The 72089-nt window shown below is 35.1% G+C and overlaps 1 pseudogene; it reads left to right on the top strand.

Annotated features, from left to right (window-relative positions):
• Positions 1-44113: 44113 nt before the first annotated feature.
• Positions 44114-47670, top strand: LOC125112099 (40S ribosomal protein SA-like; annotated as a pseudogene).
• Positions 47671-72089: the final 24419 nt, after the last annotated feature.

Here is a 72089-nt window from a genome sequence, read left to right as displayed (position 1 = left end):
ACATCTCATGCTCTTGAATTAGAAGGATTAATATTGTTAAAATGGCCGTATGCCCCTAAAAACCTATTGAACTTTAAAAAGAGAAACAGTGATCCTACCCAGAGGACTCTCAGAATTCTTCATGGAGGCAAAGAAGAAAATTGACTGGTGATTTAAAAATTCATGCTAATAAAATATCAAAATAACTGATAAGCATTTCACTAACATTCAAAATATAATTCTCCTTGAAATTGCTTGATAAAGGGATGAGAAGACTATGGTTTCAATTATTTGTGTTATCTTACAAGTAGTCAGAAGTTAGATTTATATGACTAAAGAAATTAAGGAATGATCCTAGTGTTCTACAAAACATATTTTGGGAAAATTCTTCAAAAATCTGAATAGACTCTAATTAGTCCATTGGTAATAAGTGAGTATATGTGTCCAAAAACACATATCTAAAAAAAGAAAACTATGTACACTATATACTTAAATATCCATACAAAGAGTTTATCTAGCAATCTGAAATCTAATAAATTTTGGTACTTAATTATATTTCTCCTTACATACAGTAAATCTTCCATTTGATAATGCCCTAAGAAGTTTTATGTCGACTCTTTCTATCTAACATATAGGTAGAGAATTTTCTTCCTAGCTCCTCAGGACCTAAGCTCATCTCTTGAATAGGCTTCCACATTTTCCTAGTCTGGGATTCCTTCCAGCATTCTGGCCCATAAGTAGAATGGAAGAGACAATGTAGACAATATTAGTACATGATTTAATATTGCATTGACAAGGCAAGAGTAGGAAGAAGCAAAAAGATTAATGGAAACCAAAACCAAAAGCTATTTTGTACCTCCTTATAATTTTCTGAAACACAATTCCTTCCTACACATCATCCTCCATGGTCAAGCCATTTGGACCATACACATGGTCACTCACTGTATCTTTCACTATTATTTATATCATTTACGTATGTTTAGACTTTCCTTATTTATTTATTTATTTATTTGCCTTTTTAGAGCCACACCCGTGGCATATGGAGGTTCCCAAACTAGGGGTCTAAGTGGACCTGTAGCTGCTGGCCTACGCCATAGCCACAGCAATGCTGGACTCAAGCCACATCTACAACCTGTACCACAGCTCATGGCAACGCCAGATCCTAAACCCACTGGAGCAAGACCATGGATGCTAGTCAGATTCATTTCTGCTGAGCCACGACAGGAACTCCGAGTTTCCTTAATTTTTAAAATGCTTTTGGTTTTTTAAAATCCAGATTCCCTCACCCACTATAATGCCATTACACATTACTGATAAGGCAAGAGATAGTGATATGTCAGAGGAGGAGAATCTAATGAATGTTTGATTTTATTTGTTTTATTTGGTTGATTTCCTATCATTTTCTTTTTGTTTGTTTGTTTGTTTGGCCATGTCCGTGGCATGTAGAATTTCCTCGGCCAGGGGTTGAACCCATGCCATAGCAGTGACCCCAGTGGGTGCAGTGACACCCTGCATCCTTAACCTACTGCAACACAAGGGAACTCTTCCTACTATATTCCTGACTGGGTCATCCTATGGAAATGACAAGGCAGACAGATTGTAAAGGTAAACTTTGGTTAGCCAGTCTGGTTCACAGAAATAGTTGCCTACCTGTCCTCCTCCCTCCCTTCTTTCTCTCCTTCCTCAATGCCTCCTTCCCTCTTTTCCTTCTGGCTTTCTTTCTTTTCTCCTAGCTGTAGCTTTGCTCTAACTCTGGCCTCTCACCTCCTATTCTATTTCTGGATTTATATGGTTCCTATTTCTTCTTCTTTTTTTTTTCTTTTTTTGGTCTTTTTGTCTTTTTAGGGCCGCACCCCGTGGCATATGGAGATTCCCAGGCAAGGGGTCCAGTTGGAGCTGTAGCCTCCAGCCTATGCCACTGCTGCAGCAACGTTGGATTCAAGCCATGTCTGCCAATTATACCACAGGTTACAGCAATGCCGGCTCCTTAACTCACTGAGCAAGGCCAGGGATCAAACCCACGTCCCTCATGGATAATGGTTGGGTTTGCTAACCGCTGAACCATGACGGGAACTCCCTTCCTAGTTCTTTTTTTTCCCTGAGATACTTCTCTCTCCTCAGAACTGGGAAAATAGCTTCTTTGCCTTTTATCCTTGAACACTTTTTTAGGATAACATATCCTTTGCACTCCCTGTTCTAGGTAACCTCTGTAGGTTAGTTCAGGAGATTTCTCACTGCACCTACCTAATTGATCAATGCCCTATTAACCCCATCCCAGTTTCCCGAAAGAATCCTCAGACAATTGATGGAGCGTATTTAATAGCCCATTTTAGGTGTGAGACAATCAAGGCACAGGAATATGAGATAATTTTCTTAAACAGTCAAATAACACATTAGTAACAGAGCTAAGATTCAGTTCTTCCTGATTAACATCACTAATAGTTGCAACAGCTCTAAGAATAGGACATTCAGGAAATAGATTTTGAATGATTGGATTCGAAATAAAGAAATTGTTATTATTATTATTATTATTATTATTATTTGCTTTAAGTGCCAATCTAGCCATTGAGCTAGATCCATATTTACTATAGGACATTCCGGATGTGATACAACCCTTTCTAGAAAGATTATGTGAAAATTATTGAAGAGTCTTCACTGTCAATCAGCATTCAACAAGTCTTTCTTAGGCTTGAACTGTGTGAGAGGTACTGAGATAAGTGCCAGAGATACACCTGTGAATAAGACATTATCCCTGATTTAAAGGATTTTATAATTCAGCTTATAGTGAAAGTAAAAAATAAAATTAAAAAAGCAGAAGCAAAAAAGAAAGAAAAAGCTTTCTAAATCTACTTCTGATGGAATATAAAAGGAGTATTACAGAGGTGATTTATAGGTGAATGTACAAATGATACTTTCATAGGTCTGGAAATGACCTAAAAATATGATACAGAGTAACTCAGGCAATTTCAATTACCACAGTACATAAAAAGATATATAGTGTTTCTCTGAAATTAAATGTCATTTAGGGTTGGGGTGATTAGGAAAAATATATTTAACATTTCTCCTTAGGAGACGGCTAAAGAAGAAAAGATTGAGAAAGACTAGTTAACCACTTTGTGATATATGTCATTACCAATATTTTATTGATTTACTGTAATTTCGAAAACCCTTACCTAGAACAGAATATATTTGCAATTTTATTAGAAAAAAAGCACTTTTATTATAATAATAAAAGATCAATCAAGGATACCGAAAGTATTCTCTAGAAGGGGGACTCCTTTTTTAACCTTTTCAGTTTTGTTTTGTTTCTGTTTTTAGAGCTTGTAATAATTTTATTTTGTGCTTTGTACAAAAACCAGCAAATGATACAGCTATACACTGTATTTTTTTTCTGGTTTAATATGTTCAACATAGTACAGAATAAATACACTGTATATTGTTGGTACTTAAAGGAGTTATCCTCCCCATCAGATTCACCAAGTTCTACATATATCTTAATTCTCAGTATATTTTCCATCCCCATGTTGTCCATCATTTACAAATACATTAAGAAATTTAATTTTGATTCTAATTCTAAATCATTAATGCTTTTTTTCTGTTACTTGTTTTTGTTATTTGAATTTATACTTCTGCTCTGCCATTTCTGAGATACAGCTTCTTCCTTTGGAATAGTTTATCTTCGGGGTATTTCTTGTTAATTTTTTTTCAATAGCTAATTTTGATCTTTTTAATCCATTAGCAGCAATGGTTATAGTCTATAAAACAAAAGGTATTCTGTACTAGATGTAACATGGTAGTATATTGAGACAACATTTTAACTGATAGCATAAAGTATCCTCTATACACTGAACATATTCAACAAATAAACGACTACCTCAAAAAAATTGGCCAACTCCTTTCCATGTTAAGTGTCCAAATTAATCTATATGGATCCTGGGATTAGTCTGTATTTTTTTCATTGTGGTATTATCAAGGTCTGACTAACAGAGGGTCTGGAAAATCATAGGTCCTTAATAAATGCTTTGAATGAAAAAATGAATGACTTAAGAATTCAAATTTCCTTTGAGTCGGAAATTCTTAAGAACATGCATATTTATTCAAATTAACTGAAAATTGTTATCCTGCATTTATTTAACTGGCTGTTTCTGGGAGACTGGAGGATAAGTATATGAAACGGAAACTCTTAAGCACTGAAAAAACATCCCATTTATTTAAAATAATTATATTTTACAAAGATTTTGATTTTATAATACTTCCACAGAGGCAAAAGCTTAATTTTTAGGGTCCTTGTGTAATTTTTTATTTAAGGTTTTCTATTCTCTTTTTTAAAGACCTCTAACTTGTATATGCTCTGGCTCCACAAAACAGGGATCAGATCAATGCCTAACTGTGGTGGTGACTGTCTCTCAGCTCCTTCATATTTTAAGGCTCAGTTTTGGGGGAAGTTCAAGGCCACTTGATATGACCACCAAATTATTTCCTCTTTCTTTTCTCTCAAAAATTCAACCTAAGCATTCCTGCCAGGTCAAACTTCTTAATATCCTTTCCTTCTTCTCTTGCTTAATTTCTCAGAAATAGCCCTTTCCCTAGCCCATAAAATTAAGTGTTCAACCTACCCTTTGATGCAACTTCGAAGATGACCACAACTCCCCACTTCCATTTTCCTGCTAGTCTATTTCACATAACCTACTTAACTGGATCATTAGTTCAGCCTAGTATAGTTCATACATTTGAAAAGACAAATCCTGTCTTTTCTCATCCGCTTTCCTTTTTTTGACATGCCTCTAGAGTGGTTTTACATAGAACTGATGTATTCTGGGCTGCCTAATAAGGACTGGGAAGAGAGGGAGGTGGAATCCAGCTGTTCTAGGATTTAGTACAGTTAGTGTACTCCAGATAAACCCAGCTCTAGCTTCCACTACATTCACCTTAGACTTTTTCACTTTTCTAGAAGTTGGCATGTTCACCTAAGACTTACTGGTGCTAGTTATGGACAAGGAGTTAAGGACCAGGATCTCTCATAAAGGCTTCATCCATGTTTGTGGACAAATGATCATAAGATGCAAATCATCCCAAGATAAAGAAAAGGGATAGAAAAGGGCCTGCGATTGAGAAAAGATTATGAATTGTTGCCTGGAAAAGGAGATTTCTGTTAAATATATGTATTTTGGCAAAATGTGAAGGTTAAGGCATCACATTGAATGTTTCTTATATGATGTTTTAGATTCCTAAGAATCACAATGTATCAATTTCCATCAGAGTTTATTGATCTTCCTTTAGGTTATTCTAGAACCAAAAATCATAACACTGAAAAACAAGTCCTTATACCAGTAACAGTGCTTTTCAACCTTCCAAATATCCTTCCATTTCTATTGTGTTCATTTCAATGCCTTTGACTTGTAGGATTTCCTGAGTCCCCACTTATGTGCTACTTCTTCCCCTCGATCTCTACTTCTCTTATCTCACTTTCCTTTAAATTTTAATATTTCTAAGTTATTCTCCATTAATTTGGTTTACAAATACTCTGAACTTTTTTTAACCATGTGTATTCTGAAGATCTTCCAGATATGGATTAAAAGTGTTCAGAAAGAGATTTTCTACCTTTTCCTTTAAATCATGCATCTGTTGAAGACATTTTCTCCCCAAGTGTCTGTTTATTATTAATTTTATTTTAGTGATTTTAAAGCTGTTAAAAGAGTTCTTTACTTTCCCACGTTTTCAGAGAAGTAGTTATATTCCTTATCCTGTCAGTTAATTAATTCCTTTGAGCACCTTACCTTCCATCATATGTATATATATGTTCATTTCAATGCCTTTGACTTGGCATGGTTACTTTCTCTGTGCATTTTTTTCTTTCTCTCTAGATTGTTCAATGGTTCCTTTTCTTATCTGAAACTAAATGTTTTCTCCCACTTTGTCTCCCTGTACTTCTAAGCTATTCTCTTTCTATTGTCAACTGTGGTGTCAGTGAGATAGTTTCCTATATGGAATTATCTGTGAATATCATTAGTAAGGTATTATTGAGCTCATTAATGAAGATGCTGGATTAATGGGACCATATATTAACTATTTGGAGACAATATGGGAGAGTTTCTACTTTTCATTATCTTTCATTTTTGGTCTTTGGGTTATACTGCAGCTTCTATCCAAACTTGAGAAGCAAATGTCCTTGAGGCAAACATAATTCCTTTAATCCATTCCATATCTGGTTCTTTTAATTCCATAAATGAGTTTTCATTTGTATTCAATAGGATTTTGTTTCTTCAGGATCCACTGATCATTATTTTTTTGAGATGTTATTAGTCCAATTCCAGGACTTGGTTTATGACATTAAGTTTGTTCAAACAGCATGTGAATTTCATGGGCATGGAAAATACAAAAGCAAAATTTCATTGTGCTCTGCCTGTATGAGAAATGGTGGTGTTTTCACAAGCTATTGCTTTTCTATACCATTGTGGTTTCACCTTTTTATTCCTTTAACTTCATCTGACTCTATTTCCTTTTAAGCTCATCAAATTCTTTCTACTTAGCTCTCAAATCACGTTTCCATTTTCCCTAGACAATTGTTTGTTCTCTTTGTATTCCAGGTTCCCTATACTCCAATTATAACTCTATTACTGCACTTGTCATGTAATAGTGCATCTTCTTTTATTTCCAATCTATCATTGCTCTGGGGTGTGAACATCTGGAGGGTAGAAATCTTGTGATATCCATATTTATTTCTTAGTGTTTAGCATACAGTAGGCACTCAGAAAATGTTAGCTGACTGACTGAATGAATTAATGACTTGTTTATAGGGACATCAGTAGAGGCCTTTATTTGAATAAATCAAATTTCTATAAGCAATTTACATCAGAATGGCTTTCCTCCAAATTAGGCCCATTTATTAACTTTTTCACTAGAAAATGCCAAGTTGCCTTTGCATCTGTACATAGTTCCAATCCTTTTAATTCTTCATAAAATGAAAAAAAGCAAATTAAAAAGCAATTAATGCATAATAAATTAGTTTTTATTTTAACCATAGAAACCCATAGCTAACAATAATTTTTTCTTTTAAGAATGGAAAATAAATGTCCAGAGAATGAGCCTTGTTGCATATTTTTAAAACTTCCTTAATATGTTCTGATTTCTATAAAATATTAAAATGATATCCACTATAGTATAGATTTATATCATTTGAATCTACCTACTAGACTGACATTTAGTTGATGACTTTTCAATAATTTCCATTTTGTGTTTTCCAATATAGATTCAACTACATGTATTAATATTTTAATATGTATTAAAGGGGTTAAATTTATTTTAAGCCAAAAGCAAAAAAAAAAATAATAGTCAAAATGAATTAGATTTTTCTAATGTTATTTAATCTATAGGCTTTGCTGAATTTAATTTATAGGTTGTTTCACCCCAAAAAAATACATGCACCCCTGTGTTCATTGCAGCACTATTCACAATAGCCAAGACCTGGAAAAAACCTAAATGTCCATTGACAGATGAATAGGTTAAGAAGATGTGGTATATATACATAATGGAATACTACTCAGCTAGTAAAAAAAAAATAACTCCATCTGCAGCAACATGGATGGAACGAAAGATTCTCATACTCTCTGAAATAAGTCAGAAGGAGAAAGACAAATACAATATATCACTTATATGTGGAATCTAATATATGGCAGAAATGAACCTATCTACAGACAGAACAGACTTGTGCTTGCCAAAGGGGAGGGGGAGAGAGTGGGAAGGAATGGGAGTTAGGGGTTAGTAGATGCAAACTATTGCATTTGGAGTGGATAAGCTATGAGGTCCTGCTGTATAGCACAGAGAACTATATCAATCACTTGTGATGAAACACGATGGAGGATAATGTGAGAAAAAGAATGTATATATATATATATATATATATATATATATATATATATATATATATTGTATAATGGGGTCACTTTGCGATACAGCAGAAATTGACAGAACATTGTAAGTCAACTGTAATTAAAATTAAAAAATAAAAAAATAAAAACCAGGTGCATTTCTGTAGGAAAATGATAATAGGAAATAGAGGATTCAATGATTTCTTTAATCCAGATGTCATGAGGATTCCTTTAAATCAGAGATTTAGACGACTCTGACTTGAATCCTCAACTTTAAGGTTCATTCTCATTTTACTGAAGAATTGCAGGCATATGAGGCCATAGTTAAAAGCTGAGGGGTAGCTTGGAAGTAGTCTTGAATAATTCTCTAAATTATATTCTTAAATTATACTATTATTACCACTAAGGCACCTGAAATTAAAGACTAAGGTAAAGCTAGGTGGTCTCCGATTTGAAAACTCAGCATTAAGTCAAATCTACCAGCCTCCCTTTTATGACAGATTACCCTCAAAAAAGCCAGGACATTATCAAAGTTATCACATGACATAATACATAATCTTTCTTACGGGGCTGGGCTTTAGTTTTCTCTCTGCTGACTCTGTCCTGTTCTTGCTATTTGACATAACAAAATCTTAACTCTTTTGATGTAACGATACCCGTGATTTGCATAAATCAGGTATGGTGAAACAAATAGGTTTCCAAATGTATTGCAAAAAAGAATATTTTTATACTCACAGATACTTAGAAACGGGGCACAGCATACCATGCATGATCACACAGGAAAGTACTAAATGTGGGTCAGGAGGCTGAGAGACCAAGGGAGCAAAATATGGGTCTTTTCCTTGGGAAGGAAGGGACAAGGCAAAGAAAGTGGGCTTAAAATTGGCTATTTTAAATAAGTTCAATGGTTTCTAGGGCATAGGCGCTGTCTCCAGCTGTCTGATACCTGGCCCTGGAGTGGTTAGGGCAGACAGATAGCAGTCCAAGTTTAAGAGCTCTAGTAAAGCCTGATAAAGGAGATGGTCAGATATTTGGGCTCTTTATAGATTGACTTGCGTGTGAAAGGTGGACTTGCAAAGGAGTTCTTTGCTATCTCCAGGAAATAGCTAACTCTGGGAGGGGCAGTTCCTTCAAGGTCATCAAGGCCCCAAGGAATCAAAACACTAAATATAGAAACTAGAAAACATGGTTAATACATCTCTTCTTGTCTGGTGCAAAGCAATCTGGTCATATAATCTACTAGAGGCATTTAAATATGTATTTTTTCCAAACCATCACACATGTCTGTTCTGTGGCGAAGTAACTTAAACCAGTTACGTTGTACACAGTTATTAGCATTTTTTTTTTTAAAGGTCAATATTGGTAACCTCTGTGAATGGTCCATGTGAAGGTTCTGCAATCTCCCTACCAGATTACAATGAAAGCAAGTTTATATACTGTTAGATAGTATAAAAGATATACACTGGTCTTTTCCCCCAGTTCATGGCAAAAAGCTCCTGATACCCTTGTGATTTCCTAGGTGATAGCAGTAACATTTATTCTAATGAACTGACTCTGGCTGGGCTCCTGGATAGCTTCTGGATGAGTTCTGGTCCCTGGAAAGAAAGAAAGAAACAAACAAACAAACATAATTAGAAGCTTGAAATTTTCAGTGCCAACCATACCCCATTCCACCCCTCCCCCCATTCTCTTGAGGAGGAAGATGGGCTGGAAATGGAGTTAAAGTTCAGGGTTCAGAAAGCAGTCAGGTGGGCAAATATCCACATATTGGGAGGTGACACCGCCCCCCCAACTCCATAGCAACAGAAGCTTCTACACTCAGGATCCTCCCAGACCTAGCCCTTTGTATCTCTTCAGCTGGCTATTCATCTGTATCCTTTATCAAATCTTTTATTGTATAATAAAGTGTTAAACATAAGCAAGCATTTCCCTAAGTTCTGTGAGCTTCTCTAGCAAATTAATCAAACCTGAGGGAATCTCTGATTTGTAGCCAATCAGACAGAAGTTGTGGATAACCTGGGATATACCATGTGCAGTGGGCATCTGAGGTGGAGGGGAGAACTGAGCTCTTCACCTCTGGGAGAACTGAAACTATCTCCAGGTAGATGGTGTCAGAACTGTGTTAAATTGCAGGACACCCAGCAGGGTCAGAGAATTGCTAAGTAGAGAAAACCTCCCACACATCTGCTGTCAGAATGTCATGAGTGTGATAGTAGCATGAGAGTAAAGGACAAATACAGGTGGGAGGATGAATTTTTTCCCAGCTCCCACACATATAAATATACATATAAATAATTGTTAGCTGGTAGGCACAAAGACAGCCATGTGACCTATTTTGTAATTTTAATGAAACCCCAGTTCTTTGTCCTTTAATTACTACAATAACAATTTTTGTGAAAAGTTCACCAGAGGAAAATCAACAATATCTAAAAGCATTTATCAACAAAATGATGGACATCAGACAGAAAGAATCATTTGGGTTAACAGTGAACACAGAACTGTTTTTGAATCAGCCTTCAAGTGCCACTCCGAAAGCTAAGAGTATTGAAGTCCTTGGCTCCTGTGGCCCATTTATGCAAGGGTAATTGGAGTTTTCTCTAAAATATTTGTTCTAGTTATTTTTCATAGCTTGAATACCCATATCTCATCAGGAAAAAAAAAAGATTTCTAACATCAAACATGCTAATTAACAAACATGGCTTGCTGATCCCCAAAAAATATAACCACAGAGCTTAAGCCTGTTGAGTCTTTGTCTCTGGAGTATGGAGTCATTTAAACAGTCTTGTTTTTACAAGCAGGCACACTGACCACTCCTAGGTTGTAAATTAGTACTAACACATACACAAGTACATTGTACTTTGCTCAAGGGCTTTAAAGAAATGACAGATTATATAACAACTTCCCAGAAGAAATTCTATGATCAGCTGCAATTTTTTTCATTTCATTTTAACTATCTTAGTTTATTCCTCTATGGAGTCACAACCTGTGTGCTTAAAATGAGTCAGTCTTAAAAGGAAAAGCAACCTTTCAATGGGTCCAGCAGTGATAGGTAGAAAAGTCTCTGTGGAACAGAAAGAACTGGGGTGTATAAAATAGCAGTAATGTGTATTCCACAAATTACTGAGATTTTTGTGAGATTGCACTGAGCCTAGAAGAAAGAGGAAATGGTGTAACAAAGTACATCTTATAATCAAATGGAAGAAATGAATTATCTATTTTTTGACCAAAATATTATCAATTCCTATATCATAGCAATAAGTAAAGCTTACTTCAGCTCGCTTATTAATTCTATCCCGAATTAATAGTCTGTTTGGTGGTGTAAAAGCCACCATGGCCATTGTTTGAAGCTTCTAACAGAGCACAAGGAAGCTTGAAAATATTGTTTTCTTTTTTCTTTTTTTTCAGGGCTGCACTTGTGGCATATGGAGGTTCCTAGGCTAGGGACCCAGTCAGAGCTACAGCTGCTGGCCTACACCACAGCTACAGCAATGCCAGATCTGAATCTGCAACCTCCCCCACAGCTCATGGCAACACCAGATTCTTAACCCACTGAGCGAGGCCAGGGATTGAACCTGCAACCTCATGGTTCCTAGTCATATTCGTTTCTGCTACGCCACAAAGGGAACTCCAAAAATATTGCTTTAAATTTGCCTTAGATACACAATAACCAAATAGAAAATTTGGGCGTAAGAGGCCTATGATTGCCTCTAATTTTCAGTTCAGTTTGATTTCTATTGTGTATTTCTTTAAAAATTAATACCACACATATTTTTTCTATAGAATTCTAAACATGGTATATTTGAAGACTTCTAAAATATTTGCTTTTTTGGAGTTCCCGTCGTGGTGCAGTGGTTAACGAATCCGACTAGAAACCTTGAGGTTGTGGGTTCGGTCCCTGCCCTTGCTCAGTGGGTTGACGATCCGGCGTTGCCGTGAGCTCTGGTGTAGGTTGCAGACGCGGCTCGGATCCCACGTTGCTGTGGCTCTGGTGTAGGCCAGTGGCTACGGCTCCTATTGGACCCCTAGCCTGGGAACCTCCATATGCCGCGGGAGCAGCCCAAGAAACAGCAAAAAGACCAAAAAAAAATAATAATAAAATAAAATATTTGCTTTTTTTCATTATTTATCCTTATTTTTGTATTAATAGCCAGAAACATAATGTAATAATCTGGTAGCATTTACAGCAATGTAAAAACTTCGAAGCTTGGATTCACCAAACTCACAAACATAAGGCAAATATTTCCTCCTCTGTGTTATGTTGTTGCCCCACCAAGTGATTAGTGATTCACTGAGTTAAACTTTTCACGTGCAAACCTTTAAGAGAAAGAAGAAAAGTAATTATCTTAACATAATTTAAAAGTTAAAATTATATATTAAATATAATCATAGTATAAATAAAGTAAATATTAAATTTTTAAACATGCAAATAGTTTCTGAAGTTGTTCTTGGTGCTAAAGAGACATTGAATATTAAATGTACCCTGCCATCAAAGAGGCAACATTCTAAAATGGAGGGTGATGAACAATAAACAAGCAAATAATATAACAATATTAAGTCATATTTTGGTAAAAGTTTCAAAGGAAATAGGGTGATATGACTTGTGTATTGGAACAGAGGGTATGTGGGTACTTGACATATGTAGTTAGAAAAGGTATCTCAGAGGAAGTGAACTCATTGCTAAGAATAAAGGATAAGAAAGGAGCTGGCCATGTTAAAGCTTGCGGCAGATGGAACATTAAGTCTAAAGACATTGAAATGGGGAGAGGTTAGGTTTTTAAAGATCAGAAAAGAAATAAGTTGGCTGGCTGAGAGTTGATTGATCAAGGGAAATGTAGTTCAAGACTCATTTGGGGAGGTAGACAAAGACAAGATTGCCAAACATGTCATTAAAAAATATCAAACTCCAAATTACAAATTTACTTCCCATTCCATAAGACATTGCAACTGATATTAGTCACTTATTAAATTAAGAATATATTTCACATTTTGCATTAAGTGAAATGCTTTATCTTATTCCTGTAACAAATGTTTGTTGAGTGCTAGACACTTTTCTAGGTTCCATGAGTGGATTAATAAAATAAAGAGTGGAGTTCCCATTGTGGCGCAGTGGTAATGAACTCTATTATCCATGAGGATGTGGGTTTGATCCCTGGCCTTGTTCAGTGGGCTAAGGATCCTGCATTGCTGTGGTTGTGGTGTAGGCCAGCAGCTGTAAGTACAATTTGACCTCTAGCTGAGAACTTTCATATGCCCAAAAAAGCAAATAAAATAAAATAAAATAAAATAAAATAAAATAAAATAAAATAAAATAAAATAAAAAAAGAGAGAGAGAATGAAAGAAGCCTGGCCACTTAGAACTTGCGTATACTTTTTTTCTTTGCTTGTAGTGCTTTGGATGCTAGAAGATGATAGTTTCTAGGTTTCCCACTTTCACCTCAATGTTGCTGTCTATTCTAATTTTGATGACAAAATCTTATGTAGGCTTCCATAAGTTAATATACCTTTTTATAGGAAAGGTATATTCCAAACAGTTAATATACCTTTTTATAGGAAAAAATTCCTCCAATGAAGTCAAATTTTTACCTTGTAGGAATACAGTTCCTCATTTTCTGAAGAACAACAAAAAAACAATCATAGAGTATGAAGCTATTAACTGATCTTACATCTGAAATAATATTTCTTAAAGGAGCTGTTCCCCCAAGGAGAGCTGTACTCATTCTTTCCTTTATGAAGAGGTAGCCATCCATTAATTCCTTGGTGCAGTTTACTATGAATGTTTAATATGATATGGAAGATCTTGAAAAATATTTCGAATAAGGCTCCCTTTTCAAGTAAACTAACATTTTCTACCTTCTGAATAATTTGAAAAAAAACTCATAGAAAATTTTAAAGCATAGACTTAAGGTATTTTCTACATGACTTCCAAGACCTTTCTATAAAGACACATCTCACAGGATTTATTTTTAAAAGTTTATAGTTTCATCTCCATCACTGTATGTAAATATTACTTGAAGTCTCAATTCTAGTTCTTCAATTTAACAATGATATTTCAATTATAACATCAAGTTGACAAGTACATGTATTATAAGAAGAGAGAGCTATGCATTAAGAGGTTAAGAATCGGCAGGACTAAAACTTTGTAGGCATGGAAGAAAAGTGACTTGAGAAATGAAATTACAACTTAATAGTTGACAATTTAAATATCTATAGACAAACAAAAATAAAAATATGATGGAGTTCTTAGTCAAAAAAGTGCTCTGATCTTTATAGGAGGTTCAAAACTTTACAGAGGTTTTCATTAAAACAAGATAATAAGACTGTTCTAAAATAATTTAGACAAGATCTGTTTTCCTTTGTTCTTCCTTCTAGTTATAAAGTGAAATAACTGTGATTTACAGAAGCAATACTGGCAGAATTTTCCTGTATATGGAACTTAATTTTGGGAAAAGTCAGCTAATGTTATGCACCAAATGATTCCAAATTGCTTGTAGGAGGTATTTCTTGAGTGACTTTTAGTATGATTTATAAATATCATATATTATTTCATAATTTTTTTCATTTTATTTGTTTATTCATTTGTTGTGATTATAGAGGCAGGATATGAGGTCCCAGAGGGTCAAGAGTTTTAAAGTTGATTTGGTTTTTAACTCAATAACTGTGCAATATCTGGAAGATAAATAGAAGGTGAAATAATTATAAGTCTATTCATAAATGAAGATATAATTCAGCAAGCTGACGTTAGAGATATATCATAGGATTTTGCAATTGATGAAAAATAAGTCTTTGATGAAACTGTCCTTCCTCAACTCACACCTGTTTCAGGGCAGTGGGGCGGGGGCATCCTAGCTGTTTTCTTATAGCTCTGAGGACTAACACTCTTTCCATACTTATGCTGAATTATGATATAATCCCAATGGTAAGTAATTTTTCAGATTTTTTTTATGTCCTAGTGCTGGGATAAGTAATATGTCACACAATATTATTCAATCCCTAAAACAAACTTGTTGGGTAGATTTTATTGTCTTCATTTCACACCAAAGAAACAGTTCTAAGAAGTTAAGACTCTTACGCAAAACTACATGACCATAAAATCTGGAAATGGGATTAAAGTCCATGCCTGTCTTATTCCAAAGCCCATTACTTCTATTTACTTAGGTCTATCATATTAGGGATTTTTAGGGGGTCAAAAGGGCTTAAACGTTCATACTGGATCTTCAACAAAAGCCACTGTCATAGTAACATGAAAAACAAAACAAAACACAAACTTGTAAGAGTTTAATAAGCTACTTAGTCTTCTAGTCAGGTTCTGAAAACTTGCTGTATACACTGAAAATACAACATAAGCCATTATTGAAGTACTTCCTATTGATAATGGGGGCTAGCCAGCAGGACATTGGACTTAGATATATTTGTACCTTGTATTTAAAATAGTGAAGCCTCACAATTTTTATTCTAGTATCTTTATTATTCTGTTATCCTTACTATTCTATGATCCTTAACCCTGATTATACATTTACATTTCAATGACATAGATAAGTTTTTTGTTTTGTTTTGTTTTAGTGCAAATACCTGGACCCCATTCAAAATCAAACAAATCAGTATTTCTAAGTGTGAAGGAGTCATCAATATTTTATAAAAATGTACACTGGTGATTCCATAGTTGAAAATCACTCTTAGAAATAAGTGATACCTTCCTCACAGTCTTATATTCAAAGAGGTTAATTTCCTTAAACTCTGAAAATTAAAGACAGTAATATGCCCCAGTGGACATGAGACAAAAATATCACAGCTTCATAATTTGTGTTCATATTTCATAGGAGATAAGTAGAAATTAAAGTCTAGTTAACAAAATTAATCATATTTCTTGAGTGCTTGTAATTGAAACTTATGTAGTTGACTGTGGGAAGGGCACAGTTAGGAGCTACTGGAAAAAGCACTGAAACTAGATGTGTAAGACTACAGTGCGTGGGTGTTTATGTAACCCTCTTTCAGATTACATCATTTTACATAGATCATAGATATTTTTGTTATTATTTTTTGTCTTTTTAGGGCTGCACCCAAGGCATATGGAGGTTCCCAGGCTAGGGATTGAATTGGAGCTGTAGCCGCTGGGCTACATCACAGCAACCTCAGTGTTGGGTCCGAGACACATCTGTGACCTACACCACAGCTCAAGGCAATGCCAGATCCTTAACCCACTGAGCGAGGCCAGGGATGGAACCTACATCCTCATGGATACTAGTCAGATTTGTTTCCCCTGAGCCATGACGGGAACTCTGATCATAGATATTTTAAAGCAACAATTGAGCTCTAAAATTAAGCCATTGTGGAAGCTTGGACTGAAGCCTTTCAGGTGTGTAGGACCTTTATTTGTGCAAACTTGAGCAAGTTATTCAACCTTCTGTGCTTTATTTTCTTCATCTACAATAAAAATGGGGAGAAGATAATAACTACAGGTATTTTACGCTTAACTGTTTACCCGCATTATATAAACCTTCAACAAACAGGTAGCTATTAATTATTATTAATAATAGTAATTAGTAATAGTAATATCATTTTACAGATTTTACAGGTGAAAAACTGAGGCACAGTGAGGCTTGATAGTGTTCAATGTCACAAAGCTCTTAAACAGTGCAGCCTGCAATCAATTCCAGCTTTAACACCAGATCAGGCATGCTTAACTACCCCAGACAGCTGTCATAATTACACTATTTCAGAGGACTATTTAGAGGATGCAGTGAGTGTGACCCATAATGGGAGGATGAGAAATATTATCTCTATTAATACCTTTGTTAGTATTAATGTTAAAATTAGACTTGGTCTGAAATCAAAACAGGTGGATTTTTAAAAATAACAGAGTAAGGCAAAAGATAAAAAAAACAACAACAAATTAATTGGTATGTGTGTAAAATATTTTTCCTGTTACAAAAATAATTTTAGAATTGATTTTCTAAGAGAGAAATTAAAAGACAAATAGAAGCTTAAAAACGAACACATCAAACAATATAAACCTGAAATTTTGTTTTCAGTTGAGCTTTACTGGACTCTGTTCTCCTGTTCTGGTCAGAGACAGTCCTCTTCGCTGCTTGCTATGTAGGTAGCTACACAAGAGCTCTCAGGAGTATAACTGTTTCTACTTATGGTTCGTATTTTCCAAAAGCCTTTGAAGTTTTCTATAGTGATTACTGACTCATTTATGGCTTTACAAAAAATAGCATTCACATTCAGGAAGACAGGCAACTCTCAGCAGTTTCCTCATCTTTCTATAATATTTCCAAACTCTTTCCTCTGGAGGCAGGGGTGTGGATTTCTTAAATTATCAAGGTTTATTTGCGCTTTATTTATTTATTTATTGCTTTTTCGGGCCGCACCCGCAGCATATGGAAGTTCCCAGGCTAGGGGTCTAATCGGAGCTACAGCTGCCGGTCTACACCACAATCACAGCAACATGAGATCTGAGCCTCGTCTGCGACCTACATCACAGCTCATGGCAATGCTGGATCCCCGACCCACAGAGGGAGAATGCAGAGATTGAACCTGCATTCTCATGTATACCAGTCAAGTTAGTTTCCTTTGTGCCACAATGGAGACCCAGAGCCTTATGGTTCTGTTGTATGGCTTGTAGTAGTAAAACCTAATGCTAGTAATGAATGTACAACTAATATAGTACTAGGCACAATTGCAGGTTAAAGTGAGCCTCCCCTTTTTCTAGTTTTCCATCCTTCAGCTGTGGTTTGCTTTAGGCAAAGGACACATGGTTGCTAATTTTAGTTTGTGTCATTAGCTGAATTTCCTAAGGTCAGCTAGCTTTGGTGACTGGCAGGAAATGCATTTGTGTACCCGTGTGTTAGGCAAGACAAAGGGATTATTTTCCCAACAAGTTCTAACCTTTATTTACTTGTCCTGGGGGAAGGGATTTATAATATTTTTGTGTGGTCTATTAATTTTAGCTTACTTTTATATGTGATATTTGAAAACTCTGTAAATGAAGCAAAATATTGAAAATTTTGACTGGGTAGTGTGGAAAATTAATATATGTTGCCTGTTTTTGTCTTTCTGTGAATGTCTATGATAGCTGAGGAGTGTTATCTATATGAAAGCTACTAAATTAATCATTCTCCAGATTTCTTAATACTGTTTGAAAATATACAGCAATCTAAATATAACTCAATTATTGTAAATACCATGATTGACATTTCTGCCCACAAGAGATAAGTTGTGTTGCCATATCATTTGTTGTTGTGTTAGAACAAATACACAAATTCCCTGTGCATTTTTGTCATGAACAATATATGACCTAAAAAACTAGGGTTTCTCAATTTGGCTACAGTAAATGGATCCAAGCAAATCAGAATTTTCAGAGCATGAATGCAATCAATTTGAGCCTAGCTATTGTGGTTTAGGAAAGCCAACTCAATTATTTCCAGTTTAGATACTTCTTAATAAGAGAGTATTTGGTTATTTAAACAACATCACAATAAATGTGTATGTTCTATTACCTGGAAAGTATTTTTCACATATCTGATTCTATATAGAGTCATGTATACAACTCAAGAAAATTTAATTTTCCATGCCCAAAATAAGCACATCAGCAGAAAGACTAAAATTATTTTATTCTTGTGTGTTATGTATATGTGTAGGAAAAAAACCTATTAATTTACTTTCTATCTCTATGAATTTGCCTATATTGGAAATTTTATATAACTCAAAAAATACAGTATATTCCCTTTTGTATCTAGCTTCTTTCTTTTTTCTTTTTTTTTCCCTTTTTCTAGGTCTGTACCTGCGGCACATGGAGGTTCCCAGGCTAGGGGTCTAATTGGAGTTGTAGCCGCTGGCCTACACCAGAGCCACAGCAACGCGGGATCCGAGACACATCTGCCACCTACACCATAGCTCATGGCAATGCTGGATCCTTAACCCACTGAGCGAGGCCAGGGATTGAACCCGCAACCTCATGGTTCCTAGTCGGATTCGTTAACCACTGAGCCACTACAGGAACTCTATATCTGGCTTCTTTCTTATCATAATACTTTCAATGTTAATTCCATGTTTTAGTGAGTATCAGTATTTGACTCCTTTTTATTTCTGAATGATATACCCATTTTGTTTATTCATTTAGCAGTTGATGGACATTTTGATTGTTCTGATTTTTTGGCTGATATGATTAAGCTGCTATAACCTTTGTGTACACAATTTTGTGGGAATTGTTTAAAAATTTTTAAATTATATATCTAACTGTGGAATTGTTTGATCATATAGACACTACATTTAACTTTTTTATGAAATTTGAAAATGTTTTCAAATGGCAGCACTGATTTACATTTCCATGAACAAAGAATTAGGGTTCCAATTTCTCCACTTTCTCACCAACACTTGTTACTTTTTCTGTCATAGCCATACTGATTTGTGTGAATTTGTATCTTGCTGTGGTTTTAATTTGTATTTTTATAATGGCAAATAGTATTGAATATCTTTTCATGTACTTATTGTCCAGTTGTATATATATAATCTTTGGAGAAATAACTTGAATCCTACACTCATTTTAAATTAAATTATTTGGGTTTTTTTTTTTTTTTGGTTGGATTATTAGAGTTCTACGTCTGTTCTGAGTACTAGATATTTGTCAGATATGTCATTTGCAAATATTTTCTCCTATACTCTGAGTTGTCTTTTGACTTTCTTGATGGTGTCCTTTGAAGCGAGCAAGTTCTCTTAATTTTGATGAAGATCCAAATTAATATTTTTTCTTTTGTTGGCAAATTTAGGAAGCTAAAGATTTATACTTTTAGCATTTATATTTAAATCTTTGAGTCATTGTGACTTAATTTTTGTGTATGATGGGTTGTAGGCATCCAAATTCATTCTATCGTGATATCTAGTTGTCCCAGCACCTTTGGTTACAAAGGCATTTCCTTTCCCATTCAATTGTTTTGACACATTTGTTGAAAATTTACTAACCGTAGATGTATGGGTTTATTTTGGAACTCTCAGTTCTTATCCATTAGTCTATATGTCTATTCTTATGCCAATACTGCAGAGTTTTGTTTGTTGCAGATTTGCAGTGAGTTTTTAAATCAGGAAGTGTGAATTTACCTTTGTTCTTTTTCAGAAATGTTTAAACTATTCTTGATTCTTTGTACTTTCTTGTGAATTTTGGGATCAGCTTGGCAAGTTATGCAAAAAAGGTATGGGGAGTTTTGGTAGAGATCATGTTTAAACTGTAGATAAATTTGGAAATTATTACTGTCTTTAAAATATGGAGGTCTTTTACTTTATTTTCTTGCCAAAATACTCTAAACAAAACCTTCAATATAAAGTTGAAGAGAAAGGCGACAGTAGATATCCTTGTCTTTTTTCTTGTCTTCAAGAGAAATCTTTTTTCTTTTGTTGGGTTTTGTCAAAAGACTTTTCTGTATCTGTTAAGATAATCATGTGAGTTTTGTATTTTATCTTATTAATAATGTGTATTATATGGTTTGATTTTCATATGTTGAACCAATCTTGAGTTACTAAGATTAAACCCCACCTAGTCACAGTATGTAATCCTTTTTTATAAGTGAGTACATTTGTTTTGATAGTACTTTGTTCAGGATTTTTACCTCTATGTAGTTTTATTTTAATATGATATCTTCACCTGCTTTTGGTATTAGGATAATACTGGCTTCATAGAATTGGTTGTGAAATTATCCATTTTTCTCTATTTTTCAAAGTATTGGTGAGGGATTGATATTCTTTATTTATTTCATTGAATTCATTTAGTGAATCCATGTTGTTTAGGGATTTTCTTTGTGGGCACATGTAGGTTTTTGTTTGTTTTTTGTTTGTCTTTTGTCTTTTTATGGCCGCACCTGCAGCATTTGGAGGTTCCCAGAGTAGGGGTCTAATCAGAGTTGTAGCTGCCAGCCTACACCATAGCCACAGCAACACCAGATCTGAGCTGCGTCTGTAGGCTACACCACAGCTCATGGCAATGCCAAATCCTTAACCCACTGAGTGAGGCCAAGGATTGAACCCACAACCTCATTGTTCCTAGTCAGATTTGCTTCATCTTCACCACAACAGGAACTCCAGATGTAGTTTTTTGATTACTAATTCAATCTCTACATGTTCTGGATTCTGCTTATATCTGTCTTATTATATAGTATTCTTCCTCTTTTACAATAGTGTCCATTGAAGTTAGCTTTGTTTCTGTTTCTTAAATAACCCAAAATCTCACCTGTTTACCCGTGCTGTTTCTTCTTGCTAGAACAGTAAAGCATAAACTAACTGAATACTCTTCTATGTGATAGTCACTTTGATGATAGCTTTATACATTTTATCTAAGCAACAATGCTTTCTAGTACTGGAAAACTGAGACTTAAAGAGGTTGTATTCTCATCCATTGTAAATTATTATAAGATTCTGTGAAAACTGGAGAATTAACTACTTTTGTTATTAAGTGCCTAATGTGTCTTATCTACAATATTATGGAGCCAGAATTTAAACCATGTCTGTCTGACTCCAGAGTCCAAATATTTTACTGCTATACTAATTTGCCTCATTTGTATGAGGATCAAGTGAAATGACACATGTAACCCCTACTTATACAATTTAAACTTTCCTTAGATATTCCAAAATTTTTATGTTGTTATAGTTAGAATGATAGATGGTATAGAAGTGAGAGATATTTTTGTTCTACTTCTCAACTTCTGGTCTAAGCATCATGTCTCACCATATGCTCAATCTAATATATCATCTATATCATCTTATATAGATGATAGATAGATCAATAGATATAAAATAATGTGCTTTTTTCTACTATAATCCTTGCACACACTATTCTCGTTGTTTCAGATGCCGTTGTCAGAATGGAGCAAGTCCATACTAATTTTTTTCCTAATTATATTTGTACTGTGGTAAGAACACTTAACATAAGGTCTACCCCAATAATGAAATTTTACATGTATAATACAGTACTGTTGGGGACAGTAACTTCAGGGACAATGTTGTGCAGTAGCTCTCTAGAACTCATTCCTTTTTCATAACTGAGACTTTATGTACATTAATTAGCAACTCCTCATTTTACCCTTCCCTCCCAGTGCCTGGCAACCACCATTCTACTCTGGTTCTATGAGAGAACTGTCTTATATACCTCATACAAATGGAATCATGGTGTATTTGTCCTTCTGTAATTGGATTATTTTACTTACTCAACATAATGTCTTCAAAATACATCCATGTTGTTACATATTCAGGATTTTCATCTTTTTCTTTAACTATTGTAGAGTTTGGTTTCATATTTTAAAAAATTTTTCTTTCTGTTTCATTAAGATGTAACTAACATGCAGCACTGTGTAAGTTTAAGGTGTAGAGCATAATGATTTGTTGTAGGTGTATTGTGAAATGATTACTGCAATAAGTTTAGTTAACAGTCATCTTAAATAAACAAAAGTTAAAAAAAAAGAAAAAAAAACTTTGTTTTTTCCATGTGATGAGAACTTTTAGGATGTGATACTGAACCCAAGTTTACTCTGCTCACTGCATGACAGATCAATAAACACAGAGATAAGTTGTTTGGGCAAGGAATATGACTTTAATTGGAAAGCTAGTGGACAGAGAAAACAGTAGACTAGTGTGTTTCAAAAAAAAAATCTTCTTTCAGTCTGAGTTCAGGCTCTGTTTATACAGAGGAAGAGGAGGGGCCAAAGGTTACTCACCAACAGTTGCTTTTGGGGAAAGGGCCCAGTGCAATGTTGGCTGGTGGGCAAGCAGGACCACCTAAGGTAGCTCTCTAAGTGTTATTCCCTTATAGCTCCCCACTGTCAATGTCTATTCCACAATCTTGTGAGAAAAAGGGCTAAAATCTATCTGGCAACTTCCTGCTGAACATGGGCAATGAGGGGATGATCATGAAATGGAATTGATCAGCTGAGAATATTAAGTCATGCAATTCTCTTTCTTTAACTACAGCTACTTAAACTTGGTAAAATTCCTTCTAAACGAAATTTTAATCTCATTACTTATGCTTTTTAAAGAGTAACCTTAAGTCTTCCAAGGGTTCACAAACCCATTGCTCTCTGGGCCTCTTTGAAGTTGGGCCATTTTCTGATGACCACGGGACTACTTAAACCCCAGAATGATAAATCCATGGTTTTACTCCAGCCAACTTGACAGATGAGTATATTGTAAATAATACCATGTCTGGCCTTGTCCACCTTGCAGTCAGCTGCTGCTCAGGCTCTTGTTCTTCCCAGGTTTTAGGAACAACTCAATCTCCAGGCCAGAAAGGATGTAAGGCTACTTCAGTTGGATAGGCAGACTCCTTCGTAGACCTCGGAAGGTGGGGGCTGGGAAGAGCTCTGCTTCTTTTTCTGGGATACCCACGAATGCCATCTCTAGGCTCAAAGCATGTTCTGGTGGGACTCTGATGTGGAGCTCTTCTAGTGAAGCACTGAGTATTTAATTTACAAAGGCGATCTCAGCCCAAAGGAGGAAATGGACATGCTGGCATATATAAGAAACTGTTCCAGTGTAAGGTCCCCTAATTGTAATTCTAGAGTTTGTAAGAAAGAATGACTTTTTATTTTTTCAGAAACCACCATAGCTGGGATGGATTGGGGTGTTTTCTGTGCCATGCTTTATTGCACCAGTATCTATCAAAAATCAAAAACCACATGATCATCTCAATAGATGCAGAAAAGACATTAGACAAAGTCCAATGTTCATTCATGATAAAAATTCTTACCAATGTGGGTATAGAGGGGACATACCCTAACATAATTAAAGCCATTTATGACAAACCCACAGCAAATGTAATACTCAATGGAGAAAAGCTGAAAGCCTTCCCACTAAAATCTGGAACAAGACAAGGATGCCCACTCTCACCACTGTTATTCAACATAGTGCTGAAAGTCCTAGCCACAGCAATCAGACAAAAGAAATAAAAGGCATCCAAATAGGAAGAGAAGAGGTAAAACTGTCACTGTATATGGATGACATGATACTACATAGAGAAAACCCTAAGAGCTCAACCCCAAAACTACTTGAACTGATCAACAAGTTCAGCAAAATATAAGGATATAAGATTAACATTCAGAAATCAGTTGCATTTCTGTATACTAACAATGAAATATTAGAAAAGGAATACAAAAATACAATACCTTTTAAAATTGCACCCAAAAAAATCAAATACCTGGGAATACACCTGACCAAGGAGGTAAAGGACCTATATGCTGAGAACTATAAAACGTTAATCAAGGAAATTAAAGAAGATGTAAAGAAATGGAAAGATATTCCATGCTCCTGGGATGGAAAAATTAATATTGTAAAAATGGCCATACTACCCAAAGCAATCTACGGATTCAATGCAATCCCTATCAAATTACCCATGGCATTTTTCACAGAACTAGAACAAACAATCCAGAAATTTATATGGAACCACAAAAGACCCAGAATTGCCAGAGCAATCCTGAGGAACGAAAACCAAGCAGGAAGCATAACTCACCCAGACTTCAGGCAATATTACAAAGCCACAGTCATCAAGACAGTGTGGTACTGGTACCAAAACAGACATACAGACCAATGAAGCAGAATAGAGAACCCAGAAATAAACCCAGACACCTACGGTCAATTAGTCTTTGACAAAGGAGGCAGTATAAAATGGGAAAAAGAGTCTTTTCAGCAAGTGGTGCTGGGAAAACTGGACAGCTGCATGTAAATCAATGAAACTGGAACACATCCTCACATCCTGCACGAAAATAAACTCAAAATGGCTTAAAGACTTAAATGTAAGACAAGACACCATCAAACTCCTAGAAGAGGACATAGGCAAAACATTCTCTGACATCAACCTTATGAATATTTTCTCAGGTCAGTCTCCCAAAGCAACAGAAATAAAAGCAAAAATAAACCAATGGGACCTAATCAAACTGACAAGCTTTTGCACAGCAAAGGAAACCATAAAAAACCTCAAAAAGCAACTTACAGAATGGGAGAAAATAGTTACGAATGATGCAACTGACAAGAGCTTAACCTCCAAAATATACAAACAACTTATACAACTCAACAGCAAAAAAGCCAACAACCCAATGGAAAAATGGGCAAAAGACCTGAACAAACTTTTTTTTTTTTTTTGTCTTTTTGCCATTTCTTGGGCCGCTCCAGCGGCATATGTAGGTTCCCAGGCTAGGGGTCGAATTGGAGCTGTAGCCGCTGGCGTATGCCAGAGCCACAGCAATGCAAGATCCGAGCCGCATCTGCAACCTACATCACAGCTCACGGCAACGCAAGATCGTTAACCCACTGAGCAAGGGCAGGGATTGAACCCGCAACCTCATGGTTCCTAATCGGATTCGTTAACCACTGTGCCACGACGGGAACTCCTGAACAGACATTTCTCCAAAGACACATGGATGGCTAACAGACACATGAAAAAATGCTCAACATCCCTGATTATTAGAGAAATGGAAGTCAAAACTACTCTGAGGTACCTTCTCACACCAGTCAGAAGGGCTGTCATTAAGTCCACAAATAACAAATGTTGGAGAAGTGTGGAGAAAAGGGACCTGCCTGCACTGTTGGAGGGAATGTAAGCTGGTACAACCACCATGGAAAACAGTATGGAGGTAACTTAGAAAACTACATAGAACTACCATATGACCCAGCAATCCCACTCTTGGGCATATATCCAGCAAAACTTTCCTTAAAAAAGACACATGCACCCGCATATTCATTGCAGCTCTATTCACAACAGCCAAGACATGGAAACAACCTAAATGTCCATCGACAGATGATTGGATTAGGAAGATGTTTTATATATATACAGAATGGAATACTACTAAGCCATAAAAAAGAACAAAACATGCCATTTGCAGCAACATGGATGGAACTAGGGATTCTCACATTAAGTGAAGTAAGTCAGAAAGAGAAAGGCAAATGCCAAGTGATATAACTGGAATCTAATATAGGGCACAAAGGAACCTTTCCACAGAAAAGAAACTCATGGACATGGAGAACAGACTTGTGGTTGCCAAGGCGGAGGGGGAATGAGTGGGATGGATTGGGAATTTGGGGTTAATAGATGCAATCTGTTGCCTTGGGAATGGATAATCAAGGAGAACATGCTGTGTAGCACTGGGAACTCTATCTAGTCACTTATGATGGAGCATGATAATGTGAGAGAAAAGAATGTATACATGTATGTGTGACTGGGTCACCTTGCTGAATAGTAGAAAATTGACAGAACACTAAACCAGCTATAATGGTAAAATAAAAATCATTATTCAAAAGAAAACAAAGAATATTTATTATAGAATATTTATTCAGATGTTTTGCCCATTTTCAATTGAATTATTTGTTTTTTGCTATTAAGTTGTATGAAATTTTATATTTTTTGGATATTAACCTCTTATAAGATATGTTTTTCAAATGTTTTTCTCTTTAAGTAGCAATTTTTTGTTGATCATTTTTTCTTTTTTTAGCATTGTGCCTGTGCCATATGGAAGTTCCCAGGGTGGGGGTTGGATCAGAGGTGCAGCTGCCAGCCTATGCCATAGCCACAGCAACACCAGATCCAAGCCACATCTGCAACCTACATTGCAGCTCATGGCAATACTGGATCCTTAACCTACTGAGCATGGGCAGGCATTGGACCTGCATCCTCATGGATACTAGTCAGATTTGTTACCACTGAGCCACAACGGGAACTCCTGTTGATCCTTTCTTTTACTGCATCTCATTAGTTTTTATTTAATATCCATTCTAGCAACACTGCCTTCAGTTGGCTGATGAATAAAGACAAGTATAAAGGAAAAGAAATTATCTGTCACCCTATCTTTCCCTTTCCTCTTTCTTTTCATTTTAAGCTTAAAGGATTAGCTAATATAAAGCAGTAACATGATTAATAAAGGATATGATAAGGTACCTTAGTTATTCAAATTATGTCATTGCCTTCTTTCCAAGTTGGAAGCAAATCCTGATTCCAACTTAATCATGAATCAGTTCTTGAACTTGATCATGAATATAAATGTTTAATTTGTGTTCCCTTTGTGTCTCCTTGAACTCCATGAACTATGAATCCATAGTAATTCAGTTTTCATGGGGCATCTCTGAGTTTTACAGGTGAATGAAGTGGCAAGGAACAGTGAACACATATTAAGTATGTAATTCCTCTGCTCATAGCTCATATGTATTCTCCATTGTCCTATCAGACTTATAAAACACAGGATAAAAGGTAAAATTATTAAGAATTTCAAGACAGCAACAGCAGTACGTTAAATACTCATAGAGTCCTTCTGAAAAAAATGTCATGTGTGACAGCACAGGTTACTCACCCATGATGCCAGAGCTTGTCTTTTATTCTTCTTTCATGACTTAGCTCAAATGTTAAAACCCCATCGATTTCCAGAAGTCCTCTCTTTTCCTTATTTCCATCATAAAACATACAGATTATTATATGATCATGTAATACCTTACATTAGATTAACTACTTTACCTTTGTATCCTAGTGTTGACATTAGAGAAATTATTTAGCACATTGTAGATGCTTAAAAATATTGAATGAGGGAGATCCTGTTGTGGCGCAGTGGAAATGAATCAACTAGTACCCATGAGGATGTGGGTTCAATCCCTGCCTGGCCTTGCTCAGTGGTTCGGGGATCCGGTGTTGCTGTGAGCTGTGGTGGAGGATCTCAGACCCGGCTTGAATTCTGCATTGCTGTGGCTGGGGTGTAGGCCAACAGCTGTAGCTCTGATTCAACCCCGAGCCTGGGAACGTCCATATGCTGTGGGTGTGGCCCTAAAAGCAAATATATACATATATATTGCAAATATATACATATATATTGCAAATATATACATATATATATGTATACACATTGAATGTGCAGATAACCATAAGAATGAAAGAATTAATGAAGTTTTAAAGTAAATAAAACATGATCCTATTTGGAGTATATTATTTCTAATTGTAAAATAAAGGTTTTTTTTAAAGTGACTAGAAGTAATATCAGGGTGATATCGAATGTATTCATGCACTGTGGAGTGCTTTTAGTGTGCTAAAAATATTGTGTGGAAGTGGTGCCTTGTGAATCAATACAACATCTCTAAAGGAACAATAAGAACTACCATTTACTGCTTGTGCATTAGGAACTGGTTGCAGGTTATGAACCCATTGCTTTTTTTAGGTGCTTAAAAGCATTATCTTGATAAATTTCCATTACAATCATTTCAAATATGTGTAATGATCCTATTTTCCACAGGAAACTATGGGTGAGTCATAGACAATGACTTGTCCAAAGTCACACAGAAACCAAAGGAAAACATTTAGACTGAAACTGATTCCAAGCTCTACAGGCATTTCACTAACTCCAGTGGTTTTTTCCTGATAGCTCATCATTATCTAGATAAATTTTTCAGGAAAAAAACTTAACCCTTATTATGTTCTCTGCTCTTTTCATTTTTTTTTCCAATGTATTTATTTCTTTAAAAAATAGAGATCTGAAATCCTTTTGTTATATAACTCACTACTGAATCTTGACCCATTTGGACAAAGGCATTCCTGGAGTTGCCCTAACCTACCCTGGAATGCCTTCTTTTCACTTTTTCCCTAAATGTTATTCATTTTTTGCAGCTTGGCTTAAGTCCTCCTCTCCATAAAGTTTTTTTTTTCTTTTGTTTTTAAATAAGGATTACCCTAATGATCCTCCCCCCCGCCCTTGGCTCACATTGTAGTTTAGTCTGAGATCTAGCAAGCATATGCCCTTGATTAGTTTATTAATTCATGTAAACTTTTTGAGTACCTATCATGTGCTCAGTGTTCTTTGTGCTTGGAGGACATCAGTGAATAAATCAGTAAAATTTCAACCCTTTATGTTGGTCATATTCCAGAAAGCATAATAACTTTTTATTTTTCTTTATTTTTCTCATTCTCTAAATGCTTTGCGTGGTGTTTAACAAAGGAGATTTACTTCTCTATATTTTGAATTCCTACAAAGAAGTGAAAGTGCTATTTTAATGTATGTATAGTGGTCTGAATTTTAACACAGCACTAACTTAGTAAACATTTAGTTGAGTAATTAGACTTTTGTTAACAAGGCTATCCTGATATTGGTGGAAAAGGTTAATTTAAAACACTGCAGTTATTCACATAACAATTAGCAGTAAATATTTTTGTAATCAGAAAATTAAAAATTTGAGACTTTATCATAGACCAGATGTTTTAATTTAATCCTTACAAAAGTTCAGTGAAATAAACACTATTTCCATTTATAGATCAGACTTTTACAGACTAATTTAGTTGTTTGAAGTTACCCATTTTTTAAATAGCAGAACTTGGATTAAAACTCAGATACTTCTAAATCCAGAAGGCATGCTGTTTACTAAAATATCATAATTATTACCCAACTGGGAAGTGATAAACTTGATTAGGATGGGAACTGAAGACAGTTATATACATCTCAAACATTTATTCATTAGCTAGCTGGGTATTGTGAAACTTGATTTTAATAGGTAGCTTTGTGGAAGATACAACAGCTTTAATGATTCTCAGTCTGGATGCTACACAAATACTAAAGTAACTAGAGAGAGCTACATATATGCATAGAAACATAAAAACTTTTAGTGAAAAGGCTCTTCATTTTGTGTCTATTTAAACTACAGTCAACAGCATGAAACTCCAGGCTCCCATTATGGTGGTTTAAATTCCACAAATGTGGAGTTCCCATCATGGCTCCAGAAATGAATCTGACTAGTATCCATGAGGACACAGGTTTGATCCCTGGCCTTGCTCAGTGGGTTAAGGATCCAGTGTTGCCATGACCTGTGGTGTAGGTCTTAGATGTGGCTCAGATCTGGCATGTCTGTGGCTGTGGTGTAGGCCAGCAGCTATACCTCTGATTTGATCCCTAGCCTGGGAACCTCCATATGCCATGGGTGAAGCCCTAAAAAGACCAAAAAATTTCCACAAAGGCAGCATATATGAAGTGTTGTATTACAAAAAGAGTATAGTATTCAACAGTGATAGCAGCATCCATGCCTGTGCATTGTCACTTTCAGGATGTTTCTGCATACTGGAAATTTAAAAGGTTAAAGCCTTCAGCTGGAAGGAAACAACGCTTGTGTAGAGAGAGAGGCATTGTGGTGTATTAAAAAAATAATGTTAGCTTGCAGAAAGTCAGACGAACCTAGGTTGAAATCGAATCTTCTAATTGACTTTGACTGCAAGACTCTGAAATGCATGTTGTTCATCAATAAAATGGAAATAATAATCTTAAAAGATTTGAAATCTTTTGTGAGACGTTCTTGGCATGTAATAGGTTTTTCAGTAAATGACAGCCAATATTATAAATTCCAACTCACTAATTGTCTAGAAACCCACCCACTATTCTGACTAGAAAATTTGTTTTTATTCCTCTCAGCTCAATGATAATATCTACCCCCCTTTGAATGCCAAACCTATACACTTATAGAGAATCAGATGCTTTTTCTCTGTTTGCTAATATCACTTTTCACCTGCCTTGTAATAGCATGTACCAATTCGTTATTCATGTGTGCTTACCTTTCCCATCATACTCAAATAGTTGCTATGTGCTGATGCCACACTGTGACAGTGATGTTATGTCTAAAATCAAACAATAGCTTAAACCCTGGAAGAGTCTGACTCTGGCTTATGTGGCATAAGAGATTACTCTGAAAAGATTCCTGAATTTTAACTGGAATAAAAATAAATTAGCTTAATGAAGTTAGGAAGCTCTGAGAAGTCACAGGATCATGGATCTAGAAGGTATTTTAAGATTATCTGGACAAATATTGTCATATTATAATGAGAAAACTGTTCGATAATTGAAACGTTCAATAACTGAGATGTTTAATAACTTACCTAAGGGCAAATAATGTTAGAAACCATATAAGATCCAGTTTCCACTGAGAGCCAGTCACTTGAGTCAATTGTTTTACAATCATTAGGCATTTTATTAACTAAAAACCATTATTTTCACTACAGTTTATTTTTATTACATAGAGCATTTAACTTGACTTTTGCAATGACCCTTAAAAGTGGAATAGCATTTGGATTCACAGTGTAGATAAAGAAAGGGATGCTGAAAGAGACTGAATCCATCTCTGTATCAGAGAAAGTTTACTGTGGAGGCCACATGAAGCCCACGCTTGATTCTTTCACCATATCTCACTTCCCTACTTAAATGAACCTAAACTAATAGGGTTTTCTCTGTGGCTATTGCTTAGTTTTTCTATATATTAATAAACATCATTTTAGAGAAGTTTTAGATTCATAGCAAAATTGAGCAGAAGCTACAAATTTTTAAAATACATTTCCTGTCTCTAAACACACATGACCTCCCCACCAGAGTCATACATTGATTACAATTGATGAGCCTACAGTGACACAGCGTAATTATCCACGGGTTTACATTAGGGTTCATTCTTGGTGTTTTACATTCTATGAGTTTTGACAGGTGTGTAATGACATTGTCATATCCACACAGAAGAGCTTTATTGCTCTAAAATTCCTCTATGCTAACCTGTTCATCCTTTCCTCCTTCCTGACCCTTAGCAACTACTGATCTTTATCTATCTCCATAGTTTTGCCTGTTCCAGAATCTCATATTTTGAATAATACATAGATAGCCTTTTCAGAGTGGTTCATTTCACTTATTAATATTCATTTAATTTTCCTTCATCTTTTTATGGCTTGAGAGCTCTTTTTTTTTTAATGTTGAATAATATCCCACTGTCTGGATGTACTACAGTTTATTTATCTATTTGCTAACTGCTAACTGAAAGTTTTGGAAATTATTAATGAAGCTTCTATAAACTTCCATGTGCAAGTTTTTATGTGGACATAGTGTTCACTTAGATAAACATCAAGGAAAGTAAATGATGGGTCATATGGTAAGAGTGTGTTTAGTTTTGTAAGAAATTGCCCAAGGGTCTTACAAAGTGGCTTGACCATTTTGCATTCTACCAGCTACGAATGAGAGTTCTTGCTCTACATCCTCACCAGCATGTGGTATTTTCAGTGTATCACATATTTGAGCCATTCTAAAAAGTATGTAGTTTTATTGCTTTTTAATTAGCAATTCCCTAATGACATATAATGTTGAACACCTTTTCATGTGCATTCCTTCTATTTGTGTATATTCTTTGATGAGCTATCTATTCAAGCCTTTGGACTATTTTAAAAATCGAGTTCTTTGTTTTCTTAAATGTTTATTTGTATGTCTTAGATAACACTTTATCAGATGTATATTTGAAAAAATTTTCTCTCAAATATTTCTTGTCTTTCTGTCCTGTTCTTTTGATCTATTTGTCTATTTTCTTGATTAGTTTTATAGTAAATCATGTAGTATCAGTCTTCCACTTTTGTTCTTCTACTTCAACACTGTGTTTTCTGTTCTAGGTCTTCTAACTTTCTGTATAAGCTTCAGAATAAGTTTGTTGATACACACAAAATAATGTACTTGAATTTTGATAGGGATATCATTGAATCTATTCATCAATTTGGAGTAATAATTTAGAAATGAATTTCTATAATAGCTATCATTTGCATTTTTGAAGTAATATATATTGATATATAAATATTCTTTAAAAATTATATAATAGAGATGTAAATGTCTTTGCAAATTATGTTGAGACAAGGTTCACTATGGTGGCTTAGGAAGATATTGAACTAATTTCCTTTCATTGATAAAACAAATCTGCAACTACGTATGGAATAATTCCCTTTGAAACTGGATAAACAGCGTCTTCACAACAAAGGGTAAACTGACAGTATCTGGCTGGATAGGAGAGGCAAAGAGATAGACTTACCAAGGTGAGGAAGGAATACTCCATCCATGGCAATGCTAAAGTGGTACAGTTATTTTCCTTGGGGAGCAAATGATTGACCTCCACATCAGGCACTCCAACTCTTAGATCCTGTACAGGAAAGACAACCTCCCAAACACCTGATTTTGAAGGCAATAAGGGATAAATATATTCAGAAAAACTATAGAGTTGCAGTGAACAAAAACCCCTCTCATAGATTCGTGTGCAGTCTCACTTTACCTCACCCAAAAGCACAAAAAAAAACAAATTAAAAACCTCATGGACCATGTATAAATGGGGACCCACTTATTAATCTCAAAGCATGTCCTAGAGAGCTAGAGAGGCAGGAACATTTGGGATACTCCCTGGGAACAGAGATACCATCAAGAGTCATTTTTGTGATCTCAGGCTATCTTGCAGATGATAGGACTGGCAGGTTCCATTTTGGAATTCTTTCTAACCCATTAGTACCAGTGGATATACCCCACTTAGAGCCCTGACCACACTTAACCAGGCTTCATAGCCCACTGGGCAATAAATCCACACACCAACATGCAACAGCAGCCATGGCCAGGGCTGTAGCCATTCCAAGGGCCTGCTCTGCCCACCAATGCTCCACAGCAGTGGCCACAGACCCTCCACCACAGGAGGTCACATGCTATCAATTTAGGGGAAACTCCTTGGGCTCCTGGATCTGGTCGGTAAGTGGGATTGTATTCCTGAGCCCCACAGGACATCTCTTACATAAGATCACCCTTTAAGACTGGGAGAGGTAACTATACTTAATATATAGTAACAAACATGGAGAATTAGGCAAAAAATGATACATGGAAATATGTTCCAACCAAAAGACCAAGACAAAATCTTGGAGGAAGAACTGAACAAAACAGAGATAAATAATCTACCTAATAAATTGTTTACAATAATAGTCATAAAAACATTAGCCAAACTCAGGAGCAGAATGGACAAACACAGAAAGAACTTTAACAAAGATATAGAAAATATAAGATAGTAGAAAACATAAGTTATAACTGAACTGGAAAATATGCTAAAGGGGTTTAAAAACAGATTAGATGGAGTAGAAGAACAAATAAATGGAACTCACCCAGAGTAGCAAAAGGGAAAAAAAAAATTTAAAAGTGAAGCTACGGAGTTCCCGTCATGGCGCAGTGGTTAACGAATCCAACTAGGAACCATGAGGTTGTGGGTTCGATCCCTGGCCTTGCTCAGCGAGTTAAGGATCCAGCATTGCCATGAGCTGTGGTAGGTCACAGATGTGGCTTGGATCCTGCATTGCTGTGGCTCTGGCATAGGCCAGCAGCTACAGCTCCGATTCCACCCCCAGCCTGGGAACCTCCATATGCTGCAGGAAGCAGCCCTAGAAAAGGCAAAAAAAAAAAAAGTGAAGCTACTAGCTACTTTGATTTACTTTTTAGATCACATAAAATAGAATAACATTCATATTATAGATGTCCCAGAAGTAAAGAGAGAGAGAAAGAGCCATAAAAATTATTTGAGGAAATAATGGCTGAAAACTTCCCTAATTTGAAGAAAGAGAGAGATATCCAGGTCCAGGAAGCCCAGAGAGTCCTGAAAAAGATGAATCCAGAGAGACACACCCAAGTACACATTATAATTAAAATGATAAAAGTCAGCAATAAAGAGAGAGTCCTAAAAGCAGCAAGAGAAAAACAACTTTGAAATCTAAGGGAAACTTCATAAGGCTATTAACAGATTTTTCATCAGAAACTTTACAGGCCAGAAGGGAATGGCATGGCACATTCAAACCACCAAAAGGAAAAACAAAAAACACAGAAGTTTCCAACCAAGAATTTTCTACCCAGCAAGGTTACCATTAAGAATTGAAGGAGAGATTGAGAGTATCCCAGATAAGCAAAAAATAAAGTAGTTTATTACCACTAAAACAGCCCTACAAGAAGTGATAAAGGGATCTCTTTAAGCTAAAAAAAATGGCATTAATTAATGATAAAACATATGAAAGTAAAAATCTCACTGGAAAAGGTAAATATATAATAAATTAGTGGTCAATCCTTTATAATGCAAGTGTAAAGTAGTAAAGTTAAAGTTAACTAAAATTACAATACTTGCAATAAGTACATACCCTAGCAATATTTAAATATAAAAGGACTACATGTCCCAATCAAAAGACATAGAATGGTAGAATGGAGAAAAAACAGACCATCTATATTCTGCCTATAAGAGACTCATTTCAAAAGTAAGGACACACAGTTTAAGTATTTCATGAAAATGGAAACAAAAAGAAAACTGGAGTAACCAAATTCATATCAGGCAAAATAGACTTTAAAACAAAGACTGCAATAAAAAGGCAAATAAGGAAATTGCATAATGATAAAGTCAATGAGAAGGCATAACACTTATAAATGCACCCAACATAGGAGCACCAATGTATATAAAGAAAATATTAATGGACTTAAAAGGAGCAATTGATAGCAACACAAATAATAGCAGGGTACTTTAACAATCCACTTATATCAATTGATAGATTATCTGATAGAAATTTGATAAGGAAAACATGAATTTATATTAGATCATTTAGACTTAATAAACATATATAGAGCATCCCATCTGAAGGCATCAGAATACACATTCTTTTCAGGTGTTCATAGATCATTCTTCAGGAAAGAGCACATGCTAGGTTACAAAACAAGTTTCAATAAATCATTAAGATTGAAATCACAGCAAGCATCTTCACTGACTACAGTGATATGAAACCAGAAATCAGTCACAAGAAGAAACAGAAAAGCAACAAAAATGTGGAGATTAAACAATATGTTACTGAACAACAAATATATCATCAAAGAAATCAAAGGAGAAATCAGAAACACTTAGAGGAAAATAAAATAAAAGAAATACAATATACTAAAATCTATGAGATTCAGAAAAATTGGTTCTGAGAGGGAAGTTTATAGCAATGCAGGCCTACCTCAAGAAACAAAAAAAAATTCCAAATAAACAACCTGTATTTACCCCAAAAGAGATAGAAAAAAAATAAAATCAAAGCCAATATTTAGTAGAAGGAAGGAAATAATAAAAAATCAGAACATAAATAAATACAGTAGAGACCAATGGAAGTAATAGAAAATATGAATAAAGCCAAGAGCTAATTCTATGAAAAGATAAAATTGACTAGACTAGCCTAACCATCAAAAATATCAGAAATGAAAGGGGAGATTACAACTAAACCACAGAATGAGGGACAGCCAAGTCAGGGGTAGAGTATTAAGAGGTAAAAACTACAATATATAAGATAAGTAAGCTACAAGTATATATTGTACAGCACGGGGAATATAGCCAATATTTTATAATACCTCTAAATGTGTATAGCCTTTTAAAAAATGTGAATCATTACCTTGTACATCTGTAACTTATGTAATATTTTACATCAATTATAATTCAATAAAAATAAATATTTAAAAAAATAAAATAATGCATTATGCCATAAAAAAATAAAAAGAAACAAGTATAGTGAAACAGTAACATAGGGATAAAAATAGAACAAACCTTTAAAAGAAAGAAAAATAAGGAAGTCAAATGAAACCTTAAACTGAAGTTTAAGCAGTTATCAGATTGTCACCAGAATGCCTCATATCTTAATCTGATGATTTTATATGTAAAATTTAGTATTCTCATACTGTTTTCAGCATGCAACCAGTAGTTTACATTATCAGAGTTCATATTGTAGATACTAATCTTAAGATCTAATTATAAAGAAGAATTCTGTTATGTTGTTGCTGTGGCTTAAGAGTTGCATGCTTGACTTGGGGACTGGTTTCCACAGAAAATAACCTAATTACTCTACATACTTTATATCCTAAGAAAGTACCTCTGATACATAGAAAGCAGGTTGGGGTTGCTGGAAGACTGTTCAGTTTAAGAGATTCAGGCAATTAAAAATTTAGGGTACAATTTCCAAACAGTGTTTAAAAAAATGAAAAATGACTAAGCCTATATAAATAAAATGGACTATTAGTTTTGAATTTGCATGTCATGAAGATAATAATTAGTAATAACCTCATAATAGAATTGGGCTTGATCCTATATCCTCTATTCTAAATCATTTTTTTCTCTTTTGCTGTGTCATTAAACATTCCATATCATTGCACAACCAATCAATAGCACATGAAGCTTTCCAACTAATTTAATATTTCTTATATCAACTTTTATGAACAGTGGAAAAACTTTCCAACAATTTTTTGGACTTGTTTTTTGTAGATATAAGAATATAAAAGAGAATCAAAAGGTAAACTACAAGCCTAAGAAGGTAAAATAAATATAGCTCAGGATTATTAATGCAGTTCAGTTCAACAGATAATTTTACCTGCTCTGTACTTGACATTGTCATTGTTACTGGAAGGATTAAAAAGACGGGATTATTCAATTGAATATAATTCAACAAATATTTACTTAATGGCTACCTACTTTGCACCTGGTAGGCTTTTAGACATGTGAGATGCTCGAGATAAATAAGAAATGATTTTACTGTTCAAAAAGCTTATAGTTTATTTACAATAAATGCATGAATGTGTTCATTGTTAGGATATAATTGAAAAATACGTATAATCATATTAAATATTTTAAGTGTTATTAGAGCAAGAAAATCAAATATTCATTTATTTTAAAGAATGGCAATTAAATCTAATGAGGCAATCATTAGACTGAACAGATTATGAAGATAGAGATTAGGGATAGGTGGGATATTTCCTCCTTGGAAATTTATGCTTCCCATCTTCATAATTTTAGGCTGCCCCTGAACTAGAATTTCTGGTTATAGTATGAGGGAACATACACAACTAGGATTCCATTAAACCTATACTATGCCTATTACTGGTTAGTTTTATACGTCAACTTGGCTGGACCACAAGTTGCCACAGATTGGTCAAACATTATTCTGGATGTGTTTATGAAGATACTTTTGGATGAGATTGATATTTGAATCAGTAGACTAGTAAAGCAGAATGACCTCTCAAATGTCGATGTCTCATCTAATCAGTTGAATACCTGAATGTAATAAAAAGTCTGAACTTCCCACAAATAAGAGAGAACTCCTCCTGTTTGACTTGTTGAGCTGATCTTTCCCTGCCTTCGGACTTGAACTAAAGCACTGACTTTTCCAGGGTCTTGAGCCTACCACCTTTTAAACTGGAAATTATACAGCCAGCTCTTCTGGGTCTCAGGCCTTCAGACTTGGATTAGAATGACATCATTGGCTTTCCTGGGTCTCCAGCTTGCTGACTGAAGATCTCCTAATGGTTCTATTTCTGTGGTTTACCCTGATTATTGTGAGACAAGCGACAAAATGTGACCAAATCTCAAAGATTCACAGGAGCCTATCTTAGTGCTTCCATGACCAGTGTTAAACTTGCTTCAAAGCAGTCTATCCAAAAATAAGTCTGGCTGAGAGTTTTAGGAATCCTGTGTTATTTTAAAGCATTTTTTTTTCTTTCTTTCTTTCTTTTTTTTTCTTTTTTCTTTTTTTGTCTTTTGTCTATTTAGGGCCCACATTTGCAACATATGGAAGTTCCCAGGCAAGGGGTCTAATTGGAACTATAACTGCAGCCTAGGCCACAGCTACAGCAACGCCAGATCCGAGCCTCGTCTGTGACCTACATCACAGCTCAGGGCAATGCCAGATCCTTAATCCACTGAGCGAGGCCAGGGATTGAACCCGCAACCTCATGGTTCATAGTCGGATTCATTTCTGCTGTGCCATGATGGGAACTCCAGACAATTTGATAATTTGAAATTAGTTTTCTATAAAATAAATAATAACATGCATATCCCAACTTAGTTTTGTTCTGTCAGTTATAACTAGAAAAAAATCATGGTTAATACAAAAAGAGAGACATGGTAAATTAATGACTCAGAGTAGACAACAAGCATGGCACAATGGAGGAGTCTATATTTTAACTGTTATTAATGGAAGAAATGAAAAGTTCAAGTGACTTAAAGCTATTTAGTTTTTATTTTTCTTTATATTCTGTCTAAATTACCTTAATTTTTATTGTAATGTAGATGCTCAGAGTTAAATATATCATATTCTGCAGTTATTTCACAGTATCATTCTTTATAGCTCTTTATTTTATTCTAATGACACATTTCCCCATCATCTTTAATTGTTCTCTTCACAATAGATACTAATTTATTCCTCAATACATTTAAAAGTATTATTTTATCCACATATGGCTAGTTTACTTACATGATTATACAAGTGGTATTTTATGTTATAAATCTTGCACTGCTTTCTTTTTGTAATCTATCCAACATTTAAAAACTATGCTTGTATTTCCATGTGTAAATCTAGTTCAGATCTTCTCAATATTGAAGCATATTCCATTATCCAGTCTCTTATTGATGCTTCCAATTTCTTACCATCAGAACAAATACCAGAAAGCACACAACTTTGCACATGCTATCTTACAAACCTGAGAGTGTTTCTGATATATAACTTTAAGTATAACTGTTTCATTAAGTTATAAAAATGTTGGAGTTCCCACTCTGGCACAATGGCATTGGCAGCATCTCTACAGTGTTAGGACATAAGTTCAATTCCTGGCCTGGCAGTGTGGGTTAAGGATCTGGCATTCCCACAGCTGCAGTGTAGGTTGCAACTGTGACTTGGATCTGGTCCCTAGCCTGGGAACTCCATATGCTGCAGGGTGGCCAAAAAATAAAAAATGAAAACATAAATAAATAAAAATGTTTTTATCACTTAAGTACCATGTGATTGATTTATAAAGTGACCAGAACTAATTTACATTCTTACATGAAGTGCATGAAAGTTCCTGTGACTGTATATCCTGGTTGGCGTATGACGCTACCTAATTTTCTACATTTGCTGTCCTAGAGGAATATTTGTTGCATTGTGTATTTCCCTGATGGCCAGGGAAATTGGAAGTCTCTTCATGTACTACCAGAGCATTTCTGAATCTCTCTTTGTGAATTTATCAAGCATTGACTTTGCTTCATTTTCTATTGTATCTTCCGTCTAACACAAATTATAGGAGTGGAACTCTATATATTCAAAATATTATATTTCAAGTAGCTTCAACTGTTTCAAATACCTTTATTGACTGAACTTGTCTAATATCTTTGTCTGTGGTATCCTTTGTTGAAAATAACTTCTTAACTTTACTTAAACATACAATCAAATTTACTGTTGTTAGTTGAACTTCTTAGGTCTTAAGATGTAATTCCCAACCAAGTTCATAATAATATTGCCCTAGATTTTCTTCACTAATTTCATAGCCTTACCTTTCACAATTGGGCTTTAATCCATCCAAAGTTTGTTATTGTATATAGTGTGACTTGGATTTTGCTTAAAATTTCCCCAACATCATCTAGTAAATAAATATTTTTTTCTCAGTGACCTGTGATACAAATACTATCAATAAAATTGATTCAAGTATTTATAAAATGTTTTTCTCATATTCAAGCTCAGAATCACTTTCAGAATACAGCTTCTTCAAAAAACCCATTGGAATTTTGTTTGCCTATTGTATTGAATTTATCTTATGTATTTCTCTGTAAAAATTGAATGAGAAGAAGCAAATTTGGTGTTTGCAAAGAACCTACTATGTATTTGGGTTATAACTTTGCTGGAATGAGATAGAAGCTGATTATTAAAAAAGACAAATAATATCTAACCTTACCAGAAAAAGGCCTATAGAGATTAAAATGACAAATAATTTTCATTTTTTAATTAAATAAGGTAATAATTTAATTAATATTTGAGAAAGTATGGTAAAACAAATTTTTATAACTTGGGAGTGTCATTTTTACATTCTTTCTTGAACATTCTTCATCAAAACTGTTAATATCTTATATATAAGCAGACCTTTTGCAGACAGATATCTACTCCCAGAAATTTATACTAAGGAAATAATTGTACAAGAAGGCAAAGATGTATGCATTAAAACATTCATTGAAGCATTGTTTATAATTGTAAAGACAAAGTATATATTGTTATCACTCAGTTATAGAACATCTTAAATTGTGCTTCATCCACATAATAGACTATACTCAGTCACTAAAAATTATGTTATAGGAGTTCCCTTTGTGGCACAGTAGAAATGAATCTGACTAGTATCCATGAAGATGCAGGTTCAATCCCTGGTCTTGCTCTGTGGGCTGGGGATCTGGCGTTGCTGTGTGCTGTGGTGTAGGTTGCAGATCTGGCTCAGATCCTGCATTGCTGTGGCTGTGGCATAGGCTGGCAGCTATAGTTTGAATTGGACCCATAGCCTGGGAACTTTTATATGCCATATGCAGCCCTAAAAACAAGTAGAATAGAATAGAATAGAATAGAATAGAATAGAATAGAATAGAATAGAATAGAATAGAATAGAATAGAATAGAATAGAATAGGAGTAGAAATTGTCATAGATTGTGATGTATGTGCCTGACCTGAAGCTTTTGATTCCTGAATGTCCGTTTCAAAGATGACATTTGGAATTAACATATTGCCAGCTAGATGTTACAGCTACAACTAGATCTGAAATCAGGCAACTCTTACCCATGAAGTTCCCCTTTTAGAAAATCCTTGGAAACCTAGATAACTAATCATTTGCCTGATCCTGCTTTTCCCTTTTCACAACCAAATTTCATTTCTTGTGTTTTAAATTAGCCAATAAAGAGTCAACTTGGACCCTACCCTGAACCCTAATAGAGACAGAGCTTCAGATCCATGCTCCCTCTCTCTCTCCCCCCACATCAGCCTCTCTGTGTGAGTAATCAATCTTGATTTCTCAGTTACTTGATGGTTGTGGTTGAGATATGTCCTGCAATCATATTAAGAACCACAAGGACTGGTTGGTCCACAACATTGGGGGAGTGTCTGTCTGGCTTTGCCATAAGTAGTAGGGGCCCAAGAAGTGTCTCAGGCATTTCTAGCTGATGGCATTGCTATCAATAGTCTGTGAGCAATGCAACAGAGATGTATATTATTTCTGGGAACCATATAATAAAAGTCAAAAGCAGCTTACAGATAGATAAATATAATGAAATCCATTTTTTAAAAATCAGAGAGATAGTATATATATACATATATACATATATACACGCACATATATGCTTTGTGTGTGTGTTAAAGATTTGTGTTTATCTATGAATAAGACCTACAAGTGATTTTTTTATTTTCTATCAATATTTATTTTTTCCAGCATAGGCATGAATCTTTCTATATTTCAAATTGTTAACAAAAATAAAATTGATAAATTAGACACACTTCTTTCAAATAATATATAAACCACCATCTGACTTTCAGTTGTCATATCATTTACATTTAAGATATCTTGTGGTTGTTTCACGCTGTATATTTTGCTTTCCCATTTAAATTATAAACATCAGGGAAAGTCCTAATTCTTGAATATTATTATTTTTTTTTTTGTATTTTTTAGGGCCGTACCCACGGCATATGGAGGTTCCCAGGCTAGGGGTCAAATCAGAGCTGCAGCTGCCAGCTTATGCCACAACCACAGCAACACAGGGTCCAAGCATGTCTAAAAACTATGCCATAGCTCACACCGCAAAACCGGATCCTTAGCCCACTGAGCAAGGCCAAGGATGGAACCTGCATTCTCATGGGTAGTAGTCGGCTTCATTACCACTGTGCCACCATGGGAAGTTCAGTTTTTGAATATTATTGATATTACTAGATAGGGATACTAGAAATATCTACTAGATCTTCCAAATGTAACTGTAAATGAACAAATTACGTGCATTGACCTCTTGTGATTTTGGTGCCAGTGAGCTTCTAAGGTCTGGTGGCACTGTTTGTAAGCTCACATTTGTGGACTTGAAAAGACAAGGTCAAGATAATGCTATGCTTTGTAGCTCTGTCTATTATTATTCTTTATAATGTTTTTCAATTTGATATTTAAAAAAATCATAATTTCAAAATTTGTATTTCTTTCTCATTGTTGCACATGGGCTGTAGAAGTTGCACAACTGAGCAGTGGTCAGGACACACACATACCATATCCTTATAAGTGGAAAGCATCCTGAGAACATTAGAGCATGTGATTATTTCTCCATACAGCTTTTAATGTTATAGTAGAATTAGAAACAAAACTAACTCAAAGCGAAATTGATTTCATGATTATTGCAATATAGACTTGTTCTCTTTATAGAGAAAATTATCTCACATAAACAAACCAGAAAAAAACAGCATGACTAGTTTAGGAAATATGATTTTGCTTTAAAAAAACAATTTTAATTAAAAAATGTGTGTAGAAGTTATATCTTATATTTTTATCACAAAAATATCCTCGTCAACTAAACTAAATCCAGAAGAATTTTTCCCAGTTGCTATACAGGAAACCCTGATGAAATGACATTAAACAAGCCTTTTTTAGTTTTCTTACCATTTAATTATTTTTATTTTATAAAAACACCATTTGTACTAACTTAATGGCATTCTCGAATTTATAGTAAATACACTAATGAAAAAGTAGGTCTTTATGTTGGACATTTCTTTGCGTATTCCTGAAACGATAATTTAAAAATTAACAGCCATGAGACCTAGGTTTTTATATAATTGTCAGAAAGTTTCTGCATACTTCAAATCACTGTTATTGCTTTCAATATTTCATCTAAGCAGATTTAAATAAGTATTTCAGAGAAGAAGTCAGGGACACTTTTTGACCTATGGTCCTATTTTTCCAAGGTAATGCTAATATAATCTTCATAAGCACAATACACCCACACTTAACGATAGGTAAGTCCCAGATAAGGGTTATATTAAAAACATATATTTTTATCTCTCACCAATTCTACACAAAATGATTCTCTGTTGTGGCAAAGTTTACCAGCTTTGCTTCTTAGCTTTAAAAATAATACTGAATAATGAATATAACGTTTGATTCTAAATTAATTAAGTCTATATTTCAGACATAAAGGAAGGGGTACTGTCAATGATAATCTAAGAGGTTGGCCATAAAAACTCTGTGACAGAATATGAAATTAATAGTATATCAAATATATTTAGAACTATGTTGTAAAAGGTGTTAAATCATTTGCTGTTGAAAACAGGAATATCAATTACACCTATTAACACCTTTCAGTACTTAGATTTGCACACATATTAGTTGGTTATCATATTCCCCAGTCTCTGCCATTCTCTTCTTAGAAATTAATAATGACAATCTCCTATTTAAAGGAGAAAGATTACATACCACCTGAAGACATGTCAGAAATTGTTGACAGATATTATTGGTTATGTCTGATTTAGAACACAGTGTAAGGCTACAAAAAATCCTACCCCATACGGATTTGTTATTTCCGATTAGCTATTCTCAATGACTATTTTATTATGTAATCAAGATTTATCATGCTAATCTATATTCAGTTTTCCTCACCTAGATTAAAAGAGCTAATTCCTACCCCCCTGGCAGCTAGGCCAATAGGTGGTGTGTGGAAGTGGCATGGGTCATCATGACCTGATGAATTTAAATCCTTATACAGAAGCTCCCAACCATCTCTTCCGTCATAGCAATGATGAACGGGTGTGTTACATGAAGATGTGGGAGACTAAGGCCCAAGGATTGTTGAGCAGCTGCATGGAGAATAAATCTATCAGAGTCTCTCACACCCATGGTGACTATAGCTCGAGTGATAAAAACGTCTACTGTATTAAGCTACTGAAATTCTTGTGTTTGCCACTGCAGTAGAGCCTCATAATCCTGGTTTAGGCAATAATTTTCCCTTTCAATAAGGGGAAGAAGATCCCAAATACATGGGGGTTCACTTAGAAACTGGGTACAGAGTTTACATAGTTGAAGAAGACAGCTCCATACTCTTCTACTCTTCTGTTTTGACACATAATTGCTTTCAGCAGTCTAGAATCAATCATAAATGGTGTAATGATAGATTATTGTTTAAAGCAGTTGATATTACTTATGATAACTAAGATTAGAAGGAATTTCTGTGAGGTAAATTGTGATAATCCTGCTGGGAATTGTCACCTATGTCTGTTGTTGGAGCAAGGGCAGAATTATATACATATATATACATACAAACATATATACATACACACAAAATATATGTGTGTGTATATATATATGTATATATGATTTCTCTATTATGAAATACTTATATAGTTTCAGGATGTGTATATACATGGAGAGTAGACATTTGTTTACTACCAAACCTGTGTTAGAAGTGTTCCTCTTATCATGGTTTGGGCTTTCATTGTACTGCTTTTAGTTGGAGTAAAATTGATTGGAAGACTGAGTAAAGTTTAGAATGATCTAGGGTAAGGGAAATAAAACTCTTTGTGTAGACCTAGAGAACTACCTTAATGATTTGTGGAAGCTAATGTTCAGATAATACCACACTAGCAGCCAAAACACCTGAAAATGCTATAATTTTGAACACCTTTCTGAGAAAAGGGAAAGGAAGAACGAGAGTCTAAGAGAAAGAAATTATTCAATAGTATGTGTCAGCAAATAGTGACTCTAAAATAGACCAAAACAAGGTCAAGATTTAAGCAAATGCTTTGGTTGTACAACAGCCATAGTACTTGCACTTGATTCCAAGTCATAGCTCTTCTCTGATCTTAGAATAAATGTTGATTTTTTTTGTGGGAGGGGAGAGGGGCATTACTCTACTCAGCTATGGAATAAACAATTGGCCTGCAAAGTCTCTTCCATTGCAAATGTTCCATTCTATTGCATAACTGTAGCCATCCTTAGAGCCACCTTCAGCTAGGAATTCTATTCTGTTTAACATAATTAATCTAGTTCCTGTTGTGCTAAGAGAAAACTCAGGTATAACACAAAGTTGAGTGAGAAACAATCCCAGCCCTCAAGCAGCTCACATGTCCAAAATTGTCTAGAACTCGTCACCTATTGCCATGGTGAGGAATCTATACTTGATATTTGTGGACTAAAATAAATGTTGCCTGGAAAAATGTGAGAGGCACACTTTTCTAGGGTGAAATGCTCTTAGTTACTTATAACCTAAAGAACAGATGGACTGTTAATGGGCTTAATGTTCACATAAGCATTAAATCACAGATGAAAAATTGCAACTAATTATGCACTTAACCCCTCACAAATTCTTGAACTGCTGAGCTTGATCAGGGAGTGGAGCAGAACCTAAACAGTGCACTAAATTAGTTGGAGGCTGAAGTCTTTGTTTCCAAATTCTCGTTAATAATTATAATTCAATTTAATTATGAGGTTCTACTAATTTAAAGATTTCATGTCTTCTAAAGTAACTTTATATGCTAAATTGGAAATGATATGTCCACTTATTAAAATTGAGACAAATTGAGGAAAAGGATCCTCATTTTTAACAAGGATTACCTACATACCTACATGAACATTCCTGTGTGACTCAGCAGGTTAAGGAGCTGTTGTTGTCACTGCAGTGACTTGGATCACTGCTGTGGTGAGGGTTTGATATCTAGCCCGGGAGCTTCTGCATGCCACAGGCATGGCCAAAAAGAAAAACAAATACAAACAAAAAATCTTTCAATAGTATCAAATGAAAAATAGGGACAAAATTCAAGCTTTTAAGTGAAGTGTTAAGAGTAAAAGGATGAGAAAGAGAGTGACATATAATTATAGGAGCATACATTTTTTTCTTTCTTTTTCTTCTCTTTTTATAGATGTATGGAAGTTCCCAGGCTAAGGGTCAAATATGAGCTGTAGCTGCAGATGCAGGCCTACACACAGCAATGGCAACACTGGATCCCAGCTGCATCTTTGATCTACTTGTAGCAACGCCGGGCTTATAGTAACACCGGATCCTTAATCCAATGAGTGAGGCCAGGGATCGAACCTGCATCTTCACAGACACTATGTTGGGTTCTTAACCTACTGAGCCACACCAGGAACTCCTAGGAACATAAAGTTATAAAGAACATAAAATCATTTTTAATGCCTATAATGATGAGGTCCAGTTTAGCCTTGATATCAACTTTATATTTCTCTGCTCCCTTCTAGTTGATATGTATTTTAACACTGCACATGTCCTGGGTGAATCATAGGTGAAGAAGTTATGTTCTTGCCTTTCCCCAAGTGTCTACTCAGAGGTCCATACAGAATTTTTCTGGATTCCCATCTTTACTTAAAGGGAAATTTTCACAATCTCTGGAGGCATTGATGTCCTACAAATGAAGGAGGAGGATGTCCTCAAGAACTTTGCAGCAGGAACCCACTTAGGTGACACCAACCTGGATTTCCAAATGGAACAGTACATCTACAGAAGGAAAAGTGGTGGCATCTGCATCATAAATCTGAAGAGAATCTGGGAGAGGCTTCTTTTGGCAGCTTGTGCCATTGCTGCTATTGAAAACCCAGCTGATGTCATTGTCACATCCTTTGGGAATACTGGCCCATGAGCTGTGCTGGAGCTTTCTGCTGCCACGGGAGCCACTCCTATTGATTGTTGCTTCACTCTTGAAACCTTCAATAACCAGATCCAAGCAGTTTTCTGGGAGCCAAGACTTCTGGTGGTTACTGATCCCAGGGCTGACTACCAGCCTCTCCCAGAGGCCTCTTATGTTCACCTACCTACCATTGCTCTACGTAACACAGACTGTTCTCTGCATTATGTGGACATCACCATCCTGTGCAACAACAAGGGAGCTCGCTTAGTGGGTCTGATGTGGCGGCTGCTCACCTGGGAAGTTCTGTGCATGTGTGGCACCATCTCCAGTGAACATTCATGGGAGGTCATGCCTGACCTTTACTTCTGCAGAAATCCTGAGGAGATTGAAAAAGAAGAGCAAGCAGCAGCTGGGAAGGCTGCAACCAAGGAGGAATTTCAGGGTGAATGGACTGGTCCAGCTCCTGAGTTCACTGTTACGCAGCATGATGTTGCAGACTGTTCCAAAGGCACGCAGGTGCCCTCTTTGCCCATCCAGCAGTTCCTTCCCGAAGCCTAGAGTGCTCAGCCTGCCACTGAAATCTGGTCCATAGCGGTCCCTGCTCAGGCCACCGAATGGGTAGGAACAACCACTGAGTGCTCTTAAGTTGTTCTTCCACAAACTCTTAAAATGGAAATAGGTTAATGGAAAATAAACAGTTTATAAAAAAAAAGAAAATAAATAAATTATATTCTTAAAAAGTTTTACTCAGTCACAAGATAAATATAAGGAGACATTTTCTTCTTCAGGGTCTAGCATTCACAAATATATTAATTTCTCCACTTTTGTAAATAAGGAGCAAATGAACTAAAATACAAATCTATCAGATAAAGTATGTGACAAAAGGCCTTATCTTCAGGTGAATTCCTTCATTATCTGACTCATTTATAGACAAAAATTTAATGTTTTTATCAGGAATTCATTCCCAAATCTCTATTTTTATATAGCTATGATTTTGAGATTTATGATTCATAAATCTCTGATTTTCACATAGCTAAAACAGTGAATGAATATGTTAACTTGGGAAAACTAAGTCAAAATAAAATATCAAAACATAGTATGGACACATTTTAAAAAATAAATCTCAAACCATATAGAATGATATAAATTCAAGTCACCTTTTCTGCCCTGTGTTGTACTACCCAAACTAATCTCCATACATTTGGTACTACAATGATAAGCTTGAAAGTAAAAGTTATTTTCTTTTCAATAAAATACTAATTCATCTACAAATGGCATAAAATGCTTTATATTTAAATTGGAGAGATTCCATGTTTTCTCTTGCTCTAAAAAAGATCTGATATACTGACAAGCATCTGATTATATCTATATAACAGGGAAAAACCAGGACCAACTTCCAGATTTTCTTTTTTCATTTATTTATTTATTGCTTAACTGAGCCCCATTTCTTTCTTTCTTTTCTTTCTTTTTTTTGTCTTTTGTCTTTTTAGGGCCGCACCTGCGGCGTATGTAGGTACCCAGCCTGAGTTGAATTGGAACTATAGCTGCCAGCCTACACCACAGCCACAGCAATGCAGATCCAAGCTGAGTCTGTGACCTACACCACAGCTCACGGCAACGCCTCATCCTTAAACCACTGAGTGAGGCCAGGGATCAAACCCGCAACCTCATGGTTACTAGTCAGGTTCGTTAACCACTGAGCCATAATGGGAACTCCTTAGCCCCATTTCTGAGTATTTCTCCACTCTTTACCATACTTACTGTTATAGTGGGAGTCATCTGCAAATATTGCTGATTTTCTAGAAAACATTGCTTGGCCTACAAAATAATGTAGGCTTTACTGTATGGGTATCATTTAGGTGTATGGAATTATGAGAATTATTTAGCCATATTTATAAGGACATTTAAGCCCTACAAAAAAATGTACTAAAAAATCAGAAATCCTCACTCTAGGGGGAGTCAGTAGGATGCACAAATTACCTTTTCCCTTGGGAGAAAATTTTCATTCTTCTGGATACTCTAAAGAGGTAAATCTATTAGCTCTTATAGGTCTTAGGCCACTAAATATTGTCAGTACGTTGTCACATCAGAGTTTTCAATGAGGCTTTCTGACTTAGAAAAGAGGAAATGACATTGCCCTTGAAAGATAAACTGGGAAAGTAGGACTTAGTGGTTCAAAGCAGACACATGCAAAATAACTTGAAAAAGGCAGAATACATTCAAGAACTACAAATGAACTACCTGCAATTGAATTTATTATTACAATAACATAAATAGTTTTTATTGAAACTTGTACTTACTCAACATGGACGTATAATGTGTGTGTGTGAATTTGTATATGTATATTTCTCTTTCCTTGGACGGGAATTTGGAGTTCAAATACTAAAGTACCTTATATAAGTTTCCAAAGTTAGTAAGTGACGGAACCAGGTCTCAGATTTAAGTCAAATTCTACCAGCTATTCTGCTTATTTCTATAAAATATATGCCAATGAGAAGGGAAATTTGTTGATCATTGAAACACAGAAGTCATGTCACACAGGTTTTGAAAACAGATCAAATCTTAGCCCAGCCTTATACTTGCTTGCATTATTTTCCTGGGGGGGTGATAATGTGAAAATAATAAATGAGATACTTAATATACTTCCTGGCACTAAAAATGGAGAGTGAAATAGTCAGGGTTACTGAATCTCTTGCATTGACTCTCTTGCAGGGGAGAAAAAGGCATTGCTCTATGAAATATGATTCCCCCCGCATTGGCAAGATTATCTGATTGTGAAAATAATGAATAAAGTCATATTATCCTAAGCCTGCAATATGTGAAACAATTAAAAATCTTTTGACTCTGAATGTGTTGTCCCCAGACAAGATTCTAAATTTGATTGGCTGCCTTTATACATCACCTGTGGAGAAGATTATGATGTTCATAAGAATACAGGCCCACATGAAAGTTATTTTCCATTATAAACTGGTCAATTAACTTGCTGTTTACATATCAGTTTTGTGAATTTGATTAACTGAGGTAGAGGATGTGTATCTTTGGGAAGCTGAGTTATTCTTAGTGTGCTATTCAAAATAGGATTCTCAGCTTCTCCATCCCGGCGGAGCCCCTTGAGAAGGAGTCGACCAACTCCTTTTGCTCCCACATCCCTTCTCCAGCCTCACCTTTACCCTCATGTACCAGCCATGCTGAGGGATTGTGTAGCAAAGAGTCCTGCTCTACTTCAGCTCTGGCTCTCACATGTGCTACATTCCATCTTCTCTTCAAATCTGTATTTCTTATTCAGCTTTAGAACACATTCTAGGCATTGCCTCTTCTAAGAAAATGTTTTTGAACTATTATTTGGGTTAAAGTTTCCACCCTTGTGTTTTCAGTCACCTTGTGCATAAAGTTATTATAGCAATTACCAGGGACCATTCTAAGTGTCTGCCAGCACTATTGACTCCTTGAACACAGGCATGACGTAACTTTATCTTTGAATCCCAGCATTGTACCTAGTCATTTAGTGGGTAACCAAAATATTTCTGTTGAATATACTATTAATTGGTAACCCCTAGATGCTGACACAGATTATGGATAGTATTTTGCTCACTGAGTAATCCTTAAGGTCTAGTAATTTATTGAATTCTTAGCAAATATTTATTAAATAGGTAATTAGAGATGACATTTATGGTTGTACGGAAAGAAAACATTAATTTTTATCTCTAAGCCTTTGATAAGCATGGTCAGTATTCTTACTCCCCAGTTATTATGAGAACCAAATACTATTTAAATTTTTGCTTCTTGTAGTCCTTCCCTAGAGAAAAACAACCTAGTTGTTTTAAAAACAATGAAGCATATGCAAGTTTGTTTCTGAGTTATAACAAAATCAGCATCATTGAATGATGGAAATGGAAAATCAAAACTAAACACAGGGAGAGAGATTGAATAAAAATATGGCAAGGTGCCCAGACAAATCTCAGTTTACGCAGCAGAAATGAACTGACAATTAGATTTCTGAATCACATTTTTGAGTTGATCCGTTTTTTCTTTCTCTCGTGTATTTTAGTGGCATGTGGGAGAGAGTGTGAATAGGTTGGTTTGCACTCTCTGGAGTGAGACGATTCAATTATTTAGGAGGTCTGTCATGAAGTAATTGTTTATAAATGCAGACAACACAAATGAGTGGGTTGTAAGCATATGTACATGCAAATGTAGATAAAAGGCATTGCTAATATCTACAGAAGGGAAAATAATTAACAAACTTATAAGGGTCACTGTAATTCTAATGTTAAGACTAATCCTTTGTTCATTTTATGTTACTCCTCTAATGGGTTTACCATGCATTTTCAATGGTAAGTGATGATGTGCTTGCATTTTTAAAGCAGAAAAGGAAAGACGAGAGCATTTTTAACTGTTGGGAGGCTATATAAAGCAGTGGAAGATTTTGATGGCTGCTTTGGTTGTTCATAAGCAGGTGCCTTGGTACTCACTGTCCCACACCGCTGCTTTCAAGCCTTTTCCCAAAACTCCATGGAATTCTTGCAGTGGCCAATGTTATGAGAGCGTTACAGCATAGGTTGATTCAGTTTGAATTCTTCAGCCTATTTCAGAAACTCTACTAACACTCTCCTTGACCTTTTCTCCTGGGTGAGTCTCACACGACTGGGTCACTTCATTCTCCCCAGCAGCATCTTTAATAGGAAAGCCACCTGGTTCCAAATCATAGTCTTGAAATCTATTTTTATTGCCCTTCCCCTGCCTGTATAAGTTGGTTTCTAAATGGGCTTTTTCTTCTTACAATTAATCCTAGAGGATGATAGAATTTGTAGGAACATATCACACAGGCTTCTGTGATTTTGTGAGACTGAGCAAATCAGATTTTAAAGTTCTTGGGTTTTAGGTATATACTTCTAAAGATATTAGCCCTCACTTCTAGTCTTTCTGGTCTAGAGTACTAAGTATCTACATAAATATTACGCACATATATTATTACTAATATTAATGATAACAGTGATTAGCTGTGTCTCATATTCCAGGCATTGTGCTAACCTATTTGTATGAATTACTTCTTGAAACCAAGACAGTCAAGCTTGGTTACTGTCAGTATCCCCACTTTACATGTTTGAAAATAGGTTTACAGAGATTAAAACTGTAGTTTGTGGAGCTTATTGATATTTCTGATATTTGAATCTAGACTATTTTATCAAAGATCCCTATGGCTAAATCACTATGCTATAGGATTCCATTATGAACCCTTTTAAATGATACATTTTGTTATTTAATTTCCACAACTGGGAGCCAGGCTCAATCAGTAATGTAATTAGCCCATATGTAGTGTAGGTGATTTATTAAAAAAAAAAAAAAATCCACACACACATACACATACAGAGAGAATACAATTTTTTTGGAGGGGAGAGAAAAAAGCCTAAATTTTATTTTATTTTATTCTTTTATTTATTTAATTTTATAGTGATTTTATTTTTTCCATTATAGAGGGTTTACAGTGTTCTGTCAATTTTCTACTGTACAGCAAGGTGACCCGGTTACACATACCTGTATACATTCTTTTTTCTCACATTATCATACTCCATCCTAAGTGGCTAGATATAGTTCCTAGTGCTATACAGTAGGATTGAAAAAAAAAAAAAACCAATTTTAAATTGTCATTGATTTATGCTTACATCTTTATACTTATTTTTTGTAAGTGTAAACTTAGTTCATTTGCATAAAGGAATAGTCTATGTTCTCAATGAATCATGTGGCTTTTTTAATACTTTCTTTTATATTGGAAATTGGCCCCGCCTCAAGGAGACCGAAGGGGATGTATTAAAGAAGGTATATCATTGGAGAATTTGACAGTTGAACCAAGTATTAAAAACACTAGCTTTGGGGAGTTCCCTTGTGGCATGATGGGTTCAGAATATGGCATTGTCATGCAGAGGCTTGAGTCACTGATGTTGTGGGTTCAATCCCTGGCCTGGTAGCTTCTGCATGCCAAGGGCTTGGCAAACAAACAAACAAACCCACAATCACTTGTATGAGATTATTTGTGGGAATATATCAATTAGAATAAGGTTGATTTATGAGTGGTGAAAAAAATAATATTCCTTTCTGTCTTCTAGTTTCATCGCCTTTCCACTGGTCTTTGGTGTTCACTGAAATTCTGATTTTAGTTCGTCCTAATCTCATTTTATATTTTGCATAACCTCATTTCTCTAGTTATTTGTACTACCAATTTTATAATGATGACCCTCAATTCTGAATCTGTTTCCCTGACTGAATTTTTAAGCTTAATATACATATAACCCCTTATGTGATAGATATTTCAATCCTACTAACCATCTCAATTTGGGTGTCCCATAAGCAACTCAAATTCAGTATATTTAATAATGAGTTCACCATCTCAGATACCAGGGAATGTTCTTTCTCAGTGGTATTGCAGTCCAGTGCAGTTCAGTTGATGGCACTACTCATTTATTCAAGTTTGTTTTTTTTTGTTTCTTTGTTTTGTTTTGTCTTTTTTGTGCCACACCTGAGGCATATGGAAGTTCCCAGGCTAGGAGTTGAATCAGAGCTGCAGCTAACAACCTACACCATAGCCACAGCAATGTGGGATCCAAGCTGCATCTGTGACCTACACCACAGCTCATGGCAATGCTGGATCCTTAACCCACTGAGTGAGGCCATGGATAGAACCTGCATCTTTGTAGATACTAGTTGGGTTTGTTGCTGCTGACCCACAACAGGAACTCCCTATTCAAGTTTTTTTAAAAAGGAAATTAATCAAGATTTTTCCCTTCCTCTCTTACTATCATATCCATTAAATTGTTCCCAACTAGGAGTTCCCTTCATGGCTCAGAAGTTAGCAAACCTAACTAGTATGCACAAGGATGTGTGTTTGATCCCCAGCCTCATTCACTGGGTTAAGGATCCATCGTTGTCATAAGCTGTGGTGTAGGTTGAAGATGCAGCTCCAATCTTGCATTGCCATGGTGTAGGCCAGCAGCTTTGGCTCCAATTTGACCCCTAGCCTGGGAACTTCCATGTGCTTCAAAGTGTGGCCTTAAAAAGCAAAAAAAAAAAAAAAAAAAAAAAAAAGAAAAGAAAAAAGAAAGAAAAAGAAATAAATTTTTCCCAACTTAATTTTGACTTATGTCCAGTTTTCCTCCTTACTTTAAGCCCATTCCTTCTAATCTAGTTTTTTAGGTTTACCTGAGACTTTTTTCCTTTGAATTTATCTTGATTGCTTTTAGAATGAACTATCTAAAATTCAAAGCTGGCAATTTTATTTCCTCACTCTAAATACTCAATGCTACCCATTACTTGTATCCTGTAAAGATCACACTTTTTAGAACAGCATGAAAGAACCATGATTACTAGCCACTATCTCTATTGCCTCTTCTCCCATCATTCTTCCCTTATTAATTCCACTGAATAAAAACTTGTAAACTTGATATCATTTCATATGCAATGGATTTATTTTCATATATTTTATCTTTTGCAAAAATGCTTCCTACTTTAGCTAACTTCTACAATTCATCTAGACTAAATATAGCTGCCAACTCTAGGCTGTCTTCCTTAATTTCTTAAGGATGAAATGACTAGTTTTTCTTCCTCCTCTCATAGCATCCTCTATCTCTGCCTGTTTACGAAATAGTTTGTTCACCAGTATATACCACACTATTTTCCTTAAAGGAAGAAACAATGTCTTATTCATTAGGAGAGCCTCATAATCTTATGTGGGTACCAGGAAAATAGGGGGTGAAAATAAATTTTTTGTTGAATTACCAAGAAATACTTCTAAAATGTGTCACTATTTTGTTTATTTACCTTTTGCTTTTTTTTCCCCCAATATTTTGCTTTCATATATATTTTCAAATAGATAATTTCTTTTTGCAAATACACATATTTTCAAGGCCATGGAAAATGCTACAATACTCTACATCTTGGTGAAGTTATAGATTAGTGCTAATTTAGGTAAGGTGGATTCTACTTTGGAATTTAGATTTAGAGGCATTAATTCAACCCCCCAACTCTCCAGTTTCTCTATTTGTTAAGTGAAACTGTACTAGATGAGCATCAAATCACTTCCTGTAAGTTCTAAGGATATGTAACTTGCTATCTGAAAAAAATACATTCTGGAAGTTTATAAAAAATAGTCAGTTATGGATATCAGTAGCAAACTAGAATTTTTCCTCACCCTAAAGAGCTAAAAGATCTGGGTCCAAGAGACAGTAGCAGAGAATAAGAGTGAACATCTTGACACACTTCCCATTATCTATGAATATGACTTTGTAACTTCATGATAAGGAAGTATTTGTGAGGCCATTTGTTTCCCTTATATCTTTTGTTAGCTTTGAGTTATAACCAAAGTAATGTGTTTATATATTTTTTATTGAAAGAAATGTTATCAAAAGCTTTACTTTAGTATAAGCAGTGAGATTTGGCTATTTGGAAAAAGCATAAAGTAAAATTTATCACTAATTAGATCTGTTTCCCAAACTAAAACAGTTTCAGTAATTTATGAGTCAGCATGACAAGATTTCGCTTGTGACCAATTCGCAATTTAACTCTGCTGCAATCTATTAGAGATTAAAAACAATTTCCCAGGGTTTTAATTCTTCCTGCATATTTTTCATTGCTTACAGCTGTAGCCAAGCTGATTCTGGATAAACCTGAACATAAAATGAAAGAGACAAACAAAAATTCCAATTTTATTCATTTTAAAAATATAGTCTGGATACCATAATACATTTTGTCAGGCTCAAAATGAACTTAGCAGCAACCCTCTCAAATGTCACAAAAGTCGCAGATAAACCAAAGAGAATATAGGGAGGCATTCTCAGTCCTACCTTTATGAATTCAAATATTGTTTATCATCATCTTATTTTTATAGTGTTAATGATCATGTCCCATTTTGAATAGAAATGTATGAAGTGACTTACTTTAGTGTATAAAGAATCCACGCATCATTTATAAATAATCTTTCAGATTTAACAGAGCACAAGGTGTCTTTAAGAAGTTGACATTTTAAATTGATACGTAGCAAATGACTTTAATGATGATGCAATGATGTCCCTATTTTAGATTATAGAGTCTTTCTCAATTTCTGTTCTAGTCCACTACTGTGGACTTTATTTCTGGTGTGTGTGTTGTGTGCGTGTGAGTGTTGGGGTATAGAATCTCCCCAAATAGGAAGCCCTTCTTATAGAAATGTGGGCAGGAAGGAGAATTAAGAGATTAGTATCAGAAATGAAACTATTAGTATCAGCATATGGCAGTTTCCGTATATGCTTCCTTTTTGCTTTATAACTCATCTCTAGAGAAGCAGCCTAGGTAATGTATTTGTTTCCTAAGCATGTTGTAACAAATCACCACAAATGTAACTTAAAACAAGAGAAATTTACTCTTCAAAGAACTATAAACAGAAGTACAAAGTCAAGCTGTTGGTAGGGTCATGCTCCCTCCAAAGTCTCTAGGATGGAACCTTTCTTTGCCTCTTCCAGATTCTGGTGATTCCAGGTATTCCTTGGCTTGTGATTGAATAACAAATTTCTACCTCCATTTTCACATGGTCTTTTTCTCTTCTTCTGTCTCTTATAAGGACATTTGCCTTTGGATTAATGTCCCAACAAGGTAATTCAGAATGATTTAATCTCAAAATCATTAACTTCACTACATTTGCAAAGATCCTTTTTTTTTTTTTTTTCTCCAAATAAGGTCACATTCAGTTTTCATGGATTAGAATGTGGATTATACAAATATACAAATATATATATATATATGTGTATGTGTGTGTATACATATTTTTTTTTGAGGACCATCACCCACCTCATTAATAATTAAGCTGAGTGGTGAATTATATAACTAGAGGAAACTATCATCCACTTCTCTTCCTGTGGATCTTCCTACCAAGTTCCTTATTAATGTTTTTTACATGAGAGAGGACATAGCCCAGGAAAACCTCAATTTAAAAATGTAATTGATTTTAGCACGGGGAGAGCTACTCAAAGTTCTGTAAAAAGGTACACACACACACACACACACACACACACACACACACACACACACACACACACGGTTCACTTTGCCATAAACCTGAAGCTAATACAACAATGTGAATCAACTATACCCCAATAAATTTTTTAAAGTATAGCTGATTGCTGCTTATCTTCCATTTCTCTGGTGCATTCACTATCATGATCCCTCTACTTGCCCTACCCTTCTAAATACATCTCTCTTTCATGGCTTTCTCTTTGTTTCATGCTGATTCATTTCTCTTTCTCTATTTCCATTTCATTTTCTCTCTACTATTTCCTCATAGATTTAGAACCATAGCTACAGAGCCGCTGTAGCTAGAAATAAGAGGGAGGAACTTTTAATTGCATGGATATTAACTTTTGATTCAAATCCACATCATATGTAGTCAATTTTTCAAAGAGGGAGAGGGGTTAAGAATGTGTTACTGTGGCAGTTCCCACAAAGGTGCCCTGGGTTAAGAATCTGATTGCAGCGGCTGAGGTGGCTGCTGAGGTGAGAATGCAATTCCCAGCCTGGCGCAGTGGGCTAAAAGATCTGGCATTGCCACAGCTGCCACGTAGGTCAGAGCTATGGCTCAAATCAATCCCTGGCCCAGGAACTTCCATGTGCTTCTGGTGCAGCCGTAAAGTAAAGAGATAAAGTTAAATAAAAAAATGAAAATAAATTATTAATTTTTAAAATTTTTTTCAAAAATTAAAAATGTCTTTTATTTAAAAAATTAAAAAATAAAAATATAAGTAAAGTAAAATTTACAAAGCAAGAATGTGTTATACACAGTGAGACCAAGTAAGAAAAAAGAGGAATTCTTAAAGAAATGAATTGATGGAGACTAAAAGGTATAAAATAGGTTTATAAATTCTTATATAGAAATACATGAACAAAGACAGAATTGACTCAGAGAGAAATTATGTGAATGCTAGAATTATAAAGAGAAATGATGGGCAAAAGAAATACAAAGATGAAGAATCATTGCACTGTTCCAAAAGGAATTGAAAAATTCAAAACTAATGCATTGCATTCAGTGTCAAGTTTATACATAGATTTTTCCCATTTCCACAAACATTAGTTGAGTACCTCCTGTATACTAGTTACTCCTTGGTATATTCAGTCTGTTATAAGCACAGAGAAGCCATTGTGTTGTATCCCAGATATGGGAGTGGTGACCCAGATCTGCAAACTCTCAGTCCCCTGGTTTACAAAATACATAAAATAAGGTACAAGCTAGAAAAACAAATATTAAAAATTGAAACATATGTGCAAACATAAAATTCTAAAATGATTTATAAATGTCAAATTGTACTAAATGGGAAAAATACTTGGGGATGTATTTGAAACTTACTTAAATGACAGAGCTCTGCTTATTCGTTCTTCAGAAGAGTTCTGTTCACAGTGTGCTTTTTCTAAAGATTGGATAACAGTAATAAATGCATTGTGGAGCAATTAATAGAACTTAATATTAGAATATAATATTTTTGTGTTCTCATACTGCAGTATGGAAAAAGAAAAAAATGCTATGAATGATATATACATTTTTCTTGCCATGGCTATTAGGGTAAATATAATTTTTAAAGTTTATTGAAGCCTTAAACAATATATAGTACTTCTAAACAGTTCTCATTCACATGCCAAGTTTTCAATAATGAGGTAGGTTGTTTTAGCATAACACTTTAATTTTTTATCTATTTTTTAATTTTTTGTAGTTATTTTTTAATAGTTATTTCCTCAATACAATTTTTTTTCTGCTGTACAGCATGGTGACCCAGTTACACATACATCTACACATTCTATTTTCTCACATTATAATGCTCCATCATAAGTGACTGGACATAGCTCCCAGTGCTACACAGCAGGATCTCAGTGCTAATCTATTCCAAAGGCAATAGTTTGTATCTATTAAACCCAAGCTCCCCAACTACCCCACTCCCTCTCCCTCCCCCTTGGCAACCACAAGTCTGTTCTCAAAATGCATGATTTTCTTTTCTGTGGAAAGGTTAATTTGTGCCGTATTAGATTCCAGATATAAGTGATATCATGGTGTTTGTCTTTCTCTTTCTGACTGACTTCACTCAGTATGAGAGTCTCTAGTTCCATCCATGTCGCTGCAAATGGCATTATTTTGTTCTTTTTTGTGGCTGAGTAGTATTCTATTGTGTGTGTATACACCACATCTTCCTAATCCAATCATCTGTTGATGGACATTTGGGTTGTTTCCATGTCTTGGCTGTTGTGAATAGAGCTACAATGAACATGCAGGTGCATGTGTCTTTTTTAAGGAAAGTTTTGTCCAGATATATGCCCAGGAGTGGGATTTCTAGGTCATATGGTAATTCTATGTATAGATATCTAAGGTATTGCCATACTGATCTCCATAGTGGTTGTACCAGCTTACATTCCCACCAACAGTGCAGGAGGGTTCACTTTTCTCCACACCCTCCTCCAGCATTTATTATTTGTGGACTTATTAATGATGGCCATTCTGACTGGTGTGAGGTGGTATCTCATGGTAGTTTTATTTTGCAATCTCTAATAATCAGTAATGTTGAGCATTTTTTCATGTGCTTGTTGGCCATCTGCACATCTTCCTTGGAAAAATGTCTATTCGGGTCCTTTGACCATTTTTCAATTGGGTTGTTGGCTTTTTTGCTGTTGAGTTGTATAAATTACATGTATATTCTAGAGATTAAGCCCTTGTCAGTTGCATCATTCGTAACTATTTTCTCCCATTTTGTAAGTCGTCGTTTGTTTTCTTTTTGGTTTCCTTTGCTGTGCAAAAGCTTGTCAGTTTGATTAGGTCCCATTGGTTTATTTTTGCTTTTATTTCTGTTGCTTTGGGAGACTGACCTGAGAAAATATTCATAAGGTTGATGTCAGAGAATGTTTTGCCTATGTCCTCTTCTAGGAGTTTGATGGTGTCTTGTCTTATATTTAAGTCTTTAAGCCATTTTGAGTTTATTTTCGTGCATGGTGTGAGGGTGTGTTCTAGTTTCATTGATTTGCATGCAGCTGTCCAGGTTTCCCAGCACCACTTGCTGAAAAGACTCTTTTTCCCATTTTATACTGCCTCCTTTGTCAAAGACTAATTGACCGTAGGTGTCTGGGTTTATTTCTGGGTTCTCTATTCTGCTTCATTGGTCTGTATGTCTGTTTTGGTACCAGTACCACACTGTCTTGATGACTGTGGCTTTGTAATATTGCCTGAAGTCTGGGTGAGTTATGCTTCCTGCTTGGTTTTCGTTCCTCAGGATTGCTCTGGCAATTCTGGGTCTTTTGTGGTTCCATATAAATTTCTGGATTGTTTGTTCTAGTTCTGTGAAAAATATCATAGGTAATTTGATAGGGATTGCATTGAATCCGTAGATTGCTTTGGGTAGTATGGCCATTTTTACAATATTAATTCTTCCAACCCAGGAGCATGGAATATCTTTCTATTTCTTTACATCTTCTTTAATTTCCTTGATTAATGTTTTATAGTTCTCAACATATAAGTCCTTTACCTCCTTGGTCAGGTGTATTCCCAGTATTTGATTTTTTTGGGTGCAATTTTAAAAGGTATTGTATTTTTGTATTCCTTTTCTAATATTTCATTGTTAGTATACAGAAATGCAACTGATTTCTGAATGTTAATCTTATATCCTGCTACTTTGCTGAATTTGTTGATCAGTTCAAGTAGTTTTGGGTTTGAGCTCTTGGGGTTTTCTCTATGTAGTATCATGTCATCTGCATACAGTGACAGTTTTACCTCTTCTCTTCCTATTTGGATGCCTTTTATTTCTTTGATTTGTCTGATTGCTGTGGCTAGGACTTTCAGCACTATGTTGAATAACAATGGTGAGAGTGGGCATCCTTGTCTTGTTCCAGATTTTAGTGGGAAGGCTTTCAGCTTTTCTCCATTGAGTATTGTATTTGCTGTGGATTGTCATAAATGGCTTTAATTATGTTAAGGTATGTCCCCTCTCTACCCACTTTGGTAAGAGTTTTTATCATGAATGGATGTTGGACTTTGTCAAATGCTTTCTCTGCATCTATTGAGATGATCGTGAGCATAACACTTTAATTTTTATAATTTAGCTCAAATGATATGCATGTTAAAGTTGGCATCCTCCAAAGACGAAGAAAAATTCGGAACAAAGGTTGATGGATACATTTTTTTCATTGCTGCTTTTATCTGTTCCTTAAAATCTTGATCTGATTTAAAGTGATGCAAACATGTGAACAAAAGAAGACAGGGATTTTTCTAGCAAAAGGTTTAGCTATCTCTTAAATTATCCTTTCAACACTGGGCACTTCCTTTCTCTGCATTTAATTAAGTTTGTAAGGAAAGTAACTCTCCTAATCTCTACAATCTTAACTATAAATGTTCTGAGTTTCAAATTATAGTTCTCTTTAAACATACATGCTATTCCTTCATTTTGTGCACTAATTTCAGATTAGGTCTTCATCAAAAGTGAGTTTCGTTTCAAAAGTAATTTAAAAGTCAACCAGCATCATACAACACAATTTCCCTTCCTACTTTCCTTTTCTGCTCATGAAGTCAGAAAACCACAACTGGTTATCTGTGTATCCAGTCAAATGATATCCAGGAAGAACACTGAATAATCCTCATAACAATAGGATCCTGACAAGAGTTATTTGTTAATTGGTCCCAATTTATCTTACTCAAGAGTTACAGAAATATATGCTTCTATAATGCACATCTTCCCAATGACTATCCTGTGAAGATTTCATATCGTTCCTTGCACTATATGAGACTGTATGGCTTTTCTGCCAGAAAATCCCTTTCCATTTAGCGTGAACAGTAAATAAGAATATAGTTACTCTATGGAGAGCTTTAGACATATCACTGAATAATAATAGATGAATAAGCAGAATCATAATTTTTATTTTTTGAAAACATTTTTAAAACTTAAGCTAAACTATCACATAATTTTCTATTTCCATATGGCTCTTGGAATCACAATATTATCCATTGTCTGCTGGAGAATGCATATCATTAGCTATTTGGAAGTCTCAGAGATATTTCTGGACCTCAGTTATAGGACACATGTTGAATCATTCACATTTTCTGAGATTTGGTTGGCTTAAGGCAATGATGTTCAGAGGAATTTCCATGAATCTTATTTTAGTCCTCTTTGCAAAAGGCCACGAATTATCTTAATAAAATATGTTAGGAGCTCCCACTGTGGATCAGCAGGTTAAGAACTCGACTCTATCCATGAGGATGTGGGTTCAATCTCTGGCCTCCCTCAATGGGTTAGAGGATCTGGTGTTGCCATGGGCAGCAGTGTAGGTCATAGAGGCAGTTCGAACCTGGCATTGCTGTGGCTGTGGTTTAGGACAGCAGCTGCAGCTCCGATTTGACCTCTAGCCTGGGAACTTCCATATGCCACACATGAAGCCCTAAAAAGCAAAAAAAAAAAAAAAAATCGTTAACTAATAGGTAAAATGTTAACTTTTACCTCAAATAACTCATCTGAAGGAAAATACAAATGTTAAGAAGCTATCTGTGTGAGTAGTTAAAATCATAAGCTCTGGAGTTATACCTGAGTTCTAATTCTAGCTCTGCCATCTGGTAGTTGTGTGACTTCAATAAACCTTTGCTCACAACTTAAAAAATATTTCCTTACTTCTAACATTAATATGTGGAAGCTCATGATATCACAGTGTTATTTTTACAATTAAATTAGAAAATATCTCTGTAGCCCTTAAGTAAAATGCTTATAACATTACACCCATAAATATTAATTATCAAAATATGGTTCATACAAGAATAATATTTTGTAAAAAAAATTCTCTTAAATACTTCATGTAAAGGTGACTAGCTATGCATTTCTAGGCAAACAAAAATAATAGTTGAAGAAATCAAAGTACAACTGTTAGAAAAGGATAAGCATAGAATTTCTGTTTGGTTAGAAGCATCCTGCCAGCAAACTGAATAAAAACTTCTTTAAAAGAACATTTTGGTTCAGTTATGTTCTTATATTCTTGTTTTAAATATTATTTATTTGACTTTTAAAATAAACACACTGTTAAAACTTTTAGAAGAGAGCAAAACTAGGTATCTAGATATCTGAGAGAGGTCAAAGTGACTTTAATAACTAACTGATTAAAAACCTCTAAGAAAATAAATACTGCTCTGCCAGTGTTCTCTTGAACGTGCTCTTGACCCACCTTTTCTGCCCACATTCTTCTAAGTAGGTTATTCTGGACAGACAGCGTATGAATAATGTGTACTATGAGTAATTTACTATTTGTAGGACTAACTAAACAAAGATAAAGGACTTTATTTAAAAAAAGTAATCTCCTGCTTCTAGAGTATTTCCTGGGCTGAAACTTGAAATATAAATTAATAATTAAAAGGGCTACATTTTATTTTCATAGAAGAAATACAGTTCTGGGAGTATATAAGGTGATTTTCAACAATATGTAATTTCATTGGGTACATATAGTTGTCCTTTTCACACTTTGTGAAATTTTCTAGTGATTGCATTATTATTAATCTTAATAGGTCTCTTGTACATGTATGATTCTAAAGGCACATAGAGGAGCTCCAGTTTCTCAAAGATTAAAAAGCATGTGGCCCACCAGCCTGAAGTTAACTATGTGAATGTATATAAGCAAAGTTTAAATGTTAAGCACTTACAAAATTGACAAGGGGATTCATTACCTAGATCATTAGGCTGGCTGGCTTGCTTGCTTGCTTGCTTGCTTCCTTCCTTCCTTCCTTCCTTTCTTCCTTTCTTCCTTCTTTTCTTCCTTCCTTCCTTTCTTTCTTGTTTGTACCCACTGCATGTGGAAGTTCCTGGACCACGGATCAAACCCACCCTATAGGTGTAACTTGCACCAACAGTTGCGGCAACTCTGGATCCTGAACTTGCTGAGCTGCAGGAGATCTTCCTATTAGCTAGATCATTAGAGTAATCCGCGAAATCATAAAGAAATCTCCCCAACTGTCATTTTTTTCTGCCTTTAAAAAGATCATGTCATTCAATATGCCATATATTGGGTGTTGGGGTATTTTCTTGGAGTATTACTGGCTTGATTTGAGCAGAAAGATCCTGAGATGTACATGGATGCAGCACAAGGTTGAAAGGATGGAACTACATCTGAGGCAAAATTTAAAATAAGTGCTTGTAAAATTATGGTAAGTAGGAAGTTTTACAGCCAACAGCTTAAAAGTGTGTTTTATATAGTTGGATATTGTTAGGTAGATTGAACAGGAAAGAAAATATTAACCAGATGATACCAGAAAAATGTTCTTATATTCAGAGTCAATTCCTTGAGATAAAATTTGTATGACATGTGTGAAATATATATATATATATATTCTTATATATATATTTAATATAATTAATATATAAATTAATGACTATATTTATACCTGAGTAAACAGATAAATAAGTAAATCACTTTCATAAAAATATGTATTTCCAGCTTAGGAAGGACTAAGAGAAAGTTTAAGGCATTGAAAGGAATTAGCTCCTTATCTTATTTCAACTTTTGAGCTGTGTCTTGAATCCAGAATATATGTATGGAATCCTGACACTAATTACAAAAGTTAACCAGTCTGGGAGTTCCTGTTGTGGCACAGCAGAAACAAATCTGACTAGTATCTATGAGGATGTGGGTTCAATCCCTCGCCTTGCTCAGTGTGTTGGGGATCTGGTGTTGCTCTGAGCTGTGGTGTAGGTCTCAGAGGTAGCTGGGATCCCGCATTGCTGTGGCTGTGAGGTAGACTGGCAGCTGGAGCTCCAATTTGACTCTTACCCGGGAACTTCCATATGCCTCTGGTGCAGCCCTGAAAAAAATCAAAACCAACCAAACAAATGAAAAATCCCCCAACTTATCCAGTCCCTAAGAAGTTGGTTCATTATCTCATTTAATCTTTACATCTAAAAATAATTAGTGCAGTTTATTAAGTTATGTATTTTTTTAACAGTAAGACAGAGAGAAAAAAATTTCCCTTTCATCTCAAGATCATAGCTAGGCCACAATTCTCTTAAAAACAAAATGGCTCCTTTGTCTAGACTTCATATGGATTTTTTTGTTCTTTATTTTAGCTTCACTCCATTGTTTTCCAGTTTTACAATGCATGTGAATAATTAGGGAGATATACACTGTGCCATTTTATAGACAGTTACAGCATATTTAAAGACATTTATGACTGCTTGCATGCTTTTTTGCTTATTCAAGGAAAATCTAAGATCTAATCCCCATAGAATTGTGACTCCTCTCTAAATGTAGCATGAATAAAAACTGTTTAGTATACAATCTTCACAGTGGTTTTTAATTGCTAAATTTCAATATATTTTATTCATGTAACTGAAAGCAATTAATAAGATATTTATGTGATATCTGCAAAAACTGGATGTCACCAATTCCTAAGGAGAAAAAGCATAAAAATTACATCTCTGCATAGGTTTCCAGCTTTAACAATTTTTTTTTTTTGCTTTAGTGCATGTAACTCAGAGTCCTTTAAAAGACTGTGCAAATGAGCCTCTCTGCCAGGAAAATATTCCTCAAAAGGGATAAAGGGAAAAAAAGTCATATAGTTATGAAGAGGGTACTTTATTGTGCCTTATATACACCAGACTATATCTGGGAGAAGCTGGTACTACAGCATCTTAATAGGCACAAAGCAAAAAACCCCAAGAAAAGCTTCCTCTATTTAGCCAAAGGACCAGAAAAAAGGGCAGCCTGATAAAACAGAAAATTTTTAAATAATAGTCATTCTACTCCAGACAAACACTATGGAAAACATTCCCTCTAGCAAAGGCCAAGTGAAAACCTACATTTTTACCCTTGAGGGTTTTACAGGAATCTCCTGCCACAGGATGTTGTTAAGGAGAGAAGTATGAAGAGCCAGGAATTTCATGCCTGCCTAGCCTTATTCTAAGGTGGTGTCAGTGGAGACCATATGGAAAGCCTCAACTTTCAACGTCACTTGACTCTACCAGAAGGAGTCACCTACCACTCCTTACTGAATGATGTCTGAAGAAACCTAGTGTAAAATTGGGCCTTTCACTACCCATATATAATAAGAAAGCTACAACCTGAACTGTTGGTCGGTGAAGGCCATGTAGGTAAGGAGAAGTAACAAGGTGCCTTTCCTCTTCCCAGTCAGGTTTGCATCAGTGTGACCTAAACTTCCATCACCACCCAGTAGTAAGAGAAGCACCCTTAACCCCCACTGTCAATAGAAACTGATTGGGAAATCTGGACTTCAACTCCCACCAGACAAAAATAGCAGGACTCTTTCACTGGGAAGTATCAGAGGAAGCCTGTTAAAACATAAGGTTTAAATAAAATCTGTAGTTTCATAACATAATATCAAAAATGTCCATGTTTCAATAAAAAACTCATCATACTAGGAACCAAAACATTTCCACGTTAGTGACAAAAGACAATCAACAGATGTCAATATGGAGATCACACGATTTTAGAATTACCTGACAAGAAATTTTAAGCATCCATCATAAAAATACTTTAACAGGTAATTAGAAACATGATTAAAACTGGTGAAAAAATGAAATTACTTTACTCAATATGAGAGTCTCTAGTTCCATCCATGTTGTTGCAAATGGCATTATTTTGTTCTTTTTTATGGCTGAGTAGTATTCCATTGTATATATATACCACATCTTCCTAATCCAATCATCTGTTGATGGACATTTGGATTGTTCCTATGTCTTAGCTATTGTGAATAGTGCTGCAATTACAAAGGGAATAAAATTTGGCTAGGCAAAACTTACATTGGTTCTAGAAGTATGTATAAGGAAATTTTACAAACATAAGAAATGCCACTCAGTTCATTTAGATATAATAATTGAATGGGGAATGGTGAAAAAGAATGCTTTAAACCAATTTTTACTTAAACTTAGAACAGAAATTGGGTAAAAAAAAAAGCATTTAGAAGGATTTGCTAACCTAGGCTAGAAAATGAAAATGTCAGAAGCTTTGAAGAAAATGATAAGATAAATAAATGTGCTATTGCTATCCATAGTACATAGAATTATGTTATCCTATTTTTGAGAAGTGAGGGTTAGCAGTGTTTGTGATAATGCATGGTGCTTCCTGAACAAATTTGTTTTCAACCTGCTCTTTTTGTTATAAAATAATTTCACTTCTTATGTCCTCATTTCAATTTCCTATATAAAAAACATAGAAGTTTTTCTCTCATGGTTTTCAAAGTCATTTTACTTACTGTTACTTCCTTTTAGGCAAAAAGCCTATGTTGTTTGAAATTTTACATTATTTTCTACACATAAGATAGCCACATAACTAGGTAAAATTAAAAAAATCATTAAAACATTTGGAGTCACAATATTTCCAAAATTTGGGGACAATTAATTTTTTAAAGCTAGATGTTGTTTGAAATTGAAATGCTGTCATATCCTAATAATTGGGACAGGTTTTTCAAACATTTTAAAGAACTGGTATAAAAACGAAATCAGGAAAACTCAAATAAACAACCTAAACTTATACCTAAAAAATTAGAGAAGGAAGAATAGACAAAGCCCAAAATTAGCAGGAGAGAAATCATAAAAATCAGAGCAGAAATCAATGAAATAGAGATAAGGAAAGCAATAGAGAAGATCGATGAAACCAAAAGTTGTTTCTTTGAAAAGATCAACAAAACTGATAAAACGCTAGCCAGACTCATCAAGAAAAAAAGGGAGAGGGCTGAAATCAATAAAATAAGGAATGAAAAAGGATAAATTGCAACTGACTCCATAGAAATACAAAGGATCATAAGAGCCTGCTATAAGCAACTTTATGCCAATAAAATGGGCAACCTAGAAAAAATCGACAGATTCTTAAAAAGGTACAACCTATGAAGACTGAAATAGGAAGAAATTAAAAAATATGAATGGACCAATCACAAGTATTGAAATTGAAAATGAGATTTAAAAATTTCCAAAAAACAAAAGTCCAGGAACTGATGGCTACACAGGTGAATTCTATCAAACCTTCAAAAAAGAGTTAACACCTATTCTGAAATTCTTTCAAAAAATAGCAGAGGAAGGGACATTCCCAAGATCATTCTATGAGGCCACCACCACTCTGATACAAAAATCAGAGAAGGATACCACAAAAAGAGAAAATTATAGGCTAATATCACTGACGACCATAGATGCAAAAATCCTCAGCAAAATACTAGCAAACTGAATCCCAGTATATATTAAAAAAAGATCATATACCATTATCAAGTGGGATTTATCCCAGGTATGAGAAGATTCTTGAATATCCAAAATCAATCAATGTGATACATACACCACATCAACAAACAGAAAAGTAAAAACCATATGATCACCTCAATAGATGCACAAAAGGCTTTTGACAAAATTCAACACCTGTTTCTGACAAAAACTGTCCAGAGAGTGGGCATAGAGAGAACATACTGCAAAATAACAAAGGTCATATATGAAAACCTCCAGCTAACATCATTCTCAAAGGTGAAAAACTGAAAACACTTCCACTAACATCAGGAACAAGACAAAAACATCCACTTTCACCTCTATTATTCCACATAGTTTTGGAAGACCTAGCCATGGCAATCAGAGATGGAAAAGAAATGAAAGGAATCCAAATGGAAAAGAAGTAAAACTATCACTGTTTGAAGATGACATGATAATTTACCTAGAAAATCCCAAAGACACTGCCAGAAAACTGTTAGAACTCATCAATGAATTTGGCAAAGTTACAGGATACAAAATTAATACAGAGAAATCAATTGCACTTATATATTCTAAATGAAAACAAAATCCACAGAATGGAAGAAAATCTTTGCAAATGATGCAACAGACAAGGGCTAAATCTCCAAATTAGACAAACAACTCATACAACTCAACAACAACAAAAAGCCCAGAAAAACCCAAATGGATAATAGGCAGAAGACCTAAATATATGTTTTTCAAAAAAAGACATGTTTATGGCCAATGGCACATGAAAAAATGCTCATCATCACTAATTATTAGAGAAATGCAAATCAAAACTACAATGAGGTACCACCTCACACTGGTCAGAATGGCTGTCATTAACAAGTCGACAAATAACAATTGCCGGAGAGGGTGTGGAGAAAAGAGTACCCTCCTTAACTCTCGGTGAGAATGTAAACTGGTACAACCACAATGGAAAACAGTATGGAGGTGCCTCATAAAACTAAATATAGAATTACCGTATGATCCAACAATCCTACTTCTGGGCATATATGTGGACAAAGCATTCATTCAAAAAGATACATGCACCCCTATGTTCATCACAGCACTATTCACAATAGCCAAGACCTGGAAACAAATGTCCATCAGTAGATGAATGGATTAAGAAGATGTGGTACATGTATACAATGGGATACTTTTCAGCCATAAAAAAGAAAAAATAATGCCATTTGCAGCAACATGGATGTAACTAGAGATTCTCATACTCAGTGAAGTAAGTCAGAAAGAGAAAGAGAAATACCATATGATAACACTTGTATGTGGACTCTAAACTATGGCACAGATGATCCTATCTACAAGACAGAAACATCATGTACATGGAGAACAGACGTATGGTTGCCAAGTGGGAGGAGGGAGGGAGTGGGATGGATGGGCAGTTAGAGGTTTTAGGATGCACGCTGCTATATTTAGAATAGATGGGAAAAGGGGGCCTACTGTGCTTCAGAGGGAACTGTGTGTGGTTGGGTCACTTTGCTGTACAATGGAAATTGAAGAAACATTGTAAATTAACTACAATTAAAAAACAAACAAAAAAATTAAATAAAAATAAATGAAATCTAAAAAAATCAACTCATCACTTTTAAAGAAAATATAGAGCCCATTAGTATAATAATCTAGAAAACATGCATCTAAATTTTTAATCCTTTTTCTAAGAGAGATTTTATTTCTAGAACGCTGTTGGGTTCACGGTATAATTGAGCAGAGTAGAATTCCACATACTCCTTGTACCCATGCATGTATAACCTACTGGACTATCAGTTACCTTAGCATAATTGTACACTTGTTACAATCAATGAATGTATATTGACACATCATCATCAACTAAAGTCTATAGTTTGTATTAGAGTTCACTTTTGGTGTTGTACAGGCTACAGGTTTTGAAAAATGTGAGACATGAATCTACCATTATTGTTCTGGCAATTATGAATAAAGGGGCTGTAAAAATCTGTGTGCAGGGTTTTGCTGGACATGTTTTTTTGCAGCTTTGTTGGTATATAGGCAAATGAAAACTACATATTTAAGATATAGAACTTGATGTAATGATATATGTAAACATTCTGAAGCAATCACTACAATCAAGCTAATTAACATATCCATCACCTCACGTAGTTACTGTAGTGTGTATGTGTTTGCTGAGAACACTTAAGATCTAGCCACTTAACAATTTTCAAGTACAGGAAACAGTATTGCTAATTATAGTCACCATGCTTTATGTTAGCCGTCTAGAATCTATTCAATTACTTAACTAAAACACTGTATTCTTTGACTCATTTTCAATTTATTTGGATAAATATAAACGTGGGATTGTTGGATCTTATGGTAAGAATAGGATTAGCTTTGTAAGAAACTGCTAATTTATCTCCCAAGTGGCTGTTTTGCATTATCACCAGAGTGAACAGAAGTGAATGAGAGATTCTATTGCTCCATATCTTTTTTTTTTTTTTTTTTTAGGGCCGCACCTGCAGCATATAAAAGTTCCCAGGCTAGCACTGGGAAATACATCTAGTCGCTTATGATGGAGCATGATAATGTGAGAAAAAGGAATATACATGTGTATTGTGACTGGGTCACCTTGCTGTACAGTAGAAAAATGACAGAACACTGTAAACATGCTATAATGGAAAAAAATAAAAACCATTAAATTAAAAAAAAATTCCCAGGCTAGGAATTGAAGCAGAGGTGCAGCTGCTGGCCTAAACCATAGCCACAGCAACACCAGCTCTGAGCCACATCTGGGATCTACACTGTAGCTTGTGGCAATACCAGATCCTTGACCCACTGAGCCAGGACAGTCATCAGACCTGCATCCTCATGAAAACTACATTGGGTTGTTAACCCACTGAGCCACAATGGGAACTCCGGCTTCCTTAAAGTTGTAGGATACAAATTTAATACATATGAATCTCTCACATTTCTATACACTAATAACTAAAGATCAGAAAGAGAAATTAAGGAAACAATCTTATTTACCATCACAACAAAAATGATAACAAAATACCTAGGAATAAACCTACCCAAGAGGGCAAAAGACCTGTACTCTAGACACTGTTGAAAGTCATCAAAGATGACACAAACAAATTTATGGATTTACCATGTTCTTTGGAAGAATCAAGATCATCAAAATGACTATACTACTCAAGGAAATGTATAGATTCAGTGCAATCCATTAAATTACCAATGGCATTTTTCAGTGGACTAGAACAAAAAATGCTATACTTTGTATGGAAACACAAAAGATCTCAAACAGCCAAAGCAATTTAGAGAAAGAAAAATAGCTAGAGGAATCAGGATCCCTGGCTTCAGATAAAACTTCAAAGCTACAATCATCAAAACAGTGTGGTACTGGCACCAAAACAAATATATAGATCAGTGAAACAGGGTAGAGATCATAGAAGTAAACCCACACACATGGTCAAGTAGTCTATGACAAAGGAAGTAAGAAGAATATACAATGGAGAAAAGACAGTCTTTTCAATAAGTAGTTCTGGAAAACTAAACAGCTACATGTAAAAGAATGAAATTAGAACACTCTCAATCACCATACACAAAAATAAACTCAAAATGGATTAAAGACCCAAATGTTAGACTGGATACTATAAAATTTCTAGAGGAAAATATAAGTAAAACACTCTTTGGCATATACTGCAGCAATATCTTCTTTGGTCCACCTCCTAAAGTAATTAAAATAAAAACAAAAATTTTAAAAAAAGGAATCCAATTAAATGTAAAAGCTTTTGCACAGCAAAGGAAACCACTAACAAAATGAAAAGACAGCCCACAGAATAGGAAAAAAAACTTTGCAAATGAAGTGATAAGGGATTAATC

Source organism: Phacochoerus africanus, chromosome 11 (genome assembly GCF_016906955.1).
Source record: "Phacochoerus africanus isolate WHEZ1 chromosome 11, ROS_Pafr_v1, whole genome shotgun sequence".
In the NCBI taxonomy this organism is placed as follows: domain Eukaryota; kingdom Metazoa; phylum Chordata; class Mammalia; order Artiodactyla; family Suidae; genus Phacochoerus; species Phacochoerus africanus.
Note: the sequence above shows the minus strand (reverse complement) of the source record. Positions and strands in the feature narration are given on the sequence as shown.